Source organism: Pteronotus mesoamericanus, unplaced genomic scaffold (assembly GCF_021234165.1).
Source record: "Pteronotus mesoamericanus isolate MK-2021 breed Mesoamerican mustached bat unplaced genomic scaffold, CSHL_Meso_final scaffold_128, whole genome shotgun sequence".
Lineage (NCBI taxonomy): Eukaryota > Metazoa > Chordata > Mammalia > Chiroptera > Mormoopidae > Pteronotus > Pteronotus mesoamericanus.
The window spans coordinates 669,979-739,003 of record NW_026555305.1 but is presented as its reverse complement, the minus strand read 5'-3'; the positions used below and the strand labels follow the sequence as shown (position 1 = coordinate 739,003).

General features: G+C 41.4%; 4 protein-coding genes, 1 non-coding gene and 1 pseudogene across 5 annotated transcripts in view; 4 read left to right on the top strand and 2 right to left on the bottom strand.

The window, feature by feature from the left end:
• Positions 1–624, top strand: part of LOC129082419 (zinc finger protein OZF-like) — a 3,204-nt gene extending 2,580 nt beyond the window's left edge. Inside the window, exon 2 of the mRNA XM_054588125.1 lies at positions 1–624. This exon is cut by the window's left edge and continues 1,132 nt beyond it. Within this exon, the coding sequence (XP_054444100.1) occupies positions 1–439 (439 nt within the window). The 3' untranslated portion in view covers positions 440–624.
• A 7,521-nt stretch (positions 625–8,145) lies between these two features.
• LOC129082638 (U6 spliceosomal RNA) lies at positions 8,146–8,254 on the bottom strand. Its single transcript, XR_008530432.1, has one exon. It is a non-coding gene; the product is annotated as a U6 spliceosomal RNA (small nuclear RNA).
• A 3,098-nt stretch (positions 8,255–11,352) lies between these two features.
• LOC129082548 (zinc finger protein 135-like) lies at positions 11,353–23,280 on the top strand. Its single transcript, XM_054588246.1, has 2 exons — positions 11,353–11,534; positions 20,010–23,280. Exon 2 carries the CDS (start codon positions 20,412–20,414, stop codon positions 21,663–21,665), a length of 1,254 nt encoding a protein of 417 aa, XP_054444221.1. The 5' UTR covers positions 11,353–11,534; positions 20,010–20,411; the 3' UTR covers positions 21,666–23,280.
• A 9,603-nt stretch (positions 23,281–32,883) lies between these two features.
• LOC129082546 (zinc finger protein 418-like) lies at positions 32,884–44,670 on the top strand. Its single transcript, XM_054588245.1, has 3 exons — positions 32,884–32,909; positions 33,268–33,394; positions 41,581–44,670. The coding sequence occupies exons 2-3, from the start codon at positions 33,361–33,363 to the stop codon at positions 43,197–43,199; spliced, it is 1,653 nt and encodes a 550-aa protein (XP_054444220.1). The 5' UTR covers positions 32,884–32,909; positions 33,268–33,360; the 3' UTR covers positions 43,200–44,670.
• Positions 44,671–48,340: 3,670 nt separating this feature from the next.
• LOC129082545 (zinc finger protein 211-like) lies at positions 48,341–56,990 on the top strand. The gene is made up of 3 exons (XM_054588244.1): positions 48,341–48,429; positions 49,671–49,797; positions 55,441–56,990. The coding sequence occupies exons 1-3, from the start codon at positions 48,397–48,399 to the stop codon at positions 56,955–56,957; spliced, it is 1,677 nt and encodes a 558-aa protein (XP_054444219.1). The 5' UTR covers positions 48,341–48,396; the 3' UTR covers positions 56,958–56,990.
• A 6,943-nt stretch (positions 56,991–63,933) lies between these two features.
• Positions 63,934–65,344, bottom strand: LOC129082418 (heterogeneous nuclear ribonucleoprotein A1-like; annotated as a pseudogene).
• Positions 65,345–69,025: the final 3,681 nt, after the last annotated feature.

Here is a 69,025-nt window from a genome sequence, read left to right as displayed (position 1 = left end):
TGGAGAAAAGCCGTTTGAGTGCCGTGTTTGTGGGAAATTCTTCCGCTGCAAATCTATTCTCACTAAACACCAGAGAGGTCACACTGGAGAAAAGTTATATGAGTGTAGTGAATGTGGGAAATCCTTTAGTCAACAGTGGTGCCTTATTGAACATCGTCGAGTTCATTCTGGAGAAAAACCATATGAGTGTGGTGAATGTGGGAAATGTTTTAACCAGAGCTCGAACTTGGTTAAACACCGGAAAATTCACAATGCTAATAGACCTTATGAATGTACTAAGTGTGGGAAATATTTTAGCTGCAAATCTTCCCTTTTTAGACATGAAAGAGTTCACACTGGAGAAAAGCTAAATGAATGTCTTGTATGTGAGAAGTCCTTCAGCCAAAACTCTGCCCTCCTGCAACACCAGACAGTTCACACTGGAGAAAAGCCCTTTTGAGTGTAGTGATGTGGGAAGTGTTTCAGACAAAGCAGTAAGCTCATTGATCACTACAGAGGTCACATTGGGAAAGGCCTTATGAATGTAATAATTGCAGGAAGAGTTGTAGACAAAGCTCTAGCCTTTCCCAATACATCAAACTCCATATTAGAGCAAAGTTTTATGAGTGAAACAAATGTGGGGAAAACTGGGCAAATCTTCTTTTCAAATTTCATTTTAGATAAAGGGAGAATAGAAGAGAGAGAAATATTGATTTGATGTTCTACTTAATTATGCATTCATTAGTTGATTATTATATGTGCCATGACCAAGGATTGAATCCTTAACCCTGGGGTATCAGGACAGTGGTTCAACCATGGCAGCCAGGGTTGGGCAAATATTTAAATTCATTTGATATAGAAAAGTTCACACTTGAGAAATGTCTTATCAGTACAGCTATTGTGGGAAATGGTTTAGGAAACTCTCCAATGTCATTCAACACCATCCAATTCATTCTAGAGGAAAGCATTATGAGTGTGGTGAATACGTGGAATTATTTAGCCTTTTCTCTAGCCTCACTTCACACCAGACAGTTTATAGTGGGAAAAGATCATGAGTATAGTAAATGTGGAAAATCTTTTAGACACAATTCTCCCCTACTTCTGCTCCAGAGAGTCTACACTGGAGAAAAACCTTCAATGTTCCGACAAAGTTTTATTTCCTCCCTCAGTATAACATCACTAGAGGAGGCCCTGAGAGCCATTTACCTGAATTTAAACCTATTTCAGTGGAGCATACACTGTGATAGATTCCACATAAGTTTCAGATGCAAGTGAGGCTTTAAGGAGTTGCATTGTACTTTTTAACCTGCCCAGGACTGTTAACATTTGGATATCGCTCCCAGTTTTTGTGACTGAAGCCATTTTTCATTACCACCTGGCTCACCTGCACAGTATGTCAGTCATCCACTTCAGCATGCTCAGGAAATCTGACCTTTGTTCTCCCTTTGCTTGAGGAAATTATGAATACTCCAAAGTCTTAACAGGATGCTCATTCTTTCCCCTCTAACTGTGGAATGGCCCTGACCCATTGTGAGTCCAGAGGACTCATTGTCAGCTAACAAGGATTGAGTCTCAGCACATCTCATTCTCATGTTATGCTGTGTTGAATTTTTATAAGTGCTAATTTACCAACCTGGAAACTGCTTGCTGTACAATGTTCTGGTGTATGATCTTTTTGTAAATTTCTGTTTTGCTATTGTACCTTGAATATAGGTGTTTCTATTTAGTTAATGGGATGATTTCAAAGCAGGATTGTGATCAGTGAGTATGTAGTGGTGAGCAGATTTTGTGGGAGTCCCAAACTTTGTGTGCTTGAAAGACATTATGATGCATAATGAGGTAGAAAATCACTATTTGTCCAATATTCATTTTATACTTCTCCCCAAGGCTTAGAAAGTAAGACTGCTTGGCCATAGTCCTAATTTGCAGTCTGGTGTGCTGATTATTAGGGAGGTCAAAAGTACCCTGAAGAGGAGCCATTTATTGTGCTTTTTTGAACAATATGAATTTTATTGTGTTCACAGTATATATTACATAACCCCAGGTGTGTTGAGGGGACCATAGTTCATGCAAGGGAACCGTGTGCCATGATGTACAAAATCTTATATGCTGGTGTGGTTTTTTGTAAGACTCTGAGGAATGGGTAAAACCACTGTTGGGACAGAAACAATGTACTTAATGGTGCGTGGAAGGTGCCTCTTCTTTAAGTTCTTCCATAAATATTCCAGGGATTAGCTTTTGTAATCTGTGTATACAGACATTCCTCTGTAACTGTTTCTCTAGCTGACGTCATTGGCAAAGAAAATAGTCTAATGCTTTGTGGACTTCCCCTAGCCTTCCTAGGGTGTTCACCTCTGGGCCATTACGCTACAGGCAAGTATACAAAGCTAGAGAGAAGAAGGATCTTGCAGTCAGTCTCAAGTGTGTCCTTGTGACCCAGTCAGCATTCCTGATGGTTTGGATGGCAATAGTTCTCACTACTTGCTAATATTTTCTGTCACAGAGGCAAGGCCGCCTCTCCCAGGACATGAGAGAGGTGGTAGAGTTCAAGTAGGGTTGCCAGCCTAATTTCCTAAGACATAAGTGATATCTAGGTCTTCATTTGGAACCAGTTTTCAATGCTTTATTCAGGTATATGTGTATGTGACTTGCAACATAATTTATCTATTGTGTAGTGTTTGGCAGGCTTTGACATGGATAAAGCTGTGAAACCATCACACATGAAATGAACTTAGCCTTTGGTAACTCTCTCTGTTGCAGAAAAACATATGGCTCCTATCGACTAGTGCAGGCCCTCTGAATTATAAATGAGTTAGCATCCCCCTTCATTCAGTTGTTCTCAATCCCTACACCTTTCTCAGCATCATCCCTGCCAATACACAGCAAAGCTCTCAGGACTTACATTGTGGATACATCTCCCAAATCAAACCCATTGACCCACCTACGAACTCCATAGGAGGAACGGAGGACTCCAATCTTTTCTCTTATTCCTGTCAGCCAATTCTGGATAACAAGTTCTGACTCACCAAAGTCCAGCTGATGGATATGTGAGTCCCGGAAATTACCTGACATGATCTGATACTACTGGGTAATTCCCCTTATTTTACAACTCCATGTCATTCTTAGTAAGAAATTTGTGTCCTTGCTGGGAACCCTAGTTTTATTCCTTCTAATCTTCTCCCTTGGAAAAATGTTCTAACACCCTTACCTACCTACAGTCCAGGAGGTTTAATTTTCTAAACAATGAAGCTACTCAGCCCTACAAGAATTGTTGGATATACACCAACACCTCTCAGAGAGGAACTAATAGCAATTTCTATCCCTCCTTCAGAATGGAGCCAGTTACAGACCTACCTGTCCAGTCCCTACAAATTTCTATTGATGCAAATGGGCCATAATGAAAGGATTAAGCCCACAGTAGACCATATACTTCTCAATCTCCTACACCAACAGACCCAATAGAATATGTGAGGACCAACAACTTCCTCTGTAGATCTCTGTAGCCAAGCGTTCTCTGCCTTAATAGTTGAGAATAGACCAGGACCATCAGGTGGATCCTTTTCTAATGTATCTAAGAACTGCAGTCACTTGTTTGTCCTGTCCCCTTCTCAGACATGGGCCACTCTAGATACTACTTCCTCCATTAGCCCAACCTATTAACTCCACCTCTCCCTTTTACAGAATCTACATCCCAAAGCCCCCCCAATATAACTCATGTGGAAGCAAGCTAGTTACTTTTGGGCTTCTATTTGCCTAGGCCTCCAGAACAACTGCCCCTTGAAATATCATAACTTCTGTTTCCAACCACAAAACAAAGGACAAACTGGTAACTAAAAAGTTATTCCACTCTCCAAAGTTGTAATATTGGCTGTGACTCTTTCCCCCTTTAAAGTGGACCTTCCACTTTTCTTCTAATTCACACTGCATGTCTACTCCCACTGGCGGGAATGGCTCTAGCTACAACCTCTGAGGGCATTGAGACATTCAGTAAAGGATTTTCCAAGGCCTGCTTTAGTATCATGATTGATATTTGCCTAAACTCAAAAAAGGACACCTACTTCTGCAGGGATTAGGCCTATCTGTATTTACCTGCTAAGTGGACAGGTACTTAAATAATTCCCAAACTTGCTCTCGTCAATGACAGTATACTTCTCCCCTTATACTCCTAATCCACAAGAGTTAAAAAGGGGGCCTTAGCCATAATCACCATAATTGGCATTGTAACCAGAGTATGAACTGGCATCAGAGGCCTTTTAAACTCCATTTTTTCAGCCAAATGACTCTCCTTAGAAGTAACTCAACAGATCATTGATTTAACCAACCAAATTAATACCCTACAAGAACAATTCACCTCCCTAGCAGGAGTAGTCCTATAGCATAGGTGGGCTCTAGACTTAACTAATGGCTAACCAGGGAGGATCCTGTGCTATGCTTAACAAAGATTGCCATTTTTATTTATTTATTTATTTATTTTTTGGTTAACCAATCTGGAAAGATACAAAACAATTTAAAAACTATTCACAAGGCCAACAAGTTCTATAAAGAAGCGGACTTGGGAGGATTTGACTTGTGGGATCTTTAGGCCAATATCTTGTCCTGATTTTCCTGGCTAACTCCTTAGCACCTTAGCAGCCTTTATTCTTGCCTTTTGGCCATGTCTTCTCAAATATTTCATATCCTTCATTCAACACAGCATCCAGCCTCTGGGAGATTTCCCTCAACAATTGGTCTCTGGCCACAGCTCCCACTTTTTGAGCTGTCCAATTCCAGCCTCTTTCCCTTAATGACCCATACCCGGACTGTCATGTAAGGACAACTCTACAACCCTAAGCAGTAGGAAGTAGATATAAAACCTGCCCTGGCTGGTGTGGTTCAGTGGGTTGAGCACTGATCTATGAATGGAAAGGTCGTCAGTTCGATTCCTTGTCAGGGCACATATCTAGGTTGTGGGCCAGGTCCCCAGTTAGAGGCAAGAGGCAACCAATCCATGTGTCTCTCACACATGGATTTTTCTCTCCCTCTCTTTCTCCTTCCCTTCTCTTGGAAAGTAAAATAAAACCTTAAAACAACAAAAACGAAAGATGAAACCTTTGTCCATACTCCCCAAAATCATTAAGAATACAGCCATCAGCTTCAGAATTCGCCAAACTCTGTACTCGTTGCATTTTGATGAGAAAATAATGATTCATTGCTTGCTGGAGACTTATAGCACTTGCTAGAAGTGGTATGAGTCACGATGCTGGCCTCAAGAGAGAATGCTCCATCACTCATTGCTTGCTCAGTATTTGTCAGTTTCAGCACTCATCATGAGTTCCGGAACAAATTAACAGTAAGCACTAAGGTACCACTGAAAAATAATTTTAAAATTCCAAAAGGGGAATTAAAGGGCAAAGCTGGTGCCATTCGCTGTACAGGCCTATGACCTTGTTAAGCACGACTGCCACTTTACTCTTCTGAGCTTATGTCCCCAGTGCAGGAAAACAACTGGAAAGGCAAGAACAGGTAACTAACCATCCCCCACAGCCACAGGCCAAAGATAACATTGGACCAAACTGCAGCGTCTGCAAAATGAACAGAAACTTCCTGTGTTACAATGCTCCTAACAGCCCAGCGGCCACACAACATCCATACCCCCTTTTATACTTCAATAAAACCTCAAAGCCCCAACACCTCAGCATCTTGTAATTCTCTATACCTGGCCCCTTTCCTCTGGAAAAGTGTATTGAAGTTTTATCTGCATTTTCTTTTCTTTGTGAATTCTTTTGTGTTCAAAGGGCCCTAGAAGTATGGCCACTTTTAATCGAGGTCCCATGTGGTATCTGAGTGGCCCAGGCCATGTAGTCACTCTTTGTCCCCTCCTGGCTGGAGAATTACAGTTTAGGGAAGAGGCAGGTGCAAACCCTGCCAAACTGCCCAACCCAAGAAGGCACCTTAGGTATAAACAGCCCAACTTCCTTAGGTAGACCCTCTCCAAATGCACTGCCATTCCGCCTTCCAGAAAGATCAGACTCCAAGACTAGCCCCTTCCTCAGCTCCTGAGATGTTCACATCCTCCCACGGTGCCTGAGGCAGGCCTGCTCACTATCGCCACTTTCCACTGGTGGAAATTGAACCTGGGCTGGGATTGGAGGGGAGGTCTTTAGTGACCCCCAGTTAGGGTGGGGATCCAGGCATCGACTCCAAGCCCACACCCCGGCATCTCAGGAAGTCTGACTCCCTGCATTTCCCTTCTCTTTCACCGAAGTTGTACGCTGAGAAACCCTCCTCCTGGGTCCTTCTTCATCTTCAGGGTGGTCTGCAGACCTTCCTGGATGACAATGGGCCCTGTATTAGTCTGCTCAGGATGCTATAACAAAGAACTTCACACTGGGGCAGCTCAAACAACAGAGATCTATTTTCTCAAACATTCGGAGGCTAGAAATCTAGTCAAGGTGTCAGCAGGGTTGAATTCTCCTGAGGCCTCTCTTCTTTGCTTGCCGATAGTTTTTCTAGTCTGTCCTCACCTGGCTGTGTGCGTGCGTGCGTGCGTGCGTGTGTGTGTGTGTGTGTGTGTGTCCATCCTAATCCCTAATCTTTTTTTCTAAGAACACCAGTTGACCCTGTTTTCAAATACAGTCACATCCTGAGGGAATGGGGTTAGGACTGCAGAGTATGCATTAGTGGTGTGCAGTTCAGCCTGTAAGAGTCCCCATGCATCTCTTCATAAGGAGCTAACATTAAGGAGATCTGTGGAGGGTTTTCTCACTTAACAACCCTGATATTATCCAGCAGGGGAACTATTTATTATGTCTACTTCTCAAAAGAGGGATCTACAGCTCAAAGAGGGCCCCCAGGTGGCAAGAGTCTGAGTGGGGAGATTTAGTGGACCAGCTTTGGGTCACATCAATCTTGTTTTCTTGCATCCTCTTCCTGAAGGAAATAGCAGATCCAGCCAGACCCCCAGAATCCTCTTCTGTGAGGTGGGACCATCTAGTAACAACACCCAGACATCACTAGAGGACCCGTGGCCCCTCCCCTACACATGCTGCGCCTTCCCTGCAAACTCCTGCTCTCTGGTCCTCATGGAACTCCCCACCATCACCCTGGCATCCCAGACAGAGTCATCATTGACACCCCAAACATATGACTGGCTCTCACGGCCACATACAGTGATTTGTATTTAAACCCTGTTGGTCTTCCTCCTAATATCACTGCACGGTGCTCCCTCCACTTTGTGCCTCAGCACTGAACTGCCACCCAGGAATCACTGTCACTACTGTGAATGCTGAAGGACAGAAGGAAGCTCAGGTTCTTCCCCCACCAATTTAGCAGGCGAGGTTAACCTTGACCTCTTCTTTGTGATCGTCTTATGAACAATGATGGAGTCCCTTGACAGCGTACACAGCCGTGGCATAAAGAAATGGCAACCAAGTGCAATTGAGCCAAGAATCAGCTGTGCCTTCCCTGACATTGTAGGTTTTTAAATGAATACTGTTAGTCAGCCAAGAGAAATTAGGAAGGCATGCTCTTCAGTGGAATATAATCAGTCTCCCAGCTCCCTATACCAATTATCTCTATTATACCCACAGTGTTTTAATTTACAGAGGTGACTATATAGGGACATGGTGAGTTTAAAGCAACTGTAAGAAGTTTTCATTGCTTACAGTTCCCAAGAGCAGAGACACCCTGTGCCAAACACGGCCTCATGGGAAAGCAATGGTGTTGGTCAGAAGACAAAAGACAGGAATGAGGAGAACCTGGGCACAAGTGTTTCTTATAGTTTTCCTGAGAGAGGCAAGGCAGCGGAGCTTATATCATATAGGACTGGCAACTTTGAATAATTCTGGCACGCTTTGGGGAATAGGGCTGGCCCCTAATATTTTAGTACCTTATCCTCGGTTGATTTTGGTGAAACACTGGCTTCTAGTGTGAGAGTCAGATAAAGGGATTGTATTGGATTATGGCTACAGATTGGTTGGTTTGCATATGAAAGGAAGAGGTTGTTGGGCATATTGTTTGTTATCTTTTAGAATTAGCTAGTTTTGGGAGGGGTAATCTCTTCCAGTCTATGGGCCTCCAAGGTGTCAACATAATGAAATATAGGAAATAAATGAATGTCATTAATATATGTATAGATGTACTTCTCACACATAAATTCAGCCAATATTTCTATTCCTCATTTTTCTTTTTTTTTAAGACAGCTTCACGAATTTTTATGCCAATCTTGTGCAGGGGCCATTATAATCTTCTCTGTGTCATTCTAACTCTAGGACATGTGCTTTAGTTGGTGTGGCTCAGGGAATTGAGCCCGACTGTGAACTGAAAGATTGCTGATTTTGATTCTTGGTAAGGGTACATGCCTGGGTAGCACGTCAGGTCCCCAGTTAGGGCATACCAGATGCAGCCAGTCGATATTTCTGTCACATGTTGGTGTTGGTCGCTCTTTCTTTCTCTCTCCCTTCCCTTCTCTCTAAAAATAAATAAAATATTTTTAAAAATTTAAAAACAATTCCAGTATATGTGCCACCAAACCATCACTGTATCCCTAAGCCTTCCAATTCTGTCTTCTATATCATACCAGACTAATTCTGGCATCTCAGCCTCATTAAGCAAAAGACTACCATTGAATCCACAGTCAACTGAAAAGGTAGACTGTTAGAGCCACCTCCTCCAGCTTCATAAGTTAACACACTACCAGACTCTCTAATACTTCACAGTTTCAATGAATTTGGTCCATTCATATATTTTATTGGTCTATTAATATATTTTGCCTTTCATGGTCAAATATCCTTAGAACCCATATCCATAGTTGCTGTCCATTTTTTGAAGAAAAAAATACTGTCAAAGAATCATAATTGTATGATGTGCCCATTATTTTTCTGGATCATGCTGAGAATTAGTATTTGTTATAGATTGTTCTGGTAAATCTTGTGAAGAATTAGCATTTCTTCCTTTTAAAATTTCTTTTTGAGATTTCATTTATTTATTTTTAGAGAGAGGGGAAGGGAGAGAGAAAGAGAGGGAGAGAAACATCAATATGTGGTTGCCTCTCACATGCCCCCCATCAGGGATCTGGCCCATAACCCAGGCATGTGTCCTGACTGGGAATCAAACCAGTGACCCTTTGGTTCACAGGCTGGTGCTCAATCCACTGAGCCACACCAGCCAGGGCAGAATTGGCACTTCTTTACGGGTGGATGCCTCACGTGGTATTAGCAAAGGAAGACTAATCTGCCCAGACACCTGGTAAGAGAGAGCCAGTCACTTAAGATTTCAAGATTGTAAATTTCTTCTGCATCTAGCTGAATGTCCTAGTTCATGATTTTGAATCCCACTTTATGAATCAGCACCCTAGTATTCACTTGAGAAAAATTGTGATACTATATTCAACTCTCATTGTAATTTTGTAAGACATTAATGTTTTGACTTTCAGCTCTATGATCCCTGAAGACATGGAAATCAGAACTTCATTTAAGACTATCATGCAACATTCTATTTTTCACACTGGGACTAAAATTTACTATTTTTTTGTTTGTTTGTTTGTTTGCAAGCAATAAGATGAACTCAGAAGAATTCTTCCCTGACCACAGTCCTTGTAGTCACACTCACTGCCCTGGTATCAAGTAATGTGGTACACTTATCACTTTGTCATAATCAGCTCCAGGTAACAGATTAACTATGATACTGTCTTGTGCCATGAGTTATTAGCACCCGAGTTTCCATTGGTTAGGTGTTCAGCTCTTTATTCAAGCCAAAGAGCATGACCAGACCAATCTCACCAAATTTTATCCTCATGCGTTTATCTACTAGTACAATTGCCAGAATCAATTCATTATCCATTAGGGTTTAATTAGGAGAAAAATTCCATAGCAATTTGTATAGAAAAAGTTTGTTAAAAATATAAACTAGAATATTGCAATATTGGGAAATTACTAATTATATGTAAAGACAACCCTAAAAACACTGGAATTATATATATATGAAACTTTAAAATGATATAACATTGCAACACAGAATTGTGGAAAAATTATGAATATGTGAATTAAAGACTTGCATACAAAAGAAATCACAGAAATCAATAATAAATCCACAAATACAAAATAAATGAGAATATGTGCCTTTTTGGATTTGTAGTTTTTGGGCAAAATTGAAGCAATACTTTTCTCCTTACGAGCATTTTGAGCTTCATGGTGTAACAGGGAATAAAAATTTTATACTACCATGACATACCATGAAATAGAATTAAAAGAAGATATACTAACAAACTTATAAAAAGAACTCAAATACTCCCAGTTTCTTTGTAAGCATATTGCAAGCGCCAGAAGTTCTAGTTTCTGCTTGTACAAGAAACGTCCTTGCCTGTGACTTCAAGTGATGCAGATCACCCAACTGCAGACATTTGACTGGCACCGATCAGTTCCAGAATGCTGACATTAAAGTTCCATATCAGGACCACCAAGGACACTGCCAGGATGTCCACAGTCTTTCTCCTGATTCCTCGTTCTCCTCGATCAATTTCCTCTTTATGAAAACCCTTGCCTTCACTGAGATATGAAGTTGAGTTTTGAGAGGAGAGTCGCGGATCTTCCCAGGTTGCAGGCACCTGAATAAAACCACTTTCCTTTACATCAGAGCTCGCCTTTGGAGTGTTGGCTTTCCAAGCAGAAGGGTTCCGTTACAGTTTTTTGCTAGTATGAAGGAGTCAGAAGTAATGTCTCCAAACAAGTGATGATAACACTCCCCAGAAACCTGCGAACACTCCCTGAAACCTAAAGTTGTCATTTCTGAGCGCCACTTAACGTGGTGCCACAACATCTTTTCATGTATTTCACATTTATTTGAATAAGTAATAGATGTACATGATTTAGTAACACTAAAACTAACCACAAGAAAAGTTTCCCTCTCACCAGTCCCCATTTGCGGGGTTTCGCCCTAGATAACTTCTGCTATTAGTTTTGTATGTAGACTTCTAGATACTTAAACAAAGATGTTTATATAAGCAAATTTTAATGCCTACTCCTATCCTCCCTTTTTGAACTAATGTACCATACTATACCATTTTATTCTCCCTCGGTTAATATATATTTTTATTTTTATGTTTTATACGACTTTATTTTAGTTTTAAGTAGTCTTTTTTAAAAAGTTAAACATTTTTAAAAATTGTTTCTGCTGTTACAGTTGTGCCCAACTATACCATTTTTATTGGCCAAGGACGGTGACGGGGAAAGTAAGGCTCCCTGCGGGAGCTGGGAAACTACATTACCCAGAAGGCACTGCGCCGAAGACGGCGGCCTTAAGCCAATGAAAGCCCAGGAGTGGGGCTTTTTCCTGTCTGAGCATCAGTTAGGCTGTGATTTCCCGGGTTTTTTAGTGGCAGACATTTTTACTTCTCTGCTCCGTTCAGCGAGAGAGACCCTCCCCAGCTGGTGTGCGCCAGACGTGCGGTCCTCGCCGCTCGGAGGCGCCTCCCAGGCAGGACGAGCCGCAGGAGGCCGGGTCGGGGCCTCCGCGTCTCGTAGCCTCCGCCCCGCCCACAGAGCCCAATGGCGGCGGCCGCGCGGAGGCTCCCTGCTTAGGTGAGTGCGCGCTCCTGGGCCCCGCGCCTCACGCCGCCGAGCCCCGCAGCCCGCGTGGGGGGCGCCCGTCACGTCCTACAGACCAGGCCCCGGCGTCCGGGACGTGAGGCGCTCGTGGGTGACACACGGTGAGACGGGGTGGGAGAGGGCGACGGGCTGAGGGGCCGACTGCGGTTTCCTGACGGAACCTCTTAACCCACCGGCGGCTGCTCCTGCCCCGGCAGGTTCCACAAACTTTCCCGCGTCCGGCAGCCTTCAGGCCCTTGACTGGCCCAGGAGAGGCGTCAAGGACACATCGCTGTGAGACTAAAGCAAGTTTTGTGCAAATAGAGAAAAAGAGGTCAGTGTGGGCGCCTCTATGAAAGAAGCAAAAACGAGGGCCTCCGAGTGGACGCGGGGCCACGGGAGCGTGAGAGAGCGAGAGCCCAGGTCTTGGGATTTTATGCGTTTCCAAGGGTGGGGGCTTTGTCTCCCAAGTTTTGTGGCGCCAATTTCTGATTCTGCCGCTGGTTGGGAGGGGTCCTTGTCGTTGCGGTTTCCGTGAGAGACGCAGGGGCTTCCTGCCTTAAACCGTTTTCCTTTGTTCCTGTCCAGAGGTAGGGGCTCTGCTACGAGGATCCGAGCGCCTCCGTCTTGTGTGGGATTTTTCCCGAACTTCTTTCAGCTGTACTGTGTACTGTCCGTTGTACCAGGTCGGTATGACATAGCTGAGACTCTTTCTGGAAGCCATTTGCTAAGTTCCCGGGTGATTTCTGAGAGATGCCTGGGGTGTGGAGCAGGAGGTGGCAGAGCGGAGCGAGTGAACCTGCGGGTGAAGCTGTGAACGAGGACGAGGTCACAGAATGGTGTGCGCCGCGAGAGGGAGCGGGAGCTCTTGGTCCTGGGTACCTGGTGTGGGGATTGAAGGGTGAATTATGAGCCCACGTTTGGCTGTACTTTGGAGGCGTGATCTGGGAGACTCAGTGGAATTGCTGGGCGGGAGGGATAGAGCCCTGCAGGTCCGGTCTGAGCATAGATGCTGCATGTCTGCTGCACATCCCATCTTTGCTTCTGTTGCTGAGGATGGTGAGAGCGTTTAATGAGACTGTGATGCGACAGCAGGCAGCACTGGCACCAAGGGCAGGTGTCGTCTCTGAACTGGGTCCTGAAGAGGGATTTGGGTCTGGGTAAGTTTTGTACGTTGTACGATTGGGGGAGCTCCGGCAGACTGTTCCGGATTTGTTTGTATTAATTCTGATATGTTGTTGTGGCCTTTGAGGATGTTGCTGTGTCTAGGACAGAATGATGCCTCCTTGTTCAGGGTCAGAGACACCTGTACCTCAATGTGGTGCTGTAGAACTTTGTTCTTATATATTCACTTGATAAGACACTCCTTGTACACTCTTCTTTGGACATGCCTGCATCGCCCCTTTCTTCAGGCTTGTAGTGTGCTGCTTCTGTCCTAAGCTCTAAGGGCCCTGACCAGATTTGCCCCCAGAGAGCAATGGACAGCAGCAGCCGCCAGTCTTGGGCTCACGGGTTTTTTTGCCTCATTTCCCCAAACTTTAATAAACTACCCCCTCCAATTTAAATCAATCAGTCAATCCATCCCACACTCACTGGTGACTTGGACTAGGCTTTGCAATTCCCTTGAGCCCTTCATTCCTCAGGGATTGCTGTGTTCTCACCTGTGAACACTGTACACTGTTTGCTTTCCCATTTTAGGTAGATCCCGGACTTGACAGGGCTGGTTTTTTTGCACTGCCCCTTCTCTCCCTGTAGCCCCATTAACTGCTGTACTGAACCCTCATAGAATAGGATTTGAGGTCAGTAGAGTTGCCAGAAGCCTAATAGATCACATTGATTAGTGAGGAAAAGCATTTTTTAAATTCCCACGATGGTGGGAGAATAAACTTAATAAGTATGGAGACTTCTTAAAGCCCTTAAAAATACTCACCCCAACATTCTTCTGCAAGGATCGCCTCAGGAAATCATACAGCCCTAGCTGGTGCGACTCAGTCAATTGAGCTCCAGCCTATGAACCAACAGGTTGCCTGTTTGATCCCTAGTCAGGGCATATGAGGTCTGTCTGGAAAAAGTCCAACCATTGGCCCTGGCTGGTGTGGCTCAGTGGATTGAGTGCTGGCCTGTGAACCAAAGCGTCACTGGTTCGATCCCCAGTCAGGGCACATGGCTGGGTTGTGGGCCAGATTCCCAGTGGGGGATGCTCAAGAGGCAACCTTCCTTCTGCTCTCTCTAAAAGTAAATAAATAAAATCTTAATTTAAAAAAAAGGAAAATGTCCAGCCATTGTTGATATAACAAGAATGGTTTGTGCAACATTGACATAACCCAGCAGCTAAGGAGAATACACTCAAATGTTCATACATGAACAATGTAGACTTCACTGTACTAATCATTGGGGACAGTAGATACCATTGAATATGCATGTGTACCGTATGGTCATCACATTCAAAATGAGTGAGTAGAACAACAAATCTTCATCAAATTTTGCATTAAGCTTGAACATTCCTCTGTAGAAACTATTCGGGTGATTCAGAAGGCAGCAGCCATGGGTAACTAGTGATTGGCAACTTCATTATGACAGTGTCCCTCTTCATGCATCACATCTAGTGCAGAATTTTCTGGTGAAACATCAGATCACCCAGGACCAGGTGACTCAGCCCCCCTACAGCCCACATTTGGCGTCCTGCAAGTTCTGGCTTTCCCAAAACTAAAATCTTTGAAAGGGAAGAGATTTCAAACAGTCCATGAGATTCAGGAAAATATGACAGGGCAGCTGATGGCCATTGGGAGAACTGTGTGAGGTCCCAAGGGGAAAGGAGGGAGAAAGGGAGGGAGAGAAACAGCATTGTGCAAGAGATACATATAACGTTGCCTCTGGTGTGCCCCCAAACTGGACCTGGCCTGAAACCCAGGCATGTGCCCTGACCAAGACCCGAACCGGCAAGCTCTCAGTGCACGGGCCGGCACTCAGCCCACGAAACCACATCAGCCAGGGCTGTACGATGTTCCTTCCTCCCTTCCTCCCTTCCTCCCTTCCTCCCTCTCTCCCTCTCTTTAAGATTTTATTTATTTATTTTTAGAGACGTGGAAGGGAAGAAGAGAAGGAGAGAAATGTCAATGTGTGGTTGCCTCTCATGCACCCCCCTACTGGGGACATGGCCGGCAACCCAGGCATGTGCCCTGACTGGAAATTGAACCAGCGACCATTTGATTCAGGGGGCAGGCACTCAGTTTACCTAGCCACACCAGCCAGGGCTGATGTTTCTTGTATCCTGTATCTTCTTCAGTATGTGTCTCTATTTTTCATATCACATGGATGTATACTTTCTCGACAGAGCCTTTCCTCCCTCCCTCCCTCCCTTCCTTCCTATATTCATCCAAGGATATGTTTATTACCTGTTACAGAGAAAAACATCCATTGTATGCCTCTAGCACATGCCCTGGCCTCGGATAAAACCTGCGACCTAGGTATTTGTTCTTCCTGTGAATCGAACCTGCAGCCTTTTGGTGCACTGGGCAACACTCCAACTAAATGAGCCACCAGCCAAAGCTGGATAAAATGCTTTGTATATATTTACTAGTTCTGTTTTCTCTAAAATATAGCCAAAGTTCAATAATTCCTTATTGCTTTTGAACGGGATCATCTTCCCATTGTTGAAAGGAATATTTAAGTTGTCTAGTACTCTTGCGTTGTGTTTTCTGCCTTCAGATATCATAGTGTTTGCTTAATGTATTGAGGTGCTCTGTGGTTTGGTGAAGAATAATTGAAACTTAATTCTCTTAATGAATTGACTCCTTTATCATTTTAGGATGACTTTTTTCTTTTGCGAAAGTGTTTGAAATTGTCTGTTTTGTCTGATTGAATTTTAGCTACTACTTGCTCTCTGGTTTTTTTACATCTCTTTCTTTTTAGCCTATTTGTGTTTATAAAGTTTTAGTGAATTTCTTGGAGGCAGAACATACTGTGTCTCATGGGGGTGTTTTGGGGTGGGCACAAGGTAAGCCCAGCCAGGCCTCAACTTATTTATATATTTTATAAATTTAAACATTTTTCAATGGTGTTAGGATTGCCTGAGGGAATGGATGGTACTGGCTGGACAGGAGCGAAGGAGGAAAAATTGGGACAACTATAATAGCATTATCAATAAAATATACTTAAAAATAATTTAAGAAAATTTTAATTACAACTGACATACATTATTTTAGTTTCATGTGTATAGCCCCGTGATAAGATATTTATTAAGTGATCATACTGATAAATCTCTCACCCATCTGAAACTATACATAGTTATTAGAATATTATTAGCTGTATTCCCTATGCTGTACTTTACATCCCCATGACTATTCTGCAACTGCCAATTTGTACTTGTTAATCCCTTCAACTTTTTCACCCATCGTGAGAATTTTTGTGTTTATTTGAGCCAAACTGATGTCAGTGGCCAATAAAGCAAGATCTCAAATGCTTTTGTGTCTTATGTTTTTCATCCCTTCAACCACTCTGTCTCTTGATTGAAGAATTTGTTGAAAGACTTACTATTGCCACTTTTTTAATTGTTTTCTGCTTCTTTTGTAGTTTGTTTTTTGTCTCATGCTTTTTTGTGTGTGTGATTTGATCCTTTTCTATATGGTATGATTCAATTCCTTTCTCTTTTGTGCATCCATTATGTAGGATTGTGTAAGCGTTTTCCATTAGACTTATGTAAAACATTTCATACTCGTATAATTTATTGTAACCTGAAAACAGCTTCAGTTGCATGCAGATATTCTACCCTTCGATTCTCTGTCATACCACTATTGTATATGTTTTGATGTGACAGTTTATTTTTTATTTTTATTTATTTTTTAGAGAGGGAGAGGGAGGGAGGAAGAGAGGGAGAGAAACATCAATGTATGGTTGCCTCTCAGGCTCCCCCTGCTGGGGACCTGGGCTAAACCCAGGCATGTGCCCTGACTGGGAATGGAACCGGTGATCCTTTGATTCACAGTCCAGTATTCAATCCACTGAGCCACACCAGCCAGGGCAGACAGTTTAAATCTTTATATTTTGTGTATCTATTAACAAATTATGGTCACCATTTGTTATTCTTAATACACTTAATTTTTATCCTATACAATAAATAAAGTACACTCCACCAATGAAGAGTTCTAGTATTGTGAACTTGATGACATTCTCAACTTTACCAGAGAGTTTTTACACTTTTCTATGTTTCTGTGTTTTTATGTCGTATGCTTTTATTTCAGGTGAAATAAATTTTTTTTATTGCCATTTCTAGTAAGTAAGGATGAATGAAAATTAACTTCTTCAGCTTTTGCCTTTCTGGGAAAGTTTCTTTTTTCTCGCTATTTCTGAGGAAGAGGTTTTCTGGTTAAAGTATTGTTGGTGTGCAGATGTTTTCTTTTAGTGTTTTGAATACATCATTTGATAGTCTCCTAGCTTGCAAGGATTCTTCAGAGAAATCTACCATTAGCCTTACCAGAAACATTGTCCTGTACATGAGGAGTGTCTAGTCTCTTTGGTCTTTTGAAATTTTCTTTGCCTTTCATTTTTGACTCTTGTTACACTGCATCTTGCTGAAAGCCTATTTGCACTGTATCTGGACAGGGACCTCTGAGGATAATGAACATGGTTATTCATATTTCTTTTTCATATTTGGAAGTCAATCTTTAGCTCATTTATTAAAAGTAAAACTTTTACTCCTTTCCTTCAGCTCCCTTTTCTGTCTCTCACTACCTCCAGGACTACCATAATATAAATATAGGTTATCTCTATGGTGTTTCAAAATTCATTTAGGCTGCCTTTCTTCTAAATTTTTTTTCTTTTACATAGATGATTTTGTATAACCTGCCTCTGAGATGAGGTCACCATTTGACTGCTCTAGTCTGCTTTTGAAACTGTTTGCACCTTTCACTTTATTCATCATATTCTTCTAATTTATAATTTATGTTTCATTCTTTATTGATTTTTATCTCTCTGAACCCCATGTGTTTATGTTTGTTCATTATATTGAGTTCCATGTGTATTTGCCTTTACCGAGGTTTTTAAAAATGATTAGTGGCATTTTTGTCTGGCAATTTGTATGCCTCCATTTATTGGAAATTCAATTTAACATTGTGATGTTCCTCTTGTGATTTTTAAAAAATATTTCTCTTTGTCTTAGTATTAATATCTGAGCATTTGATGAAACAGTTACTTTTTTGGACTTTATGGACCAATTCTGTTTAGAGAAGTGGTTCTTTTTTAAAGATTTTATTTATTATTTAGAGAGAGAGAGAGGACTGGAGGGAGAAGAGGAAGAGACAAATATCGATGTGCAAGAGAAACATTGATTGGTTGAGTGTTGCACTCTACCAACTGGGGACCTGGACCACAGCCCAGGCATGTGCCCTGATTGGGAATCCACCAGCAAACAATTGTGTATAGAGAAGTAGTTTTATCTGCATGTGGATACAATTGTGCTTAGTAGGTGGGGTATTGTGTTTTGTACTGAAGTCAAGTTTCACTTCTCATTCTTACTGCTGCCCATGAGCTGAGATCAGAGAAGTGAAGGCTGTAGACATCCTCAGTGGCCAGGGCAGTAGTTATCCCACATTTAGTGATCTCTTTTGGAGTCTTGGTGGTGACAAAGGTTGCTGGGGAAATACTGATGTTATTCTTTCATAAGTGATGTTGTGGCCAAGGGGGTTCCTCTTGATATCCATGCGGACAAACTCTACAGATTCTTTGAAGTGAAGTCTGTGGGGAGTTTGGAGACGTGATAGAGAATCCTGAAGTTCTTAGAGATAACGATTGCCATGGTTATTTATGAACAGTCCACTAGAGTCCACTGTAGAACGAGCACAGTGGCTTGGAGAATAGGTGCTCACCCTTGTCTTGTGAATCTAACCATCTTTGCTAAGCCAGTCTCTCTCGCAGTTGTTTCTATGCAGTTCTTTGTTTTATGCTCCACTTTATGGCAGTTTAGAAAAACTGGTCCCCAAGCCTTTACCCCTTTCTTCAAGGGCTGCTTTTTATCATAGATAATTGTCTAATTACTCCTGAAGGGGGTTGAATATTTGTATTTTTTATTCTGCCATCTTGCTGATGTCTCTCACATAGATCTTTTCCCTTGGTCTGTTTGTGCTGAATTCTGCGACAGTGCTGGTTATTAATCACTTCTGTTTTCTCTCATACATTTGCATCATCAGTATGCCATGTGATTGCTCTACTCAGTGAATTGGAAGAGGGACATGAGCCCAGCCATGACAGGATGGGCTCACAGGTGGTCTGGAATTGATGAATGGCACTTGGGTAGAGTTTGATGCCAGGGCTTTGTTAAAACATAATGAGAAAACTGTTCTGTTTAACTGTATTTTGTCACCATTACCAGTGGCCGCACCTTAATCTACATGTCTTTTCCAACTGTTGACACTTTGCCGTTTGTTCATTCTCATGGTTATCATTTCTACTCTGACTTCCAGCCAGGGCTAATATCTGCCTGTGTAAACTCTACAACAGGTGTCCCCAACCAGGCTGCACAGCAGGAGGTAAGCGGCACATGGGCAAGCGGAGCTTCATCTGTTTTTATAACCACTCCCCATTGCTTGCATTACCTCCTGAGCTCTGCCTCCTATATGATCAGTGGTAAATCTCTCACCCATCTGAAACTATACGTAGTTTAGTTTCTCTCATAGAAGCCCAAACCCTACTGTGAACTGTGCATGTGAGGGATCTAGGTTGTGTGCTCTATGAGAATCTAATGCCTGATGATCTGAAGTGTACCCGAGGCTGTGAAGCTAGTGCTGGGGAGCGGCTGCAGACACAGATTATGATTAGCAGAGATTGTGTATTATGGTGAGTTGTATTATTTCATTATATGTTACAATGTATTAATAGAAATAAAGTGCACAATAAATGTAATGTGCTTGAATCATCCCCAGACCATTCCCCCTGCCACCTATCTTTGTCCATGGAAAAATTGTCTTCCATGAAACCTATCCCTGGTTCCAAAAAGTTGGGGACTGTTGCTCTACACCACAACCATTTCTCTAAAGAGCCATTTTGGTGCTTTCTAACTTGGGTTAATGCCTGTTGAGCCCTGAAGTGTGTACATATTTCTATATAAACCTTGCACAGCATTTCCTCTGCTACAGTTGATTGTCATGGTTTGGGGTACATTCACATTCCTCCACACAGCCTGACATTACCAGCAGGAAGGGTTTTGCAGGCAGCCGTCAGTGGTAAAACAACTTCTAAACCTTTCTTCTCTTCCTTGTGTCCCATCCTATCCTAGTGTCCTTTGTTTCATGAAGTGCCCATTATTTACAGACGTTAGTGGCCTGGTAATACACAGTTACGAGTTTTTCAGAATCTATCTCACTTTGAAAACTGTCAACATGGAATTATGATTAGACGTGACAGATGCAAATTTGTGGTGAGACTACCCTTCCCTATTGGTCAATATGTACTTCAACAGTTTTTCTTTTTGTTCAGGTTGCTGCTGTGGAGCTGAGGATGTCAAGGGATCCATTGAACAGAATGTTCTGTAAGAGTCTCACAAGCTAAAATCCCATCAGCACTGCCTTCCCAGAGGAGCCACCCCTGTAAGAGTTGTGAGCCTGTCTTGAGAGACATTTTCTTCTTGGTTGACCAACAGGGAACACAACACAGACAGAAATTGCTGTGGTGTGGGGCATGTACAAAATAATTTTATTTCAGTGCAAAGTGTCACGAGCACCTGGAGGAGCACCGAACAAAAAATTGTTTCACAAGCACTGTGGACAGGGTCTCACTTGCAAAGACCTGCAATTTCCATTTGTCATGGAGGCCTTATACCTCTAGTTAGGCTGGAAAATACTTTGCTCAGAACTTATTGAGCAAGTGGCTATTCACACCATGCACAGGGAAAATGAAACCTCTAAGTCTGGAATGACTTTTCAAAGTACAAACTGTCACAACCCAGGAGAAGGTAAAAAAGCCGTTGGCTGTGATGACACACTTGTTGAGGATCAGGATTTTCTTACTGGAAGACAGTATTATTTGTGTTGTGAATGTGGCAAATCTTTTACCAGTAGCTCTAACCTCCATGATCATCAGAGAGTTCACACTGGAGAAAGGCCTTATGAGTGCTCAGAATGTGGGAAATCTTTTAAAAGGAAATATCACTTTCATTGTCATCAGAGAGTTCACACTGGAGAAAGGCCATATGAGTGCTCAGAATGTGGGAAGTCTTTTACCTGTAGCTCTCACCTTCATTGTCATCTGAGAGTTCACACTGGAGAAAGTCCTTATGAGTGCTCAGAATGTGGGAAGTCTTTTACCAGTAACTCTGACCTGCGTAAACATCAGAGAGTTCACACTGGAGAAAGGCCATATGACTGCGGTGAATGTGGGAAAGCTTTTACCAATAGTTCTGCCCTCCGTGATCATCAGAGAGTTCACACTGGAGAAAGGCCGTATGACTGCGGTGAGTGTGAGAAATCCTTTACCAATAGGTCTGCTCTCCATTGTCATCAGAGAGTTCACAATGGACAAAGGCCTTACGAGTGCCGTGAATGTGGGAAATCTTATACTAGTAGCTCTGCTCTCCGTTATCATCAGACAGTTCATACTGGGGAAAGGCCTTATGAGTGCAGTGAATGTGGAAAATCTTTTACCAGTAGGTCAGATCTCCGTAAACATCACAGAGTCCACACTAAAGCAAAGCCATATGAGTGCATTGAATGTGGGAAATCTTTTACCAGTAGCTCTGACCTCCGTAAACATCATAGAGTTCACACTAAAGCAAGGCCTTATGAGTGTGGTGAATGTGGAAAATCTTTTACTAGCAGTTCTGACCTATGTAAACATCACAGAGTTCATACTGGAGAAAGGCCTTATGAGTGTGGTGAATGTGGAAAAGCTTTTACCAGTAGTTCTGCCCTCTGTAAACATCACAGAGTTCACACTGGAGAAAGGCCTTATGAGTGCAGTGAATGTGGGAAATCTTTTAAGAGGAAATATGACTTTCATTGTCATCAGAGACTTCACACTGGAGAAAGGCCTTATGAGTGCAGCGAATGTGGGAAATGCTTTATAAAACGCTCCAGCCTTATTCAACACCATCGAGTTCATTCTGGAGAAAAGTCTTATGAGTGTGGCAAATGTTGAAAATCTTTGAGCCGAAGCGCTAACCTCGTTTAGCACCACAGAGTTCACACTGGAGAATGATTGTAGTGAATGTGGGGAACCTTTTACCAGTAGAAGTAATCTCTGTTATCATCAAAGTTTTTACACTGGAGAACAACCATATGATTGCAGTGAATGTGGATATCTTAGACACTAGCCATAGTCTTTGTTACCATCAGAGATTTCACACTGGACAAAGGCCTTAAAAGTGCAGCAAATATGAGAAATTCTTTTTCATTAGCAGTGATGTTTACAATCAGAGAGCTCCCACAGGAGAAGGGCGGTATGAGTGCAGTGAATGTGGGAAGATTTTTATCAGAAACTTTGACCTTCGTTGTCATTAGATGACTTACAATAAAGATTTTTAGAACTTTTTTTTTTTTTTTTTTAATTTTCACCTGTGGACAGGTTTATTGATTTTAGAGAGAGAGAAGGGAGAAAGAGGGGGGAAAACGTGAGAAAGAAACAACAACTGGTTTTGTGTTGTATGTGCCTTGATTGGGAATCAAACCCACAGCCCAGGTATGTGCCGTGCCTGGAATTGGACTCGCAACTTTTTGGTGCACTGAACAATGCTCCAACTTACTGAGTTGTCCTGCCATTGCTGGAGGAAGTACTTTGGAGTGTAGAGATGTGCAAATTTGAATCAGAAACTGACCTTCATTCTCATCAGAGAGTTCATATTGGAGAAAGGCCTTATGAGTACAGTGAATGTGGGAAACATTTTGCCCAAAATGCTAGCCCATCTTTGTACATGATAGTTCACATTGGCAGAATTTCTTAGATATATATGAAATGTACTATTTCCTTATTTAGTGTTAACAACACTGAAGGAAACTGATTAGGGTAAACCATGATTGCTACAGAATCTTTGGCCTAATAGGGATTGGAGGAGACTGCAGCCAGCTAGCTGGAATGTACCTTTTCTGAATGTGCATCCAGAAATGTTACTGGGAAAAAGACTGCAGGATCAGTGTGTTCATGAATCTGATGATCTCCAGGCATGTTTATCTTCTGTGGCCAAAGTAACTGTCAGTTAAAATTATCAAGAGGTTTTGTGGATTTCTGTAGCCTTTTATGTATTCACCTAAAGACCATTGATGTCCAGGTAGGGAAACAAAGATAAAGAAAAGGGGTATGTATAAGAAAAATTAAAAATAACTTTATAAAGTACTACCTATAGAGTAGGTATGTGGCTTTACTGATAGTGTTCTTATTGATTTGAATCAGTTATTTATTGTTTGGTGTATTTGATATCACTGAGAAAAAGTGACTTCTGGAGGATGTGATGTCATGGATTGAATGTAAAGTTGCCAAACCTATTTTCCAAAAAGTGTTGGAATACAGATTTTTCAAATTTTGAACCATTCCTTAAAAGTTTTTATAAGTAAACCACATATTTCAAATCTCTCCCTGCACCTCAAATCTCTCTAAGTAACCATTGATTTGCATTCCGTTTTCATGGACAACTTTGCATTTAATAGAGTTTATATGATGGGAATCAAAGTAGTTTTTCTACTTTTATTTATGTTATGTAAATACTTGAGTTTTAGTAATGATATATTTGTAGTTGATCTTCTTTGTTTAGAATTATCCCTGTCTTTGAACATGTCACCCTTATTTATTCATTTGTTCATGGGCATTGAGTTATTTGTACACTCAGATTAGTGAAAATAAAGCTGGTAGAAACATTTGTATATAATCATCTAATGGATATATGTTTTGTTTATCTTTGTCAATGATCATAATGCAGCCTCTTAGTTGGAGTGTAGGTGAATGTTAACTGAAAGAATTTAGCAAGTTGTGCCCTGGCTGGTGTAACTTGGTTTGTTGGAACCCTGTCTCCTAACTGAAGGGGTGTGAAATAGCTAAGTTGCCATTTTTAGCCTGGTCATATAGCTAAGTTGCAAATTTGATGCCTGGTTCAGGTGCATACTGAAGGCAACCAATTGATGTTTCTCTTTCATACCCTTTTTTCACTTTCTCTTTAAAAGCAATCGAAAAAATGTCTATGGGTGAGGATTTAAAAGAAAATTAGCAAGTTGTGATCTAAAGTGATTGTACTTATTTGCATTCTTTGAGTAATGTGTGAGGGATTCATTTCTTCCACATTCTAGAGATAGAATACTTGCTTTGGTTGGTTATTTATCTATTAAAATCCTTACCTGTGTATATGTGTACTGATTTTAGAGACAGGAAGAGGGAAGGAGAGACATAGATGAGAGAGTAACATCAGTTGATTGTTTTCCCCACATGCCGCAGCCAGAGATCAAACTCAAGAATTGAACCCATAACGTTTTGGAGTATGGGATGATTCCCTAACCAACTGAGCCATCCAACCAGGTCCGGTCAATCATTATGTATTTAAACTTTCTAAAACTGTCTTGCTATCTCACTGTCCTTTTTTTTTTTTTTTTAAGATTTTATTTATTTTTAGAGAAAGGGGAAGGGAGGAAGAGAGGGAGAGAAACATCAGTGTGTGGTTGCCTCTCACGCATCCCCTAGTGGGGACCTGGCCCGCAACCCAGGCATGTGTACTAACTGGAAATCGAACTGGCAACCCTTTGGTTCACAAACTGGCACTCAGTCCACTGAGCCATAGCAGCTAGGGCCCCTTTTTTTCTTTTTAAAAAAAATTTGCTGAGTTTTAGAGACAGAAAGAGAAACATCAGTTTGCTGTACTCATTTATGCATTATGGTTGATATGGTCGATGCTCATATGTGCTCTAACGAGGGATTGAACCCACAACCTTGGTGTATTGGGATGATGTTCAAACCAACTGAGTCTTTCCTTAGTTGTGTACTTGATATCTCTGCATGTTTGGTAAAATGCCTGAGCATGTGTTTGGCTATGAATTTTGACAGTTTTTTTAAAAGAAAAGGACAGCAAAACAAAAAAAAAAAATGCATGTTGAAATTCACTCAATTTGTGCCTTTTTTGCTTTGTGGAATAAATATTTTTCATATTGCAATGATGTATTCTAATATTTTTCACATTTTTAATAGTATGCAGAATGCAATGGGCATTTTCAGTTTTTATTTTCACTATTAATATTCTCCATCACTTTAAGAAGTCTAGTCATTTAATAATACAATAACCCTTTCCTTGCAGTTTTCTCCCATTTTTCTGGTCTGCATCATGGGAGTTTTTGGATTAGAACAGAACTCTCAGGGAAACCAGATGGCATCAGGATGGGCTGGGTGTTTTTCAGCTCCAAAGCCCATTGCAGAGGGAAGTAAGAGGGCAATGATCAGACTTCCCCTGCTCAGGGTCTGGCACCCTGGATTTGAATCCCAGGTTCCAGAGTATCATTGAGACTCACTGGGAAACGAACACTGGTCTGGACCTCAGCGCGTGTGCGTGCGTGTGTGCGTGTGTGTAAAATGAGTTAAAATATATCTCCATCACTTAGCTGTTGGAGGAGGTCAAGAGCTAAAGTGACCATTTGCTGTGCAGACATTTTTGGGCACCTGGGCTGAAAACAAGTGAGGTTTTTAAGAACCCATTGACCCACTATTAAGAGAGGCAGGTGCTGTAGGCACTGAGGTCTCAGTGTAGTGTTCCCATCCAGGAATCTCCAGGTGATTTGGTATAGCTCCCTGAATGTCAGTTGGCTCAATGTGACAAGCAGGTGATGATGGCACTTACCTTGGCCTCCAGGGGTCAATAAAAGGAACAAGCTGAGGACTTACAGGTGCCAGGATTCCAGGGTTAGCTTGTTGAGCATTTTCTCTCTTTCATTCCCACAACAACCTGGGAAGCGAAAACTAATACTGAAGTGCTGAGAAAATCCAGGATTAGAGAAATGAAGTAGGTTCTCCACGTGTGCACAACAGATAAGTGTCAGATGTAAGAAGTTGATTTCCAACCCAGAATCCTGGCTCCAGAGATCGGGACAGTACCAGTGCTTGTGAAACCCTCCCTGGGGCAGGTACACTGTGAGAACCAGGGAGGGTCAGCTGAAACTGCTGTTCTCATTGTTACAATTACGATTTTTCCCCCCATTCCCCTGACATCTCAGAGCACTTACCCTTTGCCCCTTAGTGTTTACTAGAACGCCATCAATCTTCAACTCTGTTGGTTTTCCCAGGGGCACTTTTTTTTAGTCGGAGCACAATTTGTCTGCCTCACCTTTGAGCTCACCACAAAAATTGAGACTCAGGAGACCATAGTAATTTGGACCTGGGTCTCTGCACCTTCATTCACATTTTGGGTCACAGGATGTAATCCCATTTACTGTAGTGAATTTAATGTCTCAATTCAACTCTTTGGTGTCCACACATGGCACTGACATTCACACTGCAAAGAGTGGACAACTGCGTGTAAATTTGGGGACCTTATATTCAGAAATGATGCTGGAGACCTGTAAAATCCTGGTTTCATTGGGTGACTTATCCATGCAAGGGACCCACTGCTCGCTTGTCTCTGTCCTCTATGTCCAGAGTGGCTGCATGATGCACTTGTGCACAGTGTCTTCCCTTCAGCCATGACTATTCTCGGGAAAGTTATTTCCAGACTCTGTATCAGCACCAAAGATCTTTAGGTTTGAACATAGATTTTTCTAAACACAAACTCTCACCCTAATAGCTGGTATACTCTGGCCACTACTGAGATTTTTACTCAAGACTCCAGTACACAAGTATGTGCTATAGGATACAATCTATATTAAAAAAAAATTGTAAGCCCTCTCCGGGTAGCTCACCTGGTTAGTGTCATCCTGATAGGCCAAGGTAGTGAGTTTGACCCCAAGTCAGGGCCATATAAGAAGCAACTGATGAATGCATAAATAAGTGGAACAACAAATTGATGTTTGTCTCTCTCTCAAATCAATAAGTAAAAAATAAAAATTTAACTGTGGGTCATTTTAAGGAAAATAATAACCGTGGTGACAACTTTGGTCCCCTAAGTACAGACGAGATGCCAGGTTAGTCAGGCACAGTTCAAACACCACTCATTGAATTCTAACATCATCCTTATTTTTGAAACTTTAGTTGTCTTTAATTGAATTCATTGGGGGTGACATTGGATAATAAAATTTTATGTTTTAGGTATACAGTTCTATAATACATCAGTTGTGTGTTGCATGTTCATCACCTCGTCTCTTCATTGCCACTTTTCCTGCCTCCCCTCTTCTCTCAACCTCTACCCCACATGCCCTGTGGTAATCACTATGTCACCCTTATTCTTTAGCTTTTGGATTCTTTATGTGTTTGATTTTTTTGCTATTTTGCATTTTACAATATTTTTTGGCATGCAACAGAAAGTTTTAACACCCTCCTTCACCAAATATGTTAGTAATCCCTGGCTGGTTAGCTCAGTTGATTACAACATTGCCAAGGTTGCAGGTTTGATCCCCAGTCAGGGCACATATAAGAATCAAGCAATGAAATGTATAAATAAATGGGACAAAACATTGATGTCTCTCCCCTTTAAATCATTAAATTAAAAAAAATATGTTAATAAAACTCCAGATTTCATTTGTAACTTATGCTCTGCATAGGTCCAAAATGCATATCAAACAAGAGTTATAAAAATACTAAAGATCAATTAAAAAAATGAAACAGCCCTGGCTGGTGTGGCTAGTGGATTGAGTGCTGGCCTGTGAACCAAAGGGTTGCTGGTTCAGTTCCCAGTCAGGGCACATGCCTGGGTTGCAGGCCAGGTCCCCAAGAAGGGGTGCACAAGAGGCAACCACACATTGATATTTCTCTCCCCCTTTCTCTAGAAATAAAATCTTTTTTAAAAAATTTAAAAAATAATGACAGCCTTTTAAAATTATTTTTGTGAAATTTACTTCAGCCAAACAGAACATACCTAAGATAAAAATCTCAAAAGACAGAAAAATGCCACGTACGTGTGTGTGGGTGTGTGTGTTCTAATGGAGAGTAATCTTTCAGAATGAACATGGAGAGTTTCAGTGTGTTTGCTCAGCAATGAGAGCAAGAATGCACCACACAGTTTGTGGAGGAAACCTGGAGGGGAAATACTAGGCAGCCCTAAGGCAAGTGGATGAGCTGGCACCATGGCTCACAGACCCTCAGAATATATATCATCTGCTTCTCTGTCACTATTTGTGTTCCAACTTCAAAAAATAGTTGTTTTCCACATAAAGTTTCTTACTGAATTTTCTGTGATAAGGGTCTATTTTACACGTCTTTAAGAATAAGACATACCTGGGAAAAGTGGTTACATACCAAATTTGCATTTCGTGCCGGGATGGTGGCAAGGTTGGCATTTGTGAAGGTTTGAAAAGTGGGTATCTGTTTTTGAGATGAAAATCTTGGATCCCAGGATTCCTCAGTTTTACCGGAAAATCATATTTCACATAGTGACAGTGTCTGCATGGGAACTGCATATTTTTCCTGGAAAAGAATTATGGTTAAGTAAACTACAGAAGGGTTTTAATGTTGATTAATGGAGTAATACAATGAGGATTACAGAGATTGCTACAAGAGAAAAGACTTGAAGACAGAACAGGTACGTCTCAACAATGACAAAGGACCTTGAGATCTAACAGGTTATAGATTGTTTATTTTTTGACTTTAGAAAGAGAAAATGGGGGGTGGGAGGGAGGAGAGAGAAATCAATTTGTTCTACTCATTTATGAAGTCATTGGTTGATTCTTGCAGATGCCTGACCAGAGATTGAACCCACAACCTTGGCATATTGGGGGGATGATGCTGTAATCTACTGAGCTGTCTGGCCTGGGCTGAGAGATTAATTTTAACTATGGATTTTGTCAGATGGGTGCAAGATTTATCAGAATAATCACTTAGTAAGTTATATAATGTCTAGTCACTGGAGTATACACCAAAAACTAATATTTGGTTGCCAAAAGTTCGTTTGTTTTCTTTCCATAAGATGGCTCTAGTAGTGCTTAATTGTCTTTAATTTCATTAAAAACAATTTTATTAGATTGTATTGTTACAGCTATCATATCAGCATGCATTTCAAAAATAACAAAATTGGTGAATTTTTGTGTAGCCACTTCAGTATTGAAGATGGAAGAAAATAAGCAACATTTTTGGTATATTATGCTTTATTATTTCATGAAAGATAATAATAAAACTGAAACAAACATATTTGTTCAGTGTATGGAGAAGGTGCTGTGACTGATGAAACGTGTCAAAAGTGGTTTGTGAAGTTTTGTGCTTGAGATTTCACACTGGATGATGCTCCACGGTCGGGGTAGAGCAGTTGAAATTGAAAGTGATCAAATCAGGACATTAACTGAGAACAATAAATGTTATTACCACATGGGAGATAGTTGACCTACTCAAAATATCCAAATATCTAAGTAAAGTTATGGTGAAAATGAAAATGTGTCTTATTTTACAGAAAAACTAAATGGTCTTTTTTGGCCAACCCAATATATACTTTATCTGTTCTTTTTTTAAATTATAGTTTACATTCAATATTATATTACTGTCAGGTATACAGCATAGTGGTTGGATAGTCATATACTTTATAAACCAATCCCCTCAATATTTCAAGGACCCGCACCCCCGCTCCAGCACTGTACATTCCTGGAGCCTTCTGCCATGAGTACCTGTGAAAAATAAATGGAGCTTCTCAGAACCCCATGATCTGCAACCACACAAACCCCACCATGTGGAAGAGGTGGCTTCACGGCACTGAAGTCTGAAAATGCATTTCCCACCTGGGCGTTTGTGAGTGACTAAATCTCTCCAAAACTCACTTCACTGGCTCATGCAGAATTAATGAAGTCACTAACCATGGCCCCTGTGAGGATCAACTGAGGTAAAGAAAAACACTAAAAAAATACTGCTACTAGTATTCCAGGGTTTTTAAAATTGTTTTAATTTTTTTTAAGTTTTTAAAAAAGATTTTATTTGTTTTCAGAGAAAGGGGAAGGGAGAGAGAAAAACATCAATGTGTGGTTGCCTTTTTGAGTGCCTCCAGTTGGGGACCTGGCCTGCAACCCAGGCATGAGCGCTGACTGGGTATTGAACTGGCGACCCTTTGGTTTGCAGGCCAGCACTCAATCCACTGAGCCATACCAGCCAGGGCTAAATTATTAAATAGGAAACAACTTCTTACAAAAACTACTATTTTTAAACATTTTTAAAAGATCTTATTTTTAGAGAGGGGAAGGGAGAGAGAGAGATGTTAATTTGTCCCACTTATTATGCATTAATAGGTTGATTCTTACAGATGCCCTGACTAGGTATTGAACCCACAACCTTGTGTGTCGGATAGATGATCTCACCAACTGAGCTACCTTCATGTGATGTAAAAGAACCTAAACATGGGTCAACTTTCATTATAGATATGTACTTCATTTTTCTAAATATAATCCCTAAATATGTTTCTACTCTCATTGTAACAGAACCACTGTGGGTTCTATTCCTTTGGGTTCTATTGCCTGACACCAAAGAAACCCATGACTCAATGTCAGTCTTCTGAAAAGGAAGGGAATTATTTAAAAACGATACAGTTTAAGAATAATGGAAGAATTGTGTCATTAAATCACTCCCTCTTAGAAACAAAAAAGCACCCACAAACACACCTCTTGCCTCCAAGCCAGTCAGGAGTACTGTGTCTCGGGAAGTTCAGTAGAAGTCTGTAGCTTAGCTGGGCTGATTCCGGTCTGTATTCCAGCTTCTTCCAGTTGTCCCTGTTTGACTAGGTGCCTACTCTTAATCCAAACTGCAAGGCACTTCCTCATGGTGGATGGGCAAGGACCTTTTGCATCCTTGCAAACCGTGTGGGCCAAGACCCTGCTCAGCTATTACATGGTCAAGAGTCTTCTTCCCAAGCGAATGGCAGTCCCACACTTTCGTTTAAATCCCAGCATGAATCTTCCCCTTTAACCCCATTTCTGACTCTTCCCACAGACTTACTTCTGCCTTTTCCTGTATTTCCTGCTTTTCTGGCTGCTGCTGTTAGCCCAGGAAGGCATGGCCCATGACATAGGAGCCGCCTCCAAGCAGGCACAGCAAGCCCCTCCAGCTGCGTTATACGGTAGAGTCACACCCATCTCCCTGGCTTAGAGTGGGGGCAGGCACAGCTACTTAACATTACTGAAACACTTGCCAATTTCTGTGGATATTGAAAACTGTTGATGGCCCTGCTCCACTTCGCCTTCCCCCAGCCGTGTTAGTGGGAGTTTTTCTGTTTTGGGACCCCGATATTCCCTGTTGCATTATCACATGGAAATCTCATACTTATTATCTCACCTATAAGTATGTGACTCACAAGTTCTGTTATGATAATTAAAATCCCATTTACACACTAATGTCAATTCTCCCAATTTTTCAATAATTAATTTTCCTTAATTTGTATTTAAATTACAGAGGAATATACTTCCATATATGTTGTATTATGCATCTTTTTTTATTTTCAAAGGTTTGTCCTACCTCCTTTGAGATATTCGTCATATGTATGATGGGGTAACTAGGTTACTTGCCTGGTAAAATTTCCCGTGTTCTCCATGTGGGCATATTCTCTTTATTGTGATGTGATTTATTGAGCTTCAGAAATAATGCTCTTGCATCAACAGGAAGGTAAGACCCTCCACCTGCAAAAAATTGCATGCAACACTACACGGAGGTCTAGATAAAAGTTTGCATTTTTTACTCAATTGAGTATTTTTAAATTAAGGCATATATTGTTGTTTACATAGTTGACAAGGCAGGAGATAGGAAGGAGGAAACTCCAGAGGTGCCCCAGGGCTAAGATAAAGAACAACCATAACGGCCTGAGAGCGGAGACCCTGTTCTAAGACTAGTAGTTCCTGGTTTTTGGAAAAGCATTGAATCCTAGTGAATCAGGCATGCACCTGCGCAGAAGATGCTACCTGACCCCTGCTTCATTATAATATCATTGTAACAAATTAGCATTGTGGGGCCCTCTTTCCGGTAACCAATCAAGGAAATCATGGGAGACCACGTGCGCAGTAACTTTAAAATAATATAACTACTTGTACATGCGCAATAAAAGCCCACCCAAACTAGCAAGGAGGGTCCCACCCTAACAGAATAAGAGCCCTCTCTCTAGCCCCTGAGATCAGGGCTGTTAGGCTCTGCTCGGCTCTGCTCCCATGTTCTGTGTGGCTTAATAAATCTGCTTTCTCTCGCTTTCTGATATAAACTCTGTGTGTTCGATTCAATTTTTTGTCCACGATCACCAAGAACCTGGTTACCTGTGCCCACCTGTGAGACAGTGATATTGCACATTTAATAGACTATATCATGCACGAAGAAACCAACAAATTAATGTGAATAGCTTTGTTGGCATATTCAGTTTTTAGTTTGGAACTTAACATACAATTTCTGGGCTGAATTCCTGTAATTGCATGTCTTTGATGTCTTCAACATGTACTCCATTGTTTGCAAAAAGCATATAATTTCAGTCAGAGGCATTCGATCGAATCAGTGTGAACTCTAGTCATATAGCTGCTCAGACAGAGCTAAGACTTCTCGCTGCATCAGGCACAGATGCGCTTAAGTATTAGACTATGTTTTATTACATTAGCTTTGCATTGTGCGTCCAACTGAAGCAGGGTAGGTAGCATTAGGGACTTGCTCAACTTCCCTCAATCACGTTCTACTTGAAGGAGCCACATACCAGATGGTTTGCATCAAGAAGAGACAGGATGCTTGGAGGTCAGAAAAAGGAGATCCTTAAGAAAGATATGCAAAACTAGCAGCTTAAAAATTAAAATAAAACAAAATAAAATAAAGGCCTTGCAGGCACACCAGAGACTATCTCGCCCAAGAAGTGGTGCCCGTTGCGGGGCTATAGAGCGCATTTAGTATTCTCAATATATTCTTGGGGTCCACAGATCCACTCCTAGAGTTACCTGGCGAAACACAGGCCCCCAGTCGTGGAGTGTAAGAACTACAGTACCCAGAAGGCAGACGGGGAATACCGGGACAGTGAGCCAAAGAACGCTCGCTAAAGGCATTTCCGTTTGGTCACGAGAGTAGGGCGGGACTTCCGTCAGCCGTGGCGGGCATTTCCTCTACTCCCGGTTTCTGTTATAGCGGAGTCAGGATCTTGGATCTTAAGATCAAATGGAAAAGGTGGGAAAGTAATGGTCCCCGCAGCATGTGTGATGCCAGGTGATGCTGCCAGGGAGCGAGGCGCCAGGGCCCAGGCAGGAGCCCCCCGTACCAGGGACCCCTTCCGTGCCCGCCGCTCCGGCCCCGCTCCGCCCACCGAGTCCGATGGCGGCAGCCGCGTGGAGGCGCCCGGCTGAGGTGAGTGCGCGGCCCGGGGCCCTCCCCTTCAGTCCCCTGAGCCCTGCAGCCGGGGAGTGGGGCGTCCGGGACAGCGAGACGCTGATGAGTTTGCGAAAGGGTGACCCGCCGAGGGGTCGCCCTTCAAGCACGTGCAGGGGCGCCTGAGCCGGGAGGACCCGGGCACCCGGGGTCCTTCGTGTGTCTGCATGAAACGGTGTGAATGGGAACCGCGTCTTGACTGGGACCAGCCGAAGGGCTGTCCGCTCTGAACGGGGGGCGGGGGAGTGGGGTGTTGAGGGTGGGGAAGTTTTGCATAGGCTAGGATTGCGGGGTCTCAGACAGGCTGTCCCGGATTCATTTGTATTCATTCTGACAGGTTAGGGTGACCTTTGAGGATGTCGCCGTGTATTTCTCCAGGACAGAATGGAGCCTCCTTGAGGAGGCTCAGAAACGCCTGTACCTACATGTGATGCTGGAGAACTTTGCCCTTATTTCCTCACTGGGTAAGGCCCTCCCTCTCTCCCGGTGACTATGACTAGGGTTTGCATTTCCCCCACGTCCTCTGTTCCCTAGGGCGCCCTCCGTCCTCGCATGTGGACGGTGGGCATTGCTTCCTTCTCCAGTTTCCTAGGCAGATCCTGGACTTGGCAGCGCTGGTTTGCTTTCACTGCCCCCTTCTCTCCCTGTCGCCCCAGTATCTCCTCTACGGAACCCTCAGAGAGAAGCATTTGTGGGTGGTGGTCTTGCAGGGAACCAGATTCCGCCTTGATTAGTGAGGAAATGCATTTTTTTTTGTATTCCTGTTGGTCATTTGTACATACTTTTTGGAGAAATGTCTCTACATCCTTAGTCTTGCTTTTAATTATGTTTTTGGGCGAATGATTAGTCTTTTTCTTTTAATTTTTACTTACCGATTTTTAAAGAGAGAGAGAAAAACATTCATTTGTTGCTCCACTTATTTATGATTGATTCTTGTGTCCGTTCTCACTGAGACTGGGATCCTGAAACTTCGAGTATCAGAACATTTGCCCTAACCAACTGAGCTCCCCGCCAGGCCAGGGTGGGCTAGTAAGTCCTTTGAATACCTTGTATATTTTATAAATTTCTCATCTGATTCAGGTGCATGTCTTTTTGCACTTTGCTTTATTGTACTTTGCAGATATTGTGTTTTTCTACGAATTCAATATTTTAGGAAACACTTCAGTGAGCACATCTACTGCTGCCATTTTAATAGCAAGCTCAGATACTGCTTAGCAGTTTCCAGCAATAAACTAGTTTCAATTAAGTTATGTAGATTTTTTTTAGACAAGCTATTGCGTGAGTAGACTGCACTGTAGTATACACGTAACTTTTTTATTCGCTGGAAAGAAAAAAATTGTAACTTTTTTTCTGTATGGCAATATTTGCTTTATTGTGGTGCTCTAAACCTAACCAGCAATACCTCCAAGGGATACCTTTACATGGTTTCTAAGTACTTCTTCCCATCCTGTAGCTGACTTTCATTTTGTTAATTGCTGTTGTGCTGTTCAGAAGGTTATTTGTTTTTTGTAGCTAGGATTTTTCATTTTTGCTCTTTGCGTGTCACTTCAGGGAAATTATTTCCTATACAGATTTCCAAAGCTTTTTCTCTAGGTTGTCTTTTTTCTTTTTTTAAGATTTTATTTATTTTAGAGAGAGGGGAAGGGAGGGAGAAAGGGAAACACCAATGTGTGGTTGACTCTCACGCGCCCCCTACTGGGGACGGAGCCAGCAATCCAGGAATGTGCCCTGACTGGGAACAGACCCGGTGACCCTTTGCTTCGCAGTCCGGCGCTCAATCCGCTGAGCCACACCAGCCAGAGCTCTCTAGGTTGTCTTGAAGGAGTTTTAGGGTTTTAGGACTGACATTTAATTTTTTATTATTTTGGAACTAATTTTTATCGGTGGTGCCCAGGTTACTTTGCTCTTTGAGGCCTTTTCAGGTTTCCTACAATGTCATGATTCTTTTTAAAAAAAAATTTTTGTGTGAAACACTGTTGGAATTGTGATTGAGATTGCGTTTAATCTGTAGATTGCTTTGGAGAGCATAGTCATTTTAACAATATTAAATTTTGAAATCCAAGAACACAGGATTTCTTTATATTTATTTGTGTTTTCTTTAACTTCATTCATGAGTGTCTTACAGGGTGCAATGTACAGGCCTTTCATCCCTTTGGTTGAATTTATTCCTGAGCCTTTTATTGGTTCCAATGCTGTTGTAAATTTGGTTACATTCTTAATTTCTCTGCAAAGCTTTTATTGTTATTATAAATACGGAACTAATGTTTGAATGTTTGCTCTGTATCCTGTATTTTTACTGAATTTATTAAGTTCAGAAGTTTATAGTGGAATGTTGACAACTTTCTGTATGTTTGGTCATGTCATCTGCAGATATCTCTTATATTGCTTTGTGGTTCATAGTGTCAAGTGTAATGTCTCATCTTTAATTTTTTTTTTATGGATTATGCTATTACAGTTGTCCCATTTTTTTCACCCCTTTATACACCTCTGCCCTGTACCCCCTTTCTCTCCAGCATTCCCCTCCCTTAGTTCATGTCCATGTGTCATACATGTAAGTTCTTTAGCTTCTCCATTTCCTATACTGTTCTTAAGCTCCTCCTGTCTATTTTGTACCTACAATTATATTTCTTATTCCTTTACCATTTCTCCCATCCTCGCACTCCCTGCTGATCTCCCTCCATAAGTTCTCCATTTCTATGATTCTGTTCCTATTCTAGTTGTTTCCTTCATTTGTTTTTGTTTTTTTAGGTTCAGTTGTTGATAGTTGTGAGTTTATCATTTTACTGTTCATAGTTTTGATCTTCTTTTTCTTCAATAAGTCTCTTTAACATATACTAAGGGCTTGATGATGATGAACTCCTTTACCTTTACCTTATCTGGGAAGCACTTTATATGCCTTTTCATTCTAAATGATAGCTTTGCTGGATAGAGTAATCTCGGATGTAGGTCCTTTTCATGAGTTTGAATACTTATTTCCAGCCCCTTCTTGCCTATAAGGTTTCTTTAGAGAAATCAGCTGATAGCCTTATGGGAATACCTTTGTAGGTAGCTCCCGTCTTTTCTCTTGCTGCTTATAAGATTCTCTCCTTATCTTTAATTTTGGATAATTTACTTATCATGTGCCTTGGTGTGTTCCTCTTTGGGTCAAACTTCTTTGGGACTTTCTGAGCTTCCTGGACTTGAATGTCTATTTCCTTCACCAGATTGGGGAAGTTATCCGTCATTATTTTTTCAAAAGATTTTTCAATTTCTTGCTCTTCCTTTCCTCTGTCTGGCATCCCTATGATTTGGATGTTGGAACGTTTAAAACTGTCCCAGAGATTCTTAAGCCTCTCTTCATTTTTTAATTAGTTTTTTAATTTTCGTTTCTTTATTCTGTTCCCTGTGAAGGTTCATTTCTTCCTTCTGTTCCAAAGTGTTGATTTGAGACCCAGTTTCCTTCCCTTCCCTGCTGGTTCCCTGTATATTTTTCTTTATTTTACTTTGCATAGTGTTCATTTTTTCCTCTATTTTGTGGCCGTACTCAGTCATTTCTGTGAGCATCCTGACTACCAGTGTTTTGAACTCTGTATCTGATAAGTTGGCTATCCTCATCGCTTAGCTCTTTCTCTGGAGTTTTGATCTGTTCTTTCATTTGGGCCATATTTCTTTGTCTTCCCCAGCTATTACATTGTAAGGGGTGGAGCCCTAGGTTTTCACCAGTCCAGGGCAACCCACTTTGCTGTGTTATGATACTGTATGTGGGGAGAGGTCATAGAGGGAACAGTGCCACTTGCTCAGCTCTGGCCCCCCTTCCAGTTACTTCCCCTGCTACCCACAAGTGAGTTGTGCCCTTCTGGTGATGATTACCAGGTGGGTAGGTTTGTTTATATTCTGGTACCCAATGTGCTCCTCCATTGGACTTTCCTGTGAAACTGACAGTTTCTCCTATCACCACAATCCCCATAGGTTTTTACAGCCAGAGGTTTTGAATCCCCCCCTCCCCAGCACTGGAACCCTGTGTTGCGCAGTCTGTCTCACCTCCCCAGTTGTTCTCCTGGTTTATCTGCACGTGAATGTGGGACTGCCTGGTTTGCCAGCTGCTGCCTTGCCACATGTCCTCTTCATTTTAGCTACCTGTTTACACCCCTCCTACCAGTCTGAACGAATGTTTCTTTAACTCCTTGGTTGTCAGGCTTTGTGCAGTTCAATTTTCTGGCAGTTCTGGTTGAGTTTTTTTTTTTAATTGGTTGCTATCCTTTTCATTGTGTGAGGAAGCTAAGTATACCTACCTATGCCTCCATCTTGGCTGGAAGCCTTATTTCTTTTTAAATACATTTGAGTCTTGTTTCTTTTGTTTAGTGTAGCTAAAGATTTGGCAATTTTGTGCATATTTCAAAAATAGCTCTTAATTATGATATTCTTTTGTTTTTGTTTTTCTTGCCTTTATTTCATGTATGACTTTTCTAATATTTATTGTGTTTTTCCTTTACTAACTTTGGGTTTAGTTTCTTCGTGTTTTTCTGGGTTCCTGAGGTGCAAGTTTAGGTTGTTTATTTGAAGTTTTGTCTTAAGGTGGGCATTTATCACTACAAAATTTGTTGTTAGAATTGCATTTTCTGCTCCAAGTACATAAGCTTTGGTATGTTGTGTTTTTATTTCCTTTGCCCCTAGATATTTTTTTAGTTACCTGTCATTTTTTTTCTTTGATCCTCTGGTTGTTCAGAATGTAGTGTTTAATTCCATCATATTTGTGAATATTCTAGCTCTCTCAACACTAAAATTCATTTGTTGTATTCTACCACTGTGGTCAGATAAGACACTTGAAGTAATTTGCTCTGAAATTTTGGGACTTGTTTTTCAATCCAGCGTAAGATCTACTTAGAGATTGTTCCATGTGCACTTGACAAAAATGTATCTTCTGCTGCATTTGGATGGAATGTTCTGTATAAATATACGAATTCTGTTTGTTATAAAGTGTGGTCAAGCTTTAGTAATTCCTTAGTGCTTTTAGATGGGTGATCTAGTTATTGTTGAAAGGGGAATATTGAAATTCACTACCAATATTGAACTAATACTGGGCTTCTTTTATATGCCTTCACTTCTGATATTATTTGCTTAATATACTTAATATATGTTATTGGATCTTAATACTTAAAATTGTCCTCTTGGTGATTTGACTCCTTTATCATCCTGTGATGACCTTTATCTTTTGTGACAATATTTGAGGTAGTCTATGCGTGGGATAGAATTTCAGCTACTCCTGCCCTTTTTGGTTTTATTTCCAAGGAATATGTTTTCCTGTTTTTGTTTTCAGGTTATTTGTGTCTGTAAAGGTTTAGACCCTAGCTGGTGTGGCTCAGTGGATTGAGTGCCAGCCTGTGAACCAGAAGGTCGCTGGTTTGATTCCTGGTCAGGGCACATGCTGGGTTGTGGACCAGATCCCCAGTAGGGAGCTGTCAAGAGGCAACCACACATCGATTTTCTGCCTCTTTCTCTCTCCCTTCCCCTCTCTAAAAATAAGTAAAGAAAATATTTTTTAAAAAGTTTAATAAAAGGTTTAGGGAGTCTCTTACAGGCAGCATATATTGTGTTTTATGGTTTGTTTTTAATCTCTTCAGTCACTCTGTCTTTTCAATGGAGAACTTGTTGTGGAGCCTACTATTGCCACTTTATCGTTGGTGTCTGGCTCGTTTGTAGTGTGTTTGTTTATCTCTGTCACTCTTTTCCTTTGTGATTTCATCATTTTTTATAGTGGTATGATTAAATTTCTTTCTCTCTTGTGTATCTGTTACCTAGGTATTTGCTTGTGGTTTCCAAAAAACTTACATTCAACAACTAATTCACTCAACACTCTATTTTCTCCTGATGGCAACTTCAGTTGCATACAAAATTCTGCCCTTTGACTCCTCACCACACCACCCTTTTATATGTTTTTGATGTCACAATTCACATCTTTTTATGTTGTATATCTATTAAGGTGCAAAACAAAAACAACAGCTTTGTTGTTTTTACTAGTTTTAATTTTTCACCTTTAGAATAGAGTTTAGTAATGTACATTCCATCAGTGTGGTGTTGCACTGTTGTGAATTTGATTCCACTCTCAGATTTAGCAGTGAGTTTTATACTTTTTTTATGTATTCATGTCTCTGTTAAGTATTCTTCGATTTCAGCTTGAAGAACTTCCTTTTACATTTCTAATGAGTCGAGTGACAGTGAACTTCCTCAGCTTTTATTTGTCTGGGAATTTCTTACTTGTAAAGAACAGGTTTTCTGAGTAAATATTGTTAGTTTGCATGGTTTTTTCTCTTATTGTTTTCAACATATCATTGTTTCTTCTAGTCTTCAAGTTTTTTTCAGAAAAATTTACTTTATAGCATTATGGATGTGTTCTTTCTGTGTGTATGGGTGTGAGAGCTGTGTCAGTACTTTTTGTGCTTTGAAAATTTTCTTTGCTTTGCATTTTTGACATTTTTAATACAGTGTGTCTTGTTGAAATGCTCCTTCCATTAAATTGTATCAGCACCTGTGAGAAAACCATGAACTTGATTTTATTGCCATGTCTTTTCAGATTGGGAAAGTCAGTCTTCAAAATATTTTTTTATAAACTTTCAGCAATTTTTTTTCATTCTCTCACATTTTTCTTTCAATGTTCCAGCGGCTCCTGTGGTTCCTAATAACAAAGTTTCTTAGGGTTTCTCTCACTAGGGTCAGTGGTACCACAAGCACAGAGGCTAATAGAGGTAACTTCGACCCTTCTCTTATGTGCTTCGCCATATGCACATAACTTTGCTCACCCAGTCTTCTTAGTCAATATTTCTGAGTATTTCTCTATTTTTTTGCTTTTCTGCTTTGTTGTTTGGCTTAATAAACTCTTATTCCCCTCCTCCAGGACTGTTTTTTTCATGGATAGCTGTGTACTTGCTTATGGAATGTGGATAAATTCTCCTATCTCCTATTCTGCTACTGTGATGATGTTACTCAAGACATCTTTTTTGCTGGGTCTGTTTTGTGCTGTCTTGTTATACCATAGTGCTTACCGTCCATCTCTTCAGTTTCTCTCTTAGGATTTCTTCTTCCGAATCCCATGGAATGGCTCAACGGAGAGTTGAGGGGAAGTCATTTGTGTGTCACAGGAGGGGCATGACTCCATCCATGGCTGTGTGGGCTCAGAAGGGGTTTTGACTTGAATGGCAACGGGTGAGGGCTTGATGCCAGGGCTTTATTAAGGTTATAGCTAGGAACCCATTTATTTAACAGTATTTTGTTAACATTATTGATACCACACCTTACTCTACTTGTCCTTGCCTATTGTTGATACTTTTCCAACTACTCAGTCCTAATAGTTATCATTTCTCCTAGGATTCACAGTTTATGAATAATCTCCATTTTTCTGAACCTTTCACCTCAACCATTTTGCTCACACATCTCTTGCTACTGACCTCCAAACTTGACCTATGCCTGCAGAGCCTCGCAGTGTGCACATATTCTTCTGTCTTTGAATGCTATTTTTAATACTCACCAGTGGATATGTGTATTGATTTTAGAAAGAGGAAGGAAAAGATATATAGAAAGAGGTGTAAGAGAGAAATATCAATCGGTTGCCTCTCGCATGCACCCTGACTAGGGGCAGGGATTGAACCTGCAACCTAGGTATGTGCCCTGACCAGGAATCAAACCTGTAACCTTTTGGTTTACGGGACAATGCTCCAACCAAGTAAGGTACATCAGTCAGGGCTCACGTATTCTTACACTGACATTGAACGTCATGTGCTGTGATACAGTTGATTTTTATGGGTTTGGGCACATTCAGCTTCCTCACAGTCTCTCATCAGCAGAAAGGTCCTACAGGAAGCCATTTGAAGAGGAACAACTAGTAGGCCCTGCCTCTTTTCTTCATTTCCCATTCTATGTGTGTGTCCTTTTTGTTTGTTTGTTTGTTTCTGAGTTTGTCCTTAATAGCTTTTTAAAAATTATTTTATTGTATTTTTTTCCATTATCATTTAGTCCCTTGGATACCCCTCTTCCCCTGACAATCACCACACCATTGTCCATGTGCGTGAGTCCTTTTTCCTTTTTGCTCAATTCCTCCACTCAAACCTTCCCCCGCTTAGCTGTCATCCTACTTTCTATCTCTGTGCTGTCTCTGTTTTCCTTGTTAGTTCAATTTGTTCAGTAGATTCCACAAAAAAAGGAAATCATATGGTATCTGACTGGCTTATTTCACTTAGCATAATGTTCTTCAGCTCTATCCATACTGTCACAATGGGTAGAACTTTCTTCTTTTTTATGGCCGAGTAGTATTCCATTATGTAAGCATCCCATAGTTCTTTTATCCACCCATCTACTGGTGGATACTTGGGCTGCTTCCATATCTTGGTGATGGCAAATAATGCTGCAGTGAACATAGAGATGCTTATGTTCTTTCAAATTCGTGTTTTGGGTTCCTTCGGATATGTTCCCTGCTTGTGCCTTTTTTGATGAAATCTTTACCATTTACTGACCTTTGGGGCCAAGCAACAATAACAGGCATTTCCTCAGAGTCTTAACTCCTTGTCTTGAAAATCATCCCATAGAATCATGCCTTGCTTTGCAAGGCGGACATTTGTTTTGGGAATATTCTTTTTCTATTAAGTCAGTATCAAATTCACCAGTGTTTATTTTTATTTAGGTTGCTGCTGTGGAGTAGTGGATGCGGAAGATCCCACTGAGGAGAACCTTCCTGTAAGAATGTCTCAGGCAAAGAATCCCAAGGAAGCTTTGTCTTCCCAGAAGAGCCATCCCTGTGAGAGTTGTGAGTGTGTCTTGAGAGGCATTTTTCACTTGGTTGACCAGCAGGGAACACAGCAGAGACAGAAACTGCTGAGGTGTGGAGCATGTGCAAAACAATTTTATTTCATTGCAAAGCATCACCAGCACCAGGAGCAGCACTCGAGAGAGAAGCCTTTCGCACGAGGTGTGGACAGGGCCTCACTTGTGAAGGGCTGCAATTTCAATGTGTCCAAAAAGAATTTTACCTGCAGGGAGCTTGAGCAGAATGTTTTTACCAACTCAGGACATACCCAACAACAGGCTACACAGCCCAGGAAAAGAGCAAATGAAACGTCAACATCTGGGGAGGATTGTCAAAGGAGAAAACTTCATCACACAAGAAAAGAATGTAAGAAAGCCATTGGCTGCAAACACACACTTCTTCCAGATCAAGCTGTTCAATCTAAACGACGGTGTTATGCATGCCATGAATGTGAAAAATGTTTTCTAGGAATCTCTGGTCTTCGTTATCATCAGAAAGTTCACACAGGTGAAAAGCCATATGAGTGCAGTGAATGTGGGAAATCTTTTACCAGTGGCTCTGCCCTTCGTAAACATCACAGAGTTCACACTGGAGAAAGGCCTTACGAGTGTGGTGAATGTGGGAAATCTTTTACCAGTAGCTCTGCCCTCCATAAACACCAGAGAGTTCACACTGGAGAAAGGCCTTATGAGTGTGGTGCATGTGGGAAATGTTTTACTAGTAGCTCTGACCTCCTTTATCATCAGAGAGTTCACACTGGAGAAAGACCTTATGAGTGCCGTGTATGTGGGAAATCTTTTACCTGGAGCTCTGACCTCCGTAAACATCACAGAGTTCACACTGGAGAAAGACCTTATGAGTGTGGTGAATGTGGGAAATCTTTTACCAGTAGTTCTGCCCTCTGTTATCATCAGAGAGTTCACAAAGGAGAAAGGCCTTATGAGTGCAGTGAATGTGGGAAATCTTTCACTAATAGTTCTGCCCTCCGTAAACATCACAGAGTTCACACTGGAGAAAGGCCTTACGAGTGCAGTGAATGTGGGAAATCTTACATCAGTAGTTCTGCCCTCTATAATCATCGGAAAGTTCATACTGGAGAAAGGCCTTATGAGTGTGGTGAATGTGGGAAATCTTTTACCAGTAATTCTGCCCTCCGTAAACATCACAGAGTTCACACTGGAGAAAGGCCTTTTCAGTGTGGTGAATGTGGAAAATCTTTTACCAGTAGCTCTGACCTCCGTAAACATTACAGAGTTCACACTGGAGAAAGGCCTTATGAGTGCAGCGAATGTGGGAAATCCTATTTCAGTAGCTCTGCCCTCTACTATCATCAGAGAATTCATACTGGAGAAAGGCCTTATGAATGTGGTGAATGTGGGAAATCTTTTACCAGTAGTTCTGCCCTCCGTTACCATCACAGAGTTCACACTGGAGAAAAGCCTTATGAGTGCACTGAATGTGGGAAGTCCTTTGCATGTAGCTGTCACCTCTGTTAGCATCAGAGAGTTAACACAGAACTAAAGCCTTATGAGTGCAGTGAATGTGGGAAAGCATCTGTAACATAAATCTTCATTGCCATCAGAGTTCACATAGCAGAATGGCCTTATGGCTACAGGGAATGTGAGAGTTTGTTTTTTATAAGTACATTTTATTATCATCAGAGAGTTCACCCAGGGGAATGGCCTTACGCCTGTAGTGAATGTGGGAAGTCTTACCAGTAGCCATGGCTGTCATTGTTCAGAGAGTTCACAATGACTAAGTTCTTATATGTTAAGGAAATTTGGGAAACCTTTTATTTTCTAGTCATTTCCTTTGTTATCTTCTGAGAGCTGACACAGGAAAAAAGATTTATGTATGCAGGCAGTATGAGAAATATTTTTCTTGTAGCACTAAGCTCCATTCAGAGATTTAACTCTGGTGAAAGGCCTAATGAGTACAGTGGATATGGGAAATTCTTTTTCTATTCTTAATCCTGTGATCCGGGAGTTCACTCTGGAGTTTGGTCTTACGTAGACATAAAACGTGGGAAATTTCTAACCTCATAGGCATCACCACCTTAAACATACTTCACACTGGATAAAGGCTGTGAGTGTGACATAAATGTAGGAAATCGTTAACCATAAATCTGTACCTTTTTGAAATTGGAGAGTTCTCATTTTAAATGGATAGGTTTTAGGAATTTTTTTCCCCCCCAGTATAATGACACTTAAGAAAACTTGCTGAGGAAACAGTGACTTTAATCTTTTACCAGTGTTCTCGGTGCAGGCCTGTGTCATCAGTTTAACATTATGTTTCCAAGAACCTAACAAAGTATGATTAAACTAATGGTGTCTTTATGCATTCTTTTTGAACCTTTTTTAAAATCCTCCGAGAACATTTTATTTCACTGATTTAGAGAGAGAGGAAGGAAGGGAGAGAAACATTGATTGGTTGTGTGCCCAGACTGGGGATCACATTCATAACCTAGTTATGGCCCTGACAAAGAATCAAACCCGCAACCTTTCATCTTTCAGATAATGCTCCAACCGAGTCACAGTGGCTGGGGCCCTTTATGCATTTCCATTCTTACTATGAGGGTTGCATTTCCCTACTCTAGCAAAATCTTGAGTTCAATTTTTATTAATTTTAGCTCTTTCCCTGAGTGTGCTGTACTCTGTTGTTTTAGTTGTGTTTCCATAAGGATTCATAATGAGCATTTTTGCAGGAGTGTATGTACTATTGATGTGTTTTTAGTTAAATGTGTGCTCACATAACTTTCCTACTCCTTCATGATTTGGGCTACTCTGTAACAAATAGGACAGTGAAACAGCAAAGATATATGTTGCAATGTCACCCACTTTCACTCCTTGAATAAGTAATTTTTGCTTTTTGGAATTAATTGGTTTTAATAGTGGAAAATAATTACCTAATTATTGGGATTTTTTTGTACACAATGTAATAGGTACGTATCATAAACTTTAAATAATAATCTGCATTATTAATACGTCATCAACTTTGTAAGTTCATACATTTAGTAATATAATAAAAGGCCTCATTTTTTAGAATTCATCCATTTTTATGGTTTGTTGTCTGGGGTTCGCTGCCTGGAGCACAACCTGAAGGTACACCAGATTGTAAGAGAATGAATGGGTATTTGTTAATCCTCAGAGCCCTCCTGGAAGCTTAAGAGAAGAAGTCAATATTTAGACTCCTCATACCTTTGGCCAAGCAACTTGGTTTTAATCTTAAGATTATTGACCATGTTTATGATTAAAGGAACATAGTGCACTTAATGGGCCTGAGTTTCCTCCTGTGTAAAATAGGGGTAAACAGTTTTTATCCTGGCTCTGGTGCTATTTCAAAGGCAGTAGCTATACAACCAGTTATCCCCTTTGGGTCCCATGTGCAGGCCAGACACCGTCTGAGACCTCCTACCTTGGGTGCTTGTGAAAAATAAAAGGAGCTTCTTTATTCCTCCATATCAGCTGCAGTCCACACCACGGGAAAGTATGCCTTCAGGGCTCCTAGGTCACTGTGTGGATTCCCCAGTGGGGCATCTCTGAGTGACCATAAAACTCCAAACTCACTTCACTACTTGAAATTAGTAAAGGCACCAACCATGGCACTTTGAGAATCAATAGAGGTAACAAAATTCAGTAAACACTTCTGGGTACTAGTATTCCAGAGTTTGCTTTTTGATTTAATTCAACTGCATCCTGTGGTTTAAAAACTTACTGTGTTTCTGGAGAAATCAAGGGTCAAGAAAAAGGTTTTTTCAAGGTCACAGCAGACAAATGTCAGATCCAAATGTTAGATTGAGACTCGTAAGTCTTGTGGTAGAACTGGGGACAATTCCCTGTTCGGCATTTCACAGCAAAGACGAGTGAAATGAGAAAATCAGCTGTTGCTGTTTTCATTGTTGCAATTATGAATTTTCCGCATTTCTCTCTCTCAGAATGCTTAACACCTTCCACTCATGGAAACCCTATCTGTCATTTTCAGCGGTCTCTTCAGGGGAAACTACTTTGAGCCTTCACTGCATTTTGTCTGCTGCCTTTCTAACCTTAGCACACAGCTTGACAATAAGGAGACCCAGGTGATTCAGGGCTGGGTCTTTCTGCTCCTTCACTTACCGTTTGCATGACAGGCTTTGATTTTATCCACTGTGGTGAATGTGGTACCTCAGTTTGACCCTTCAAGTGTTTTTGGTACATGTCACTGACATGCACTCTGCAACATTGAGGACAGCTAGATGTGATACCTGGGACATACTCAGAAGTGATGCTGGAGACCTACAGTATTGTTCTCTCCCATGTGGAGTGTTCACCTGTTCTTCATACAGGAAACTCAGTGCCCCTTTGATCCTGTACTGTGTCAGGACTGCCTGGTGCTCACCATCTATTCCCTGTGGCCCTGATGTTCAGCAGCCACATCTTCCTTTCCAGTGTCCCTGTGTCTGCACCAGAGATCTTGGGGTAGAAACAGGCACTCTGCACAGAAACCCTCATCCACTGCCCAGTGCACTCAGGCCACAACTGAGATTCTTACTCCTGATTGCTTGAGACGGGTCAGATGGCCAAATCAGGTCGAATCAATGTCTCTACAGCCCAGTTAGCAGAGTTATAGCTCGTGGGCTTTTTCAGAGAAGAGTGTGATATGTACTCTCAGAGAGACGGAGCATCCTTGGTGATATTTGCAATCTGCCTCCATGACATTTTTATAATCAACGCAATCCATTTAAAGGCATCAGGTGGCATGCGTGTACACTCTGAAAATTTACCCTTTTTCACTTGTCACTCCCTCCTCACTACTGTCAATAGAATGTTTTGGGTTAGTGCTGAATCTCTAAAGCCCTTCTAAGTGTTAATGATTTTCCATTTTCAACAGAAGGAGCAGCTCCGAGCAGCCCTTGTAGGTGACTTCAGACTTTAGAGCATTATTTTGATATCATTGCATTTTCATGGTAACCTATCACTTAGTTGTAAGTCAAACTGTTTTTCAGTCATTGGAGAGTTACAAGTTCACTTTTTAGTATTCAATCTATATGAGAAAAATAAAGCGTAGGTCGTATTAAAAAGAATACCATTGTGCAGCTGTGCAGCTATGGTCCCCTAAGCAGAGATGAGGTATCAGTTCATTTGGAGGCTTAGTTCAAACTCTTCCTATTCAATTTATCATCCCCATCCTTTAGCTTTAAGTTTCTTTAAATGCTTGATTATATCACTATTTGTATTTTACATTTGATAAGTTTTTCAAGTGTGTCTTGGTGTCCCATTAAATATAATTCCTGAATGTGTTCCTAAACCAATTGCACTGACAATGCCATACTTACCATGTCACCTATAAATCATGTCTGTAACTCACAAGTTCTCTTTCGTTATGATATCTACAATACCATTTTCACATTAACTGAAATACGAATAACTTTGTCAGAATTTATTTCTGCCAGTTTTTCAACAATTTCCTTTTTGATACTTAAGTTATAAGTAAATAAACACCCTTTTATGGTTATATTACGCATTTCTTTATTTCCAAAAGTGTGTCCTATATTCTGATGATACATTTGTCATATGTATGATGGGGCAACTAGGTTGTTAATCTAGTAAAACTTAACAGATTTTCCCATGTGGGCATACCCCCCTTTATTGAGCCTGAGAGGTAATGCGTTCTCTTCAACAGGAAGGCAAGACACTACCTGCAAAAAGATTGCATGCCACTTAACGAAGGCACAGATAATGATTTGCCTTTTGTAATCAATAAAGTATTTTTACAGTATGGTATGTATATTTTCATTTTGTGCTAGTGCTACTGCATATTTAATAGACTACGATATGTACCGGGGAACAAACAACAGAGTAACTAGCTTTTTTAGCATAGGCGGTGGGTGTGGACCTATACGTGCAATTTCTGGGCTGAATTTAATGACTTGTGATTGCATGTCTTTGATGTCTTCAACCTGTACTCCATCAAAAAAAAAAAAAAAAAAGTAACAAGTCTGAGGCATCCAATCAAATCAATGTGGACTCTAGTCACACGGCTGCAGAAGCAGAGAGAAGACTTTTGGCTGCATGAGGCACAAAGGCACTTAAGAATTAGTGTATACTTTTTATATTAACTTTGCAAAGTGGGTTCAACGGATGCAGGATAGAAATCCTCAGGGACTTGAGCAACTTCCCCCAACCACACTAGACCTGAAGGAGCCATTTGTCATATGGCCTGAATCAAAGGCCTTGCAGGCATATCACGGACTTCCTCGCTTAAGAAATGATGTTCACTAGGGCGCCGCAGAGGACACTTAGTATTCTCTACATTCCTGGGGTGTCTGTCCGCAAATCCACTCCTGGAGACAGCTGTGGAAATACAGGATCCCGGCCTTGGAGTGTAAGAACTACATTACCCAAAAGTCAGGCGTGGAATAGCAGGACGATAACCCAATAAACACTCAGAAAAGGCATTTCCTTTTGCGCCCCCACTGTGGGGCGGGACTTCCGTGGATGTTCGTGGCTGGCATTTCTGTTCTCTCAGTTTCATTATTACATGGTCAGTGTCTTGTGGCCAGAATATCGAGAGTAGGAGGTGCCAGAGTGCAGGTCCCCGCATCAGGTGTGCGGGACAGCGACGCCGCTCGGGTGTCCAGCGCCAGGGTCTGGACAAGCACGCCAGCCCCCAGGGCACCCTCCTGGCCCGCCGCTCCCGCTCCGCCCACGGAGCCCGATGGCGGCGGCCGCGCAGAGGCGCCCGGCAGAGGTGAGTGCGAGGCCGCGGGCCCTCCCCCCTCAGCCCGCCGAGCCCGGCAGCCCGGGTGCGGGGCGCCCGTCACGTCCTGCAGACCAGGCCCCGGCGTCCGGGACGTGAGGGGCTCGTGGGTGGGTGACTCAGTGTGACGCGGTGGGAGAGGGTGACGCGCTGAGAGGCCGACTGCGATCGCTGAACCTCCCACGCCCCGGCCGCTGCTCCTGCCCCGGCAGGTTCCTAAAACTTGCCCGTGTCAGGCGACCTTCAGGCCCTTGCCTGGCCCAGGAAGGTTTGAAGGACACATCGGTGTGAGACGGAAGCAAGTTTTATTCAGGTATTAAAAAGAGAGAAAAGAAAATAGAGGCCAGTGTGGGCGCCTCTGTGAAGGAAACACAACGAGTGCCTCCGAGTGGACGCGGGGCCACGGGAGAGGCAGGAGCGAGTGCTGAGATAGGTCTTGGGGTTTTACCCGTTTTCACGGGTGGGGGCTTTGTCTCCCAGTTTTGCGGTGCCAAGTTCTGAGCGGGCCTTCTTGGTTGGGAGGGGTCCTTGTAGGTTTCATCGTGATGGACGCAGGGGCTTCCTGCCTTTGAGCGTTACCCTTTGCTGGTGCCCAGAGGTAGGGGCTCTGGTAGGAGGAGCCGGGCTCCTCTTCCTCCTTCCACTTGTCAGGGTTTTTCCCTAATTTCTTTCTGTCCTGCCTCCGTTGTGCTAGATCATTCTGACGTATCTGAGCACCCTCTGGAAGCCCTGTGCTGAGTTCACGGGTGATTTCAGAGAGATGCCTGTGGTGTGGAGCAGGAGGTGGCAGAGCGGAGGCAGAAAATCTGGGTGTGAACATGTGAAACAGGTAGAGATCACAGCTAGGGGATGTGTGAGCTGATGGTCCTGCGAACCTGGTGTGGGGATTTAAGGGGGAAGTATGAGCTCATGGTTGGCTGTGTCTGAGAGGCGTGGTCTGGGAGACTCAATGGAATCGCTGGGCAGGAGGAACGGAGCCCTGCAGGCCTGGACCTGAGCATAGATGCTAATGATCTGCTGCACATCCTGTCTTTGCTGCCGTTGCTGAGGTGATAGGAGTGAGTAATGAGACTGTGATGAAACAGCAGAGGCAACACTGGGGCCAAGGGCTGTTGTCTTCTCTGAACTGCTGGGAGTCCTGGAGGGGTCTGGGTGTCATAAGCTTTATGTGGAGTAGAATTGGAGGGGCCTCAGACATACTGTTCTGGATTCATTTGTATTAATTTTAACAGGTTGTCGTGACCTTTGAGGATGTCACCGTGTATTTCTCCAGGACAGAATGGCGCCTCCTTGATGAGACTCAGAGACTCCTGTACCTTGATGTGATGCTGGAGAACTTTACTCTCATATCTTCACTGGGTAAGACACTCAGTCTCGTAGTGCGCTTTTCTTTGGCTTGCCTGCGCCCCCTTTTCTTCAGGCTTGTAGTTGCTGCTGCTTTTCTAAGCTCCAAGGTCCTGAGCAGACTTGTACTCAGGAGGCAGTGGACAGCAGTAGCTTGTCTTGAGCTCACCCCTGATCCTGTCTCCAGAGGTCCTTCTTTTTGCCTCATTGCCCCAAATTTTAATAAACTAACTCTCATTTAAAAAAAAAAAAAAAAAAAAAGGAAAACGAGGACCTAATATTCACCAGTGACCTGGACTAGGCTTTGTATTTTCCATGCCCTTCATTACTGAGGGGTTGCTCTGTCCTCATATACAGACTGTGTACACTGTTAGCTTCCCCAGTTTTCTGCGTAGATCCTGGACTTGGCAGGGCTGGTTTGTTCGCACTGCCCTCTACTCTCCCTGCTGCCCCAATACCTGCTGTAATGAACCCTCATAGGGATGGATTTGAGGTCATCAGTGTTGCCAGAAGCCTAATAGATTTCACATTGATAGATGAGGAAAATTATTTTTCATTTTCCTGTTGATAATGTGTGTGTGCGTGTGTGTGTATGTGTGTGTATTTTTAAATCTTCACCCAAGGATATGTTTAATGACTGTTAGAGAGAAAGGGATTGAGAGAGAGAAACATCAATGTGGCAGGAAAGCATCAAAGCATTGATCAGTCACCTCCCATTCTTGCCATGACTTGAGATTGAATCCACAAACTTTTGCCATACTGGACAACTCTCCAACTAACAGAGCCACCCTGCCAAGGCTGGATAAAAATATTTTGTGTATATTTATTAGCCTGCTTTCTCTAGAGGGTAGTCAAAATTTAATAATTCCTTATTGCTTTTGAACAGGATGATCTACCCATTGTTGAAAGGGGAATATTTTGTTGTCTAGTACTGCTGCATTGCATTTTCTGCCTTCAGATATCATATTGTTGGCTTAATGTACTTAAGTGCTCTGTGGTTGGGCGTACAGTAATGAAAATTATTGTTTTCTTAATAAATTCTCTCGTTTATCATTTTAGGTTGAACTTTTTGTCTTGTGGAAGTGTTTGAGCTTGTCTGTTTTGTCTGATACAATTTTCAGCACTCCTGTGCAATTTCATTTTATTTGTATGGAATATTTTTTACATCTCTTTATTTTCACTAAATTTTGTCCATGAACATTCAGTGAGTCTGTTGGAGGCAGCAGGTGTTGTGTCTTACGGATTTTTTTTTTTAAATACAAAAGAAGCCCAGCCAGGCCTCAAATTATTTCTTTTTTATAAATGTAAAAATTTTAAAGTTGACATACATTATAACGTTAGTTTCATGTGTACACCCCAATGACTAGACATTATATAACTTAAGTGATAATCCTGATAAATCTTGCACCCATTTGAAACCATACATAGTTATTAGAATATTAACTGTATTCCTTATGCAGTACTTTACATCCCCACGACTATTCTGTAACTGCCAATTTGTACTTTTTTTTTTTTAATTAATTTATTTACTTTTTAAATACATTTGTCTCTGCCTTCCCCCCACCTCTTTCCCTTGTACTTCTTAATCCCTTCACCCTTCTCACCTATCATGATAATTTTTATAAGAATTGATTTGAGCCAAACTGATGTCAATGGCCAAAAATCAAAATTTCAGATGCTTTTGTGTCTTGTGCTTTTTTAATCCCTTCAACCACTTTATGTCTCTTGATTGGAAAATTTGTTGAAAGACCTACTATGGCCACTTTGTTATTGTTTTCTGCCTCTTTGGTAGTTCCTTATTTGTCTTCCACTCCTGGTGTCTTTTTTTGTGATTTAATCCTTTTCTATAGTGGTATGCCTTGATTCCTTTCACTTTGGTATTTCCAGTATATAGGATTGTGCTTGTGGTTTCCATTAAAACAACTTCCATAAAGCGACTCATACTCTTAACATATTATTGTAACCTAAACACAGCTTCAGTTGCATGCAAAAATTCTACCCTTGGCTCTCTGCCACACCAACCCCTTACATGTTTTGATGTCACAGTTCACATCTTTATATATTGTATGTCCACAAATTATTGTCACCATTGTTATTCTTTTTTCTGTGTTTTATTTCTTTTTTTAAAAAACAATTTTATTTATTTATTTTTAGAGATGGGAAGAGAGGGAGAAAGAGAGGGAGAGAAACATCAATGTGTGGTTGCATCTTGCGTGCCCCCTTCTGGGGACCTGGCCCGCAACCCTACACTGGGAATCAGACCAGCAACCCTTTGGTCCTCAGGCCGGCGCTCAATCCACTGAGCCACACCAGCCAGGGCTGTTATTTCTTAATACACTTTATTTTTATCCTATACAGTGGAGTTAAATAAAGTACATTCTACCTTTGAACTGTTTTAGTATTAGGGACTTGATGACATTTCCGGCCTTATCAGAGTTTTACACTCTGCTGCATTTTCCTGTTTCTATGTAGTATGCTTTTATTTCAGCTCAAAGAACTTTTGGTATTTCTAGTAAGTCAGGCTGAGTAGAAATTAACTTCTTCAGTTTTTGCCTTTCTGGAAAATTTTTTCTTGTTATTTCTGAGGAAGAGGTTTTCTAGTTTAAGCATTGTTGGTGTGAAGATGTTTTCTTTTAATGTTTTGAATATATGATTTGACATTCTCCTAGCCTGCAAGGTTTCTTTAGAGAACTCTACTTATAGCCCTATGGGAGTGTTGTCCTGTATATGAGAGGTTTCTGCTCTTTTTGGTCTTTCAAAATTCTCTTTGCCTTTGATTTTTTAAAAAGATTTTATGTATTTATTTTTAGAGAGGAGAAGGGAGGGAGAAAAAGAAGGAGAGAAATATCAGTGTGTGGTTGCCTCTCAAGCGCCCTCTGCTGAGGACCTGGCCCGCAACCCCGGCATGTGCCCTAGTGGGAATTGAACTAGTGACCCTTTGGTTTGTAGGCCATTGCTCAATCCACTGAGCCATAGCAGCCAGGGCTGCATTTTATTTTTGACACTTTTTTATTATGACGTGTCTTCCTGAAGTCCTATTTGTTTGAATCTCTACAGGGACCTCTGGGGATTTTGAACATAGTTATTCATATTTCTTTTTCATTTTTAAAGTCAATCTTTAGCTCATTTTTTTAAAAATGAAATTTCATTTCTCACCTCCCCTTTTTTCTCTCTTTTTTATCTCTTCTGGGACTCCCCTAATTCACATATAGTTTATTTCTATGGTGTTCCATAATTCATCTCAGCTGCCTTCACTCCTTTTTATTTTAATTTATTTTTTATCGTTTTCGCTGATATGTGAGAGAAACAGCAATTGGTTGCCTCTTGCACATACCAACTAGGGACCTGACTTGCAACCAGGCATGCACCCTGATCAGGAAAGGAACTGGCGACCCCTCAGTTCACAGGCTGGCGCTACGCCACTGAGCCACACCACCAGGGCTACTTCTTTGTTAAAAATTTTTCTCTAACATGGATGATTTCATGTCACCTGCCTCTGAGGTGACATATGCATTTTATTCCTTGATCTTGTCTGCTTTTGAAACTCTATTTGCATTTTTCATTTTATTAATTGTATTCTTCAACTCTAGAATTTCTGTTTCATTCTTTTATGATTTCTGTCTCTCTGAACCCCATGTTTTGTTCCAGTATGTGTTTATTCATTATATTTGAATTCCATGTGTATTTGCTTGTACGTCAGTGAGGTTTTTAAAAAATATTATTTGCATTTTTGTATGTCAGTTCATATACCTCTATTTATTGGTAATTCAGTTCAAAATTGTGATGTTCCTTTTGTGATGTTTTTTCCTGCATATTCCTTTTTGCTTAGTGTGATATCTGAGCATTGAGTGAAACATCTTTTAAGACTTTATAGACCAAGTCTGTTAGAGAAGCAGTTTTTATTTTAAAAATATTATTCATTTTTTATTTGACAGAGGGTTAGGAAGGGAGAGAAACATCAGTGGGCCTCAGAAACATCAGTTGGTTGCATCTCACACTGCCCAGCGTATGGTCTTTCCTGCAATCTAGGCATGTGCAAAGAGCTGGATACCAGTGGGTAATATTTCTGTTCACAGGCTGATACTGAACTCACTGAGAACACTAGCCAGGGTGAAATGTAGTTTTATCTACCTGTGGATTCAAGGGTGCTTGGTAGGTGATGTGTTGTTTTGGGTGAAGACAAGTTTCATTTCCCATTACCCTGTTGGCCCATCAGCTGAGGTCAGAGTAGTAAAAGTTTTAGGAGTTGTCCATGGCCAGGGCAGCAGATGTCCAAATATTTAGCGATCTCCATTGGAGTCTTTGGTGGCAGAATTGCTGGGGAAATACTGGTGTTATTCTTTCATAAGTGATGTTGTGAGCAAGGGATTCCTCTTGATATCCATGCTGACAAACTCTACAGGTTCCTTTAAGGTGAAATCTGTGAAGAGTTTGCAGATATTACAGAGAATCCTGAAGTTCTCACTCACAAAGTTTACATTGGTCGCAAAATGACCGCTAAGGTTCACAGTAGCACATGCACAGTGGCTTGGAGAGGAAGCTCTCACCTTCTCTTTTGAATCTAAGCATCTTTGCTAACCCAGTCTCTCCTGCAATTCCTCTGTGCAGTTCTTTGTTTTATGCTTCACTTTTATGGCTTGTTAGAAAAACTGGTATCCTAAGCATTTGCCCTTTTCCACAGTAGATGCTTTTTGTCATGGATAATTGTCTACTTACTCTTGAAGGGGGTTGAATATTTCTATTTTTTATTCTGTCAACTTGCTGGCATCACTCACATAAATCTGTTTCCTTTGGTCCTTTGATGCTGAGTAGTTCTACTACAGTGCTGGTTATGCATCACTTCTGTTTTCTCTTAGGAGTTGCATCATCATTATTCCATGTAACTGCTCAGCTGGGGGGAAAGTGGAAGAGTCCTTTGTGTATCACAGGAGGAGCATGAGTCCAGCCATCACAGGATGGGCTCAAAGGCGTCTGGTGTTGGTGAATGGCAGTTGAGGAGAAATTGATTCTACGGCTTTGTTAAAACATAATGAGGAACCTATTCTGTTTAACTGTAGTTTGTCACCATTGTCAGTGACCACACTTTGATCATCTTGTCTGTTCCCAGTGTTGGCACATTGCCAGTTTGTTACTTTTAATAGTTGTCATTTCTACTCTGACTTCCAGCCATGGAAAATTTCTGCCTCTCTAACCTCTATACCCAACCATTTCTCTGAGGTATCTTTTTGGTGTGCTGTCCAGCTTTGGTTAATGACCGTTGCACCATGACGTGTGCACATGTCTCCGTACAAACTTTGCACAGCATGTGCTCTGCTGCCATTGATTTTCATGGTTTGGGGCACATGCACATTCCTTTACATGCCCTGACATCACCAGCAGGGAGGCTTTTGCTGGCAGCCATTAGCAGTGGAACAGCTTTTAAACCCTGCCTTTCTTCCTTGTGGCCTGTCCTATCGTAGTGTCCTACGTTTACTAAATTCCTCGTTATTTACTGACGTTACTGGCCTAGTAAGGCATTACAACCCTTTCTCAGCTTCTATCTTGCATGCCTTAAAAATTATCATATGGAATCATGACTATGACATGTGAAAATTTGTGATGAGACAACTCCCTCCCTATTGGCCACTAAGTATTTTATCAGCGTTTGTTTTTGTTCAGGTTGCTGCTGTGGAGGAGAGGACACGGAGGCACCCACTGAACAGAATGTTTCTGTAGGAGTCTCGAAGTCGAAGAATCCCAAGGCAGCTTTGTCTACCAAGAAGAGCCACCCCTGTGAGAGTTGTGGTTTGGTCTTGAGAGACATTTTCCTCTTGGTTGACCAGCAGGGAACCCAACACAGCTCGACGCTGCTGACGTGTGGGGCATGTGCAAAACAGTTTTATTTTAATGCACAGAGTCACCAACACCAGGAGCAGGACACGACACAGAATTGTTTCACAAGCAGTGTGGACAGGGTCTCACTTGGAAAGAGCTGCAATTTCCATGTGTCATGGGAGCCTTGCACCTCTAATCAGATTGGAAATCACTTCCCCCTCAGCTCAGGTCATCTTGAGCAACTGGCTACTCATACCATGCACAGGGCAAAGGAAATCTGTAAGTCCGGAATGACTTTTCAAAGTACAAAATATTATTACAACCCAGGAGAATGCAAGAAAGCAATTGGCTGTGATGACACACTTGTAGAGGACAAGAATGTCATTACAGGAGGACAGTGCTTTGTGTGTTGTGAATGTGGGAAATCTTTTATCAATATCTCTGACCTCCATGATCATCAGAGAGTTCACACTCCAGAAAGGCCTTATGAGTGCAGTGAATGCGGGAAATCTTATACCTGGAGCTCTGCCCTCCGTAGACATCAGAGAGATCACATTGGAGAAAGGCCTTATGAATGCGGTGAATGTGGGAAATCTTTTTCCATTAGCTCTGCTCTTCGTAATCATCAGAGAGTTCACAGTGGAGAAAGACCTTATGAGTGCAGTGAGTGTGGAAAATCTTATACCAGTAGCTCTGACCTCAATAGACATCAGAGAGTTCACACTGGAGAAAGGCCTTATGAGTGCAGTCAATGTGGAAAATCATTTACCAGGAGTTCTAACCTTCATAAGCATCACAGAGTTCACACTGGAGAAAGGCCTTATGAGTGCAGCGAATGTGGGAAATCTTATACCAGGAGCTCTGCCCTTCGTAACCATCACAGACTTCACACTGGAGAAAGGCCTTACGAGTGCAGCGAATGTGGGAAGTCTTTTACCATTAGCTCTGTTCTTCGTAATCATCAGAGAGTTCACACTGGAGAAAGGCCTTATGAGTGCAGTGAGTGTGGAAAATCTTTTACTTGGAGCTCTGCCCTTTTTAATCATCAGAGAGTTCACACTGGAGAAAGACCTTATGAGTGCAGTGAGTGTGGAAAATCATTTCCCAGTAGCTCTCTTCTTCGTTATCATCAGAGAGTTCATTCTGGAGAAAGGCCTTATGAGTGCAGTGAATGTGGGAAATCTTTTTCCAGTAACTTTGCCCTTCGCTGTCATCAGAGAGTTCACACTGGAGAAAAGCCTTATGAGTGCAGTGAATGTAAGAAATGTTTTAGACAAAGCTCTGCCCTGTTTCAACACTATCGAGTTCATTCTGGAGAAAAACCTGTTATGAGTGCGGTTCATGTGGAAAAACTTACATGAGTAGCTCTGCTTTTTTGTCATTGAAGAGTTCACACTGGATAAAGTGTTTTTAAGTGTAGCAAATGAGGTACATCTTCTACATGTAGCAGTTGCCTCTGTTAGTGTCAGAGAGTTCACACAAAAGAAAGGCCCAGTGTATGCAGTGAATGTGGGAAATGTTTTATCTGTAACATTAACCTTCAGTGTCATCAGTGAGTTCACCCAGGAGAATGGCCTTATAGTTGCCGTGATATGGGAAATTTTTTTAATCGTTAACCTTTTTTCTATGAAACTTCACTCTGGAGGAAGGCCTTATGAGTGTAGTGATTGTGGAAAATCCTTTATCCGTAGCACGTACCTCCATGTCATCAGGGAGTTCACACTGAGGAATGGCCTTATGTTCCAGTGAATGTGGGAAGTCTTTTTGTTGCATCAGTAATTTCTATTATTATGAAAGTGTTTACATCGTAGAAATGCCATTTGAATCCTTTGAATATGGGGAGTCTTTTACCAGTAGCCATGCCTTTGTTGTCATCAGAAAATTCACAAAGACTCAGTTCTTGTAAGTTAAGAAAATTTGGGAAATCTTGTATTTCTAAACATTTACTTTGTATTTTATCAGAGGTCACACAGCTGATAGGTTTTATATATACATGCAATATGAGAAATGTTTTTCTTACAGCGCCAAGCTCCATTATATTCAGAGATTTCACTCTAGGTAAAAGCCTTAAGAGTACAGTGAATGAGGGAAATTCTTTTTCTATCATTTTTCCTTTCTTATTATCAGAGAGTTTACACAGGGTTGGGCCTTATGGGGACATCAAATGTGGGAAACCTTTACCTCATGGTCATGGCCACCTTAATCACAATTCACACTGGTTAAAGGCTTCAAGTATGAAGTGAACGTAGGAAATACTTAGCCATAAGTCTGTACCCTTTTGACATTGGAGAGTTCTCACTGTGTAAATGGTTAGATTTTAGGAAGTGTATTATTTTTTTCTGTGTAATGACATAGAAGAAAACTTTCTGAGGAAACATCTACATTTAATTTTGTATATTCACAGTGCAGACATGTCTCAGAAGCTTAATGTTTAAATTTTGAAGAACCTAACAAAGTATGACCTAAACTAATTGTGCCTTTATGCATTTTTAACTCATAGTGTTTGAGGGTTTCATCCCCACTCTAACAGAATTGTGACCTGTTTAATTTTTAGGAATTTTAGCTTTTATATGTTCATCATGCCCTCCATGTTGTTTTAGTTGCATTTCTCTAAGCATTTATGATGAGCATTTTTGCAGATGTGTATATACTACTGATATGTTTTTAGTAAATTGTGGGCTGACATATGTACCTATTTTTTTTTAAATTAATTTGGGCTACACTCCTTTAACAAATAGGGTAGCGAAACAGCAAAGATATGTTGCAATGCCACACATTTTCACTCCTTATATAACAAGTAATTTTCGCTTTATGGAATAATTTTTTTTAATGGCAAATAATTGTTTCAATAATGTAAAATAATTCCAAATTATATGGATTTTTTTGGTGTACAAAATGTAGTAGGTACATATCATATACTTTAAAGAATAATCTACATTATTAACTCACTTCATAACTTCTGTAAGTTCAAACTTTTAGTAATATAATAAAAAGACTTGATTTTTAGTGTTCACCCATTTTTATGGTCTATCATCTGGGATTTGCTGGGCTGCAGGAAGTCTTCAAGGTGAAGAGGGTGGTAAGAGGATGAATGGGTATTAGTTGGTCCTCAAAACCCTCCTGGAAGCCAAAGAGAAGAGATCAGTGATTAAGACTCCCCAGACCTTGGGCCATGCAAACTGGTTTTAAGTATTAAATTCTTTCTTTAATAATCAGATATTTTTTAAGTATATTTTATTGATTATGCTATTACAGTTGTCCCATTCTTTTCTCCCTTTTTCCTCCTCCTCTCTACCCCACCTTCCCTCCAGCATTCCCGCCATCCCTTAGTTATGTCCATGGGTCATACATACAGGTTCTTTGGCTTCTCCATTTCCTATACTATTCTTAACCTCCCTCTGTCTACTTTGTACCCACCAATATGTTTCTTATTCTCTGTACCTTTTCCCCCCTTCTTCCCCTCTGCCTCCCTGCTGATAACCCTCCATGTGATATACATTTCTACAACTCTGTTCCTGTTCTAGTTGTTTGCTTTGTTTGTTTTTGTTTTGTTTGTTTTTTTAGGTTCAGTTGTTGATGGTTGTGAGTTTATTGTAATTTTACTGTTCATAGTTTTGATCTTTTTCTTCAGTAAGTCCCTTTAACATTTCATATAATAAGGGCTTGGTGATGATGGACTCCTTTAACTTTACCTTATCTGGGAAGTACTTTATCTGCCCTTCCATTTTAAATGATTGCTGAATAGAGTAATCTTCGACATAAGTCCTTGCCTTTCACAACTTTGAATACTTCTTTCCAGCCCCTTCTTACCTATAAGGTTTCTTTTAGAAACCTTTCTTGAAAAATCAGCTGATAGTCTTTTTTTTTTTTTAATAAAGATTTTATTTATTTATAGATGGAGAGGAAGGGAGGGAGAAAGAGAGGGAGAGAACATCAATGTGTGGTTGCCTCTTGTGCACCCTGGCCTTCAACTCAGGCGCGTGCCAGTGACCCCTTGGTTTACAGGCCAGCACTCGATCTACTGACCCACACCAGCCAGGGTTCAGCTGATAGTCTTATGGAAACTCCTTTGTAGGTAATTCTCTCCTTTTGCTGCTTTTAAGATTCTCTTTTTATCTTTAATCTTGAGTAATTTAATTATGTTTTGTTCTGGTGTGTTCATCCTTGGGTCCAACCTCTTTGGGACTCCTAGCTTCCTGGACTTGTATGTCTATTTCCTTCACCAGATTGGGGAAGTCTTCCATCAGTTTTTCAAAAGATTTTTCAATTTCCTGCTCTTCCTATTCTTCTGGCACCCCTATGATTCGGATGTTGGAACATTTAAAGTTGTCCCAGAGGTTCCTAAGCTTCTCATTTTTTTGAATTCTTGTTTCTTCATTCTGTTCTGGTTGAATGTTCATTTCTTCCTTCTGCTCCCAAGTGTTGAGTTGAGACCCGGTTTCCTTCCCTTCACTGTTGGTTCCCTGTATATTTTTCTTTATTTCACTTTGTATAGCCTTCACTATTTATTTTGTGGCCATACTCAGTCATTTCTCTGAGTATCCTGATTACCAGTGTTTTGTACTCTGCATCTGGTAGGTTGGCTATCTCCTTGTCACTGAGTTCTTTTTCTGGGGTTTTGATCTGTTCTTTCATTTGAGCCATATTTCCTTGTTTCAGTGCACCTATTACGTTGTAAGGGGCAGAGCCTTAGGTGTTCACCAGGGCGGGGCAGCCCACTTCGCAATGTTCTGCTGTGTGTGGGGAAGGGGTCAGAGAGGGAACAATGCTGCTTGCTCAGGTCTTGAGCCACTTTCTATCACTTCCCCCACTACCCAAAAACAAATTGCGCCCTTATGGTTTTGATTCCCAGTTTGGTGGCCTTGTGTATGTTCTAGGACTCCATGGACCCCTTCAACAGACTCTCCAGTGAAACTGGCAGTTTCTTCCATAACTGCAACCCCCACAGGTTTTTACAGTCAGAGGTTTTCAGGCTTTCTTTTCCTGCACTGGAAACGTGGATTGTGTGGTCTGTCTCCATCCCCAATTGTTCCAGTTTATTAAAACACTAGTGTGGGACCACCTGGTCTACCAGATGCTGCTTTGCCTGCCCAGTCAGCTAGCCACTGCCTTGCCTCCTGTTCTCTCCAACCTGGCTGACTGTCTTTGTCCCTCCTATAAGCCTTGATGAATGTTTCTTCTTTAAGTCTTTGGTTGTCGCACTGCCATAGAGTTTGATTTTCTGTAGTTCTGATTGTTTTTTGTTTTTAAATGGGTTGTTATTCCTTTGGTTGTGTGAGGAAGCGAAGCATACCTACCTATGCCTCCATCTTGGCCAGAAGCCCTAAATGTTAGATTCTTGATCATCATTATGATTACAGGAAAGAGATGCTCTCTATGAACCTCAGCTTCCTCCTTTGTAAAATACTGGTAAAGAGCATCTTTGATCCTAGTCTTGGTGCTTATTCCAAAAGCAGTGACTATACCACCAGTTATCCCCTGTGGGTGCCATACAGAGGCCACATGTCTGGTACCTTCTGCCCTGGGTGCTTTTGAAAAATAAAAGGAGCTTCCCAGATCCCCCATACCTGAGCAGTCTACACAGACCTCACCAGAGGAAAATGTGGCTTCTGATCTAGGTCTCTGTATGGATTCCTCGGTGGCCCATCTCTGGGTGACAATAAAACTGCCCCAAACTCACTTCATTACATGAAATTAATGAAGGCACTAACCATAGCGCTTTTGAGAATCAATAGAGGTGACAAAATTCAGCAAATACTTCCAGGTACTTGTATTACAGGATTTGCTTTTTGGTTATTTTCTTTTTAACTCAACTGCATCCTATGGGTTAACAACTGTTACTGTATTTCTTGGGAAATGGGGGATCAGGAAGAGGAAGGGATTTTCCAATGTCACAGCAGGCAAATGTCAGATCGAAAAGGCTGAATTCAGACTCAAGTCTGGCGGCAGAGATGGGATCTTTCTCTATTGTGGCATATTAAGGCCTCAGTGCAAGGCAGGGAGACAGCAAAGGCCAGTGAAATGGGAATCAGCTATTGCTACTGTTTTCATTTTTGCAATTATCATGAATCTTCTACTTTTTTCCTGATGTCTTAGAGGGTTTAACATTGCCTCACAGTCTTCATGGGAATATTACGTACAATTTCCAGTGGTTTCTCCAGGGGAAACTACAGTGAGACTTAGCTGTATTTTGTATATTGCCTTTTGAGTTTAACACACAGCTTGGCACTAAGGCCACTGGGTATTCAGGGTTAGGTCTTCGCGCATGTTTACATATCTTTTGCATGACAGGCTTTGATTTTATCCACTGTGGTGAATGTGGTGCCTCAGTTTGACCCTTCAAGTGTTTTCATTGCATGTCTCTTACATGCACTCTGCAGTATTGAGAACAGCAGGATTTGACACATGGGGCATATTCAGAAGTGATGCTGGAAACCTATATTACTGTTATCTCCCTGGTGGAGAGTTCACCTCTTCTTCATACAGGAAACTCAGTACCCACTTGATCCACTGTGTCAGAACTGGCTGCAGGGGACAATGGTGCTCACCATCTCTTCCCTGTGGCCCTGACATTGTTTAGCAGCTACATCTTCTTTTCCAGTCTCCCTTTGCCTGCTCCAGAGATCTCAGGGGAGAAAGGGTCCTTCTGAACACAAGCCCTCACTCCGCTGCCCAGTACACTGGCCACATCTGAGATTGTTATTCCTGATTGCTCAAGGTGGGCCTATTGGCCACATTAGGTTGAATCAATGTCTCCATGACCCAGTTAGCAGAGTTATGGCTCAAGGGCTTTTTTAGAGGAGGGTGCATCTGGAGCATCCTTGGTGATATTTGCAATCTGCTTCCATGACATTTTCTTACACAACACAATCCATTTAAAGGCACCAAGGTGGCATGGATGGACAGTCTGAAAATCGAACCACTTCTTGTTCCCTCCTCAATAGGGTGCCTTGGATTATAGCTGAATCTCTAAAGCCCTTCTAAGTATTACTGATTTTCTGCTTTCAACAGCCCTAAGCAGCCCTTGTAAGTGACCTGAGTCTTTAGAGCATTATTTTGATGTCATTGCATTTTCATGGTAACCTATCACTTAGTCATAAGTCAAACTGGTTTTCCCAGTTATTCGAGAGATACAAGTTCACTTTTTAGGAAACAATCTACATGAGAAAAATTAAGCGCAGGTCCTGTTAAAGAGAATAATAACCATGGGCCCGGCTATGGTCCTCTAAACAGAGATGAGGTGTCAAGTCATTTGCAGGTACAGTTCAAGCTTCTCTTACTGAATTCTAACATCATCCTCATCCTTTAGCTTGATGTTCCTTTGCATGCTTGATTACATTGCTACTTGTATTTAACAACTTTTTATTGACATGTTTTTCAAGAGTGTCTTGGTGTCTCACTAAATCCTACAGAGAAATTTTACATTCACACTCATAAAGACATGATATGAAAATAGTGCTACACAGTATTTTTTCAAACCATGCTTTTAAAAACTCTAAAATGCATACCTCACAATTGCAAAAGAGACTAATATTCCTTGTAAGATTAGTAAGACACATCATATATATATATTTTTTTCATGAGTGTTTTTATAGGGAGGTTCAATGTGTTCACTCAGCAATAAGAGCAACATACTCCACACAGTTTGTAGAGGAAACCTGGGGGGCACATACTAGGCAGCCCTGAAGCAAGTGGGCATGTTGGCACCATGGCTCATAGATCCTAACAATATTTGCCTTCACCTCTCTTTCAGTATTTGTTTTCCTTTTTTTAGGAGAATATTAAATTGATTTCACATGATAATGGGTGAAGCACAAAGTTCATTCCTATCTATAATTTTATTTTGTACATAATTCAAGTTATATCTACTGCATAGGATGTGCCATCATTAATAACCAAATGAATTCAATGACTCTGCTTGGGTAACCCTTTCAGTGGTGATTTTCAGGTCACAAAACAATAACTTTCAATTCAACTACACCAAAGTTTCTGAAGACAATGGCTTGTGTGCCCAAGCAAGTTGCAAGTAAATTTCAAATGACACCTGGCATCACCCCGAACGAATTCTAAATTCACACTGTTGGGGTAATTTACCAAGATGGCTTCAGAGTAGACTAACTTTACACCACACATTTAAAAACAGACACATTTATTAAGCGTCATGATCAGACTATTACATTTAGCAATCAACAGCATGAGTGTAAAAAGAAATCTACATTAATTCCTTTGTTGGAATTCTTTATACGTTCTACAGAACCTAAACTAAAGTAACCTGTTATAAAATTAATCACAAATAGAGTCCTTGAGTTTGAGATTTTTTGCCTGTTCCCATGCGTATTATCTAAAACATGTCTTCTTTGTATCTGCCTGGCCCTGCCACCACTCTGCTGGGCTGAGTCCACAAATCTGTTGTAACCTGTAGCTTCTCTGCCCTCCTCTCCTGCTACACTTTGTTTCTGGGCGGTACTTACAACCTCTGCCACAGCCATCGTTACTGCTGCTGCTGGTACCATCACAGCCAACTTGGTTTCCTGGATTGGCCAAGTGTTGGCCTCCACCACCACAGGGGCAAGAGCTTCTTCCTCCAAGGCTTCCTCCTTTCATGCACCCAAAATTTGAAGATTGATTGTCATAATTGACAAAAACACTGTAGCTTCTAATCCCACACTTGCTTCCATCATTACCCAATCCCCCCTGCCACCATGCTCACCACCACCACCACAGCAGCCACCAAAGCCACCTCGACCACTACAGTTTCCCCTGTGAACAAAGTTGTCATTTACATCAAAACCACTTTCATGACCACCTCTGAAGGTTCCAGAACAACGTTGACTTCTTTGGCTGGATAAAGCTATGGACATCTCTTGCTTAGATAGGGCTTTTCTAACTTCACAGTTGTGGCCATTCACAGTATGGGACTTCTAAGTGACAATCTCATCTACAGAGTTATGCTCATCAAAAGTTACAAAAGCAAAGCCTCTCTTTTTGCCACTTACTTGCTCAGTCTTGATTTCAATCACTTCAGTTTTCTCACATTGTTCAAAAGTAATCTCTCAGGTGATGTTCCTAAGTGTCTTCTTTACTTACCACCAACAAAAATCTTCACAGTTAGACGGGAACCAGGTTTTGAAATCTTCTGAGGCAGCCTTTTTGGTTCCACATCTCTTCCACCTACCTCATATGGACATGTGTTCATGGCTGCATCCACCTCCTCCACAGTGGCATATGTGACAAACCCCAAGCTTTCTGGAGTCCTTGGTGTTTGGTTCACTCATCATCACACAGTCTGTGTGCGTTCCTCATTGGTCAACATGGCTCCTCAGACCCTCATCACACGTTTCGAAGCTCAAACCTCCAATAAAGAGTTTCTTTAGCTGTTTGGTCTTTTTGGGAGACTCTGGCTTAGACATGACAACTGCAGGAGGGCGACTTCAATGATGCTACTCAGCAGCGTCCACCTGCCAAAAGGGTCACTATTTGTTTTCTCACTGCTGAAAACATTTGTTTTGGCCCATTAAATGTCTTATTGAGTTTTCTTAGAGAAGATGTATTTTTAACTTCTGTAAATACAAAATGTCCCTGAAAATAATGGTTATATACAAAATTTACATGTTTTTGCTAGAATGGCTGCAATGTTGCCATCTGTGAAGATTTGGAAAGCTCACATCTGAACATGAGATACACTTGTGAATTCTTGTATTTCTCCATCTTGCAGGGACATGATCATAATTTTTACCTGTAAATACATTGATCGTTTCTGCATAGGGACTGCAGATTATTTCTGTAAAAGAGTTACAGAGTGAGACAACTACATAAAGGTATTAATGTTGATGAATGGAGTTACACAATGAGCACTGCTTCAATAACTATAAGAGAAAATGCCCTATGAAGTCCAAGAACAGGTAAGTCCCAATGGGTGGTTAATAAAGGGCACTTAATTCTAACAAGGAAAGAACTAGCTTGAACTATGGCTCTGCTGGAAATGTGACTACCCTGAATATCTTCTTTCTACAAAGTGTGGGTCCTTTGTATTCCTTACAACTTGAGGAAAAATAGTGAGGTGAGGTAGATATAATAAGATTTGAGCCTAGAAATTTAGAAGAGTTAAAGCCATGACATCGTGTTTCATTTCTTCATAATCATTTACTAATTATCTGTTTCAGAGGTTCACCTAGGTCTCAGGGAAGCTTTATTTGATGTAGTTTGACTTCATGGCCAGGTTGCAGGGGAAATTGAAAAAATTACCTTCATCTTGAGGGGCCCATTGGCCCTCCCACTTACTGTCAGGAGGTCCATGTTAGAACCGTGCTTTTTATCAAAGAAGAGCTCAGACCCGACTCTCTGGATGACAATGCCCCAGGAATACAGGGATTGAATGCAGCTCACCAGTTTGGCCAGATTGCTCTCAACGGCCAACACTGTGCTCTAAATGTTTGCCAGCTTTTAGATGACATGGTCGTCTATTGTGTTGAGTGCATGGAAGGTACTTGATCCTCTGCAGGGGCTTGTCACTTTTTGTGGGGATGTGGTCAAAGACTTTATCATAATATCCTAGGGCCACACATCACTCAATGTCCTGTGACTCTGACACTTTCAAGTAGAGCACCTTCATTAACTGAAAAGTCCATTTCTGTCCTTTCTCCCAGCCCCTATGAACTTCAGAGTCTCATGGTTTCTGTCATGTTTGGTCCCATTTGTGCCTAACTCTAAATTTTCTCTGGAATTCTTTCCACAGGCAAGTGTAATTCACTCTCTCTATCCTGGGTTTTTCATCAGCGTCTGCAGGTTCAACTGCTATCTGTTTTTTGGTTTTTTTCTGTTTTTATCTTTGTGCTCAGGTTCTGCTATGAAAATTTTATCTAAATCAGTTGGCAGGCCATCTTCTGTGTGTCCGCTGTGTCCACAGCAGGATACAGCTCCATCCTCCTCATTTATATAAGCATATTGGTGTCAGCACCAAACTGAGAGGGGTACCAATGTGTGTCTCGGTATGTGGCAGCCATCCAGCTGGGATCTCTTTAATTGAATGGTTGGCAGGTGCTCAGAAAGTGCTCAGAAATCACATAAGGACTCCACCCAGCCTGAACGGTTGTCTTGGATTGAGGGTGTCATCAACTTTGCAATCTTCTAAAACATGCAATGATGCCAGTCTGGCCAGATTGTGAAAAATTATGAGAGAGAGACCTTGACACTTTTTACTGCAATCAGAAAAAAGAAAAAAGAAAAAATGCTTTAAATTTTTAAATAGGAAAAGATTTATTACAGAATTAGTGTTGATTTTTAAGTTTTATTGTATGTGTACATACTCATGATTTTTTAAAATTTATTTTAGAGAGAGTGAGGAAGGTGTGGGGGAGAGAGAAACATCAGTTTGTTGTTCCACTCATTTATACATTCATTGGTTGATTCTTCTATGTTGCCCTGACTGGGGATCCACCCACAACCTTGGCATGTAGGGTCCACACTCTAACCAAAGGAGGTACCTGACCAGGGCAGCTCATAATTTCTTGTTCATTATAGTATTTCATATAAGGTAAAATAATTCTCAGCTACATATAGGCCAGATTCCATTATAGATATATATTTCTTTATTTACTGTAAGTATAATTCCTGAATATGTTCCTAATCTTATTGTATTGACAATGCTATAGTTATCTTCCTCTTATTAGGTAGGATGGATAGCAAAACCACGGCAGGGAGGAGGAGGGAGACATGCCTCACCCACTAACTCAGCAGCCCTGAGCCTGGTCTAGTAATATTGCCAGGAGTTCAAACATCACAGGAAACACCACGCTAACAGAAGAGGAGGGCAGTCCTTGAAATTCTGTGTAGCGTTTCCACTATCTGGGAAAGAAAGCCTTTGAAACTGTGCTTTCGTCCCAAGGCCTGAAAGGCAAGGAAAGGGTCCACAGTGCCCAAAGGCAGAAGCCCATGAAACAACTTTGATTGATTGCCCACCTCTGGTCACTGTTTTATGAGAGAGTCCTTAATGCTTAAAGAAACAGCCCATAGATAACTCTGGGTAACTGCCCCAATGTTGATTAACTGCCTCCTGCCATGTATCTGTTTTACAACCAGATGAACAAATGGGGTCTGGAGCAAGATAAGGACTTGGGCTCACTGACCCACACCCATACCGAAGGTTGGTAGTCACCTCCTCCCAGGAAAGCTGGCACCAACTTTACCTGTAAATTAATATGTAACTTCTTCACCCCTGTCCTGACAACTACATAATCCTCAGAACAAAGGACCTGGCATGTGCTTGCCACCCTGGCCTTGGGCTGCCCTTACTTTCACTGCCCTTTACTCTGCTTTGCTGATGCCTTTCACCACCACCCGCCTCCTTAGCTAGGCCCATTCTCTTCCATGAGAACAAATCACCAACAAACCCTGCTTGAACGCTAGTAGATTTCCTGATCTGTAACTCTTTCCTGCATAAGAAGAACTGAGTTTCTCCCCTAATGACCTCACCTATAAATCACTAAGTATGTCTGTTATTCACAAGCTCTCTTTCATTATGATAATTACAATACCATTTTACACTAACAAAAACACCGATAACTTTGTCAGAGTTTAATTCTACGAGTTGTTCATAAATTAATTTTTCTTAATTGACATTTGAATTACAATGAATTCCAATTTATGTTTACCGTATGCATCTTTTTTTTTTTTATTTTCAAAGGTTTGTCCTATAGTCTTCTGACATAACTGTCATATGTATTATGGGTTAACTAGGTTATTAGTCTAGTAAAGTTTTTCAGATTCTCCAGTGTGGGCATACCCCACTTTATTGAGATGTGTTTTATTGAGCTTCAGAGATAATGAGTTCTCTTTTCTTTCTTTCTTTTTTCTTTTAAGATTTTATTTATGTACTTACAGGAGGGGAAAGGAAGGAAAAAAAGAGAGAGAGAAACATCAATGTGTGGTTGCCTCTCGTGCATCCCCTACTGGGGACCTGGCTGTCAACCCAGGCATGTGCCCTGCTGGGAATTGAACTATCAACTCTTTAGTTAGCAGGCCAGCACTCAATCCACTGAACCACACCAGCCAGGGCAAGATAATGAGTTTTCATCAACAGGAAGGCAAGACCCTCTGCCTGCAAAAAGATTGCATGCAACTGAACAAAGGCTGAGATAATGATTTGCATTTTGTAATCAATAAAGTATTTTTAAATTATGGTATGTGCATTTTCATTTTTGACCTCATGCGAGTTCATATTTAATAGACTACAATATGCACTGGGGAGCGAACAAATAGTGTGAGTAGCTTTATTAGCATATTTATTTGGTTGGCCTAGAACTTTAAATGTCATTTCTGGGCTGAATTTCTGTAATTGCATGTCTTTGATGTCGTCAGTGAGTACTCCATTGTTTGCAAAAAATGTATAATGTAAGTCAGGCATCCAGTCAAATCAGTACGGACTCCTGAC

Excerpts from the sequence above, each read along its gene's own strand:
- LOC129082548 (XM_054588246.1), top strand. The coding sequence starts at position 20,412 with ATGCACAGGGAAAATGAAACCTCTAAGTCTGGAATGACTTTTCAAAGT.
- LOC129082546 (XM_054588245.1), top strand. The coding sequence starts at position 33,361 with ATGCTGGAGAACTTTGCCCTTATTTCCTCACTGG. Across the intron at positions 33,395-41,580 it reads TGCCCTTATTTCCTCACTGG|GTTGCTGCTGTGGAGTAGTG; the intron begins GTAAGGCCCTCC and ends ATTTTTATTTAG.
- LOC129082545 (XM_054588244.1), top strand. The coding sequence starts at position 48,397 with ATGGCGGCGGCCGCGCAGAGGCGCCCGGCAGAG. Across the intron at positions 48,430-49,670 it reads CGCAGAGGCGCCCGGCAGAG|GTTGTCGTGACCTTTGAGGA; the intron begins GTGAGTGCGAGG and ends TAATTTTAACAG. Across the intron at positions 49,798-55,440 it reads TACTCTCATATCTTCACTGG|GTTGCTGCTGTGGAGGAGAG; the intron begins GTAAGACACTCA and ends GTTTTTGTTCAG.